At 42.9% G+C, this 72,089-nt stretch overlaps 1 protein-coding gene and 1 pseudogene across 1 annotated transcript; one reads left to right on the top strand and one right to left on the bottom strand.

Annotated features, from left to right (window-relative positions):
• Nucleotides 1–1,469: 1,469 nt before the first annotated feature.
• LOC100764938 lies at nt 1,470–4,722 on the bottom strand (annotated as a pseudogene).
• Nucleotides 4,723–29,851: 25,129 nt separating this feature from the next.
• Sgcg (sarcoglycan gamma) lies at nt 29,852–71,652 on the top strand. The gene is made up of 8 exons (XM_035452559.1): nt 29,852–30,908; nt 49,463–49,684; nt 53,246–53,347; nt 56,533–56,620; nt 58,143–58,262; nt 61,146–61,218; nt 67,564–67,687; nt 70,964–71,652. The coding sequence occupies exons 2-8, from the start codon at nt 49,490–49,492 to the stop codon at nt 71,135–71,137; spliced, it is 876 nt and encodes a 291-aa protein (XP_035308450.1). The 5' UTR covers nt 29,852–30,908; nt 49,463–49,489; the 3' UTR covers nt 71,138–71,652.
• Nucleotides 71,653–72,089: the final 437 nt, after the last annotated feature.

The following is a 72,089-nucleotide window of genomic DNA, read 5'->3' as shown; positions in this document are numbered from 1 at the left end:
CCCTGCTGCAGCCAGAGTGCCCTGTGGACAGATGGACTCTCAGTGTGGCTCCTCATTTGCCACCTCCTGGGTGCGCTGCTGTCAGCTCTGGAATCTCATGCTCAGTTCTGTGTCACAAATGGCCATTCAGACTCCACACTGTGCAGGACATGCCCTTTCCCTGTGAAGGGCATTGGATGGACCTTCAGAACCTGTAGCAGGAGCTTCGGCTCTCCTTGGATAATATGTGTCCATTTTGGAATTGTTTTCCTGTTGCTTTTGAATGGTTTCTGGAATTCTGCTCTCTGGAGTCAGTTCCCTCCTGTCACCTCTGGAGGATGGACTCAGGCTGTCACACCAGTGAACAGAGCTTTTTCCTACTGAACTATCTTGCTACCTGCAACTCCAATAATTTTAACATACACGAATTTAAAGCTGGAATAATATAGATGAATCCTATCTGGCACCTGGATTTAATTTTATTTGAAGGAGGGGAGATGAGACATGGGCAACTTGGGCTCATTTTTAATATTTCTAAGGTAATATTGGTCCTTTTATTGATAGCATTTATATTATATTAGGTATCATGAGTCATCTAGAGCTAAACTGAATTGTGTGAAAGGCTGTGTTTAGATTCTATGCAAATACATTATCGTTTGACACAAAAGACTTTACCATCAATGTTGAGGGGGGTCTGAATTCTACAAGGGTTTTCTTGCTGAGTTATTTCCTTTTGGGAGGGACTTAGGCAGGGTGAGCTGTGTGGGAATGCACACTTTACCCCAATGTCATGTCAATAATAATGAACTCTTTCCACAAAACATCATTCATCCACCATATGTTTTCATCACCTCTTGGTGCTTCTCAACACATAAACTTTGGGGACCATATATCTTACCTCCTTCTCATCTGTCACTGGGTTTCCTTCGGGCTGAGGTTATTTGTTTAGTTCAGGGTTGGTCTTCATCATCTCAACACATACTTTCCCAGGAGGTGACAGAAACTCATGGCTTTCAAAGGTGTGCTGCCGATGGGATATTAACTATTTCACACTGTATCTGGTCTGAACCAACCAGTTACTTCTACTTTCTCTACTCGTAAACTTACTGTCCTCACACAGCTTCCTGGCTGCTGACTTTGCACTGCTTCGTAGAATCCATTATTATTTCTTGTCTCTTTCTTGTGTGCTTAGAACATGCTGAAGTCAGCCCATTCAAATTCATCAATTTAGACCTCAAGGGCCTTTTTGTGAAAGCCCAAGGTTTATTGAAATGGTAGCATAAATAGTAACACTGCACATGGTTAGGAACTTTGCCTTAAAGAGAAACTGATTGAGAACCTGCCATGCGGGTACTTGAGGACTGCAGAGTTTCAAACTTTTACCACAAGCCCATGTGTTATTAGGACTGTTGGTTGCCTCCCTTCTTTGGAAGCTTGCATGGTGCCTTCTGGTACCATGAAAGCTAGTCGACAGGCAGGAGAAATTCAAGCTAATTCCAGCTCGGGGGTGGGGGTGGGGGGCTCTGGGCCGTGTTTCTGAAGCGCGTGTTGACCTCAGCAAATGGACTTACTATCCAGCTCTAAAAGGGCAACAGCAATAGACTGTATAATTTTAAGAAGCTCTTGGACAGCCTTAGCCAACAAAAGAGGGCGTCTCATGTCTGGTGCTGGGTTTTGTTCTGTGAGCTTTGGCTCTTGGAGGAAGAATCGCCAGGCCATATGAGAAAGGTTCACCAAAACTATGTATTCTATTATGCGCAGAATTATGTATATTATAAGGTTGTTTAGGTAAATAGTGAATTGCATGATTCCTTATGGCTTTTGAGACATTCTTAATATTCGTTTACCCCCTCTCTACTTCTTTTGTATTTGTCTCCCTCCCTAAAGAGCACTTCCTTCCCAATTCCCCATCAGAGCACTTGTATCTTGCCATTCCCCTTAACTCTCCTATCTTCTGCATTCCTCCCCCACCTCCTTCCTAAGGAGCCCCCTTTCCCATTTCCCTGATCAGGTCACTTGTATTCTGTTCTTCCTCTCTCTATTGCTCTCCAAACCCTCCTTTCCTGGCAATGGTCCACTTTACTTTCCTGGTTTCTGTGGTTACTACAGGTTATGTTATCTGAAGATTTGGAGTGAGGAGTCCTCAATGAGAGAGGACATGCAATGTTTGTCTTTCTGGGCCTGGATTACCTCACTCAATATTATCTTCTCATTTTTCTTTACGGCTGAATAGTATTTCATAGTGTAGATGTACCACAGTTTCATTACACATTCACTTGTTGAAGGACATTTAGGTTGTATCCATGTCCTAGCTATTGTGAAAAGAGCAGCAATGAACATGACTGAGCGATGTTTAGTCCTTCGCACACATACCAAGGAGTGGTATAGCTGGGTCATATGGTAGATTTATTTTTAGCTTTTATAGAATTCTCCACACTGATTTCCACACTGGCTGCACCAGTTTACAATCCCATCAACAGCGAGTGAAGGTTGCAATCCCATTCTCTCTAGCTTTTGTTATCGTTCTTCTTCTTGTTTTTTTTTTGGTATTCTGGCTGGGTAAGATGAAATCTCAAAGTTGTTCTGATTTGCATTTCTCTAATTGTCATGGATGTTGAACATTTTTTTTGAGGTATTTCTTAGCCTTTCCCCCCCCCCTTCTTTTGAGAACTCTCTATTTAGGTCCCATACTCATTTTTTGAATGGGTGTTTTTTTTGAGTTATTTAAGTATTCTAGATATTAATCTTCTGTCAGATGTATGTCAGACCAAGATTCTTTCCCATTCTGTGACCATGATGTATACTCTTTTTGATGTATATACATATGTATTCTTTTTTAATGTATTTTAAGTATATGTTCATTAGGGATGTTGGCCTCTAGCTTTCTTTCTTTCTTTCTTTCTTTCTTTCTTTCTTTCTTTCTTTCTTTCTTTCTTGTTGTTGTTGTGTCTTTACTTGGTTTGGGTACTGGAGTGATACTGGCTTCATAGAAGGAGTTTGGGAGTGTTTCTTCTGTTTCTGTTTTTTTTTTTTTTTTGAATACTTTAAGAGGACTGTCTGTAGGTCTTTGAATGCTTTGTAGAATCCTGCTGTGGATCCATCTGGATCCAGACTCCTGTTTTAGTTGACAGGCTTTCTATTACTATTTTAGTCTCTCATTTGTGATGGGTCTGTTCAGGCTGTTGACGTCTTGGTTTAATTTTGGTGGTTTGGCTGAATCTAGAAATTCATCCACTTCTTTTAGGCTTTCCAGCTTAATGGAGTTCAGGTTTTAAAATATTCCCTCGAATATTCTGAATTTCTTTGGTGTCCGTTATATTTCCCTGTTCGTTTCTGATTCTGTTAATTTGGGTCCTCTCTGTCTTTCTTTAGGTTAGTTAGTGAAAAGGTCTCTGTTACCACCACAGCCAGCAGAGTAATGGTCCAAGGGAGATAAAAAGGAAGTTTGGTTCGACACACTCAGTAGGTGGTGTTGGTTCAAACCTCAAGAGTCTGGTACCAGGCAGTTTATTTTAGGCACATTTGGAAAAAAGTTTCTTATTGTAACACAATCCTGTGTGCACAACAAATCTTAAGACATGACTACATCAAAACTCTTATAAAGCACAAGCAATGTCATCCATAAGATGGCTTCTATAGATTAACTGAGGAAGCAAGCTCAAGGTGAAAAGCATGGGCAGTAACTTTTACTAGTCAATAAAAAGTAATCTCACCAACGCACAGGAGATCCAGAGAAAACAGACATTCAGGCAAAATCATAAAAGGCCTGCAGTAAGAAGTACATTTTGGGGCCAGAGAGATGGCTCAGTGGTTAAGACCACTGACTGTTCTTCCAGAGGTCCTGAGTTCAATTCCCGTCTATCACATGGTGGCTCACAACCACCTTGAATGAGATCTGGTGCCCTCTGCTGGCATGCAGGCAGAAGACTGTATACATAATCAATAAATAAAATCTTAAAAAAAAAGAAGTGCATTTCAAGGAAAACACACTCTTTTTAATTTATAGAACTAGTTAAAGCCTTAAAAATTTAAGGGGAAATTGAAATGTGCAGGCATGTATAAACATTCTGCAAAAGACTGCCATCTTTTCCTTGAGTGTACTAAAGTTACAGACGTGAGGTGACAAGCAGGCAGAGTGGGAACACTAAAGAGCATTTTCCCCCTTTCTACACACTGTTTCGCTCCATCTCCATGTTCCTGTCTGGAAATCCACCTCTGTGGAAAGGTGCTCAAAGATGCCATGAACTGAATCCCCCCTGCACCCCCCCACCTGTTGTTTGTAATCGGTTCCGACCACATGCTTGGGAAGCTTTCTGAGAGGGCTCTCTATTTAACCTGTCGGTGAAACTGTATTAGCATGCTTTCTCCTGCTACAATCACACTGCCCTGGAGACCTGGCCTGGTGTCAATGCCACACATTCCCACACTTGTAGTGAAGACATGACTGACTCCTAGCATTGTGTTCCCAGCTCCTTTACATTGGAACAGTCAAATAATCCTTCAGGAACTTTTAGCTGAAACCACTACTGTGACCACAGGGGAATTTGTAGTGAACAGTTGGCATCTGTGCGACCGTTTGTTCATTATTGATTGAGTCTGGCATCTGGGAAACCGAAGCTTGGAAGACTTGGATGACGCAATTGCACGTGTAATTGTGCTAAGACCTTGTAACCCGGGGCAGTTTCTCTTTTCTTGCCCAGTTTGCTGGAGAGCCTTCCTGAACACCTCTTTTGATGCAATCATAACATGGAGAAAGGGTTCTATATTCATTTCCTGAAGAGTTCTCTGTACTACTTGGTAATGAAGACAGTAGCACTTCCAGAGAGATGTGGTCCCCTGCAGGTCTGGCCACCTCCTGCTGCAAGGCATCGGTGACCACTCACTCTGTTGCACAGCCTCTCCTGCTTTCTTTCTGATTTTTTCTTTTTTAATGTAGGCACTTAGAACCCTAAATTTCCCTGGAAGGATTGCTTTCAACGTCTTGGCACAATTACACGTGCAATTGCGTCATCCAAGTCTTCCAAGCTTCAGTTTCCCAGATGCCAGAGGTTTCAATATGTCATTTTTTTACATTTCCATTTAGTTCCAGGATTTTTATTTCTTTCTTAATTTCTTCTTTGATCCATCCATTATTCAGTAATGAGTTGTTTAATCTCTGTGGATTTGTCTTATCTAACAGACATTTTTTTTTTGTGGTTAATTTTAAATTTTATTGCATCATGATCAGAGAAGCTACAGGGACTGATCTCCATTTGTTTGAATTTGTAAAGATTTGTTTATGTTCCAGGATTTGGTATATTTTAGAAAAGCTTTCATGTGCTGTTGAGTAGAATGTGGATTCTTTGATATTTGGGTGGAATACTGTGTAGATATCTGTTAAGTCCATGTGATGGATAATGTCAATTAATTCTGATGTTTCTCAGTTTATTTTTTGTTCAGATAACTTGCCTATTAGAAAAAGTGGGGTATTGGAATCACCTGCTATTTATAATTTGATGTTAATCAATGTCCTTAAATCCAGTGGTGGATTTTTGAGAAATTGGGCACCCCAGAGTTTGGTGCATTTATGTGTAGGGAAGTTAATTTATGTTTAGGGTAGCTAATTGTCCTCTTGATTAGAATGAAATGTCCCTCTTTATTTCTTCTGAAATGTGTTGGTCACTGTGTTGTTGATTTTGGGGCATACTGTTTCTGTTCTCGATGGCATTTTGTGTTTTAGTAATCATGGATTTGTACTTCTTTCTACAGTCTCTCTCGGCTATATTCTTCCTTTTCATCAGCCCCAAACATTTGTTTTTTAATAATTTATTGATTTGTATTTCATGTACAATGGTGTTTTGCTCACATGTATGTCTTTTGAGGATGTGGATTTCCCTGGAACTAGAGTTACAGATAGCTGTGAGCTGCCATGTGGGTGCTGGGAATTGAACCCTGGTCATCTAGAAGAACAACCAATGCTCTTAACCCCTGAGCCATCTCTCCTAGGTTGATTGTTGAATATAAATACTTTTTGGCTCTGTATGTCAAGGAAGGTTTTTCTTTTTCCTTCAATCATGCTAGATATGTTTTGCTGCATATATTAGTCTAGTCTGACTGTCATAGTCATTAGGAATTGTAACACATTGCTCTAGTCTCTTCTAGCTTTCAAAGTTTCCATGCAGAAACCAGTTGTTATTCTCATGGGACTTCCTTTATATGTGACTTGTGTTTTGTTTTTCACTTGCGGCTTTCATAATACTTTCTTTGTCCTGCATACTTAGTGTTTTAACTATGATATACCATCTGGATTTTTTTTTTTTTGCTCTTGTACTTTTGGCATTTTCTGTGCTTCTAGCTCTATGGGTGTGTCTTTCTTTAGTTTGGGGAAATTTTATTCTGTGAGCTTGTTGAATGGTCTATGCCATTGACTTGGGATTCTTCTCCCTTGTCTATGCCTATGAACACAAGGTATGTTTTTTTTTCATGTTGTCTCACATTTCCTGTGTATTCCTTTCTTGTGTTTTTTGAGTTTTTTCATATTCCCTGATTATTTGGTCTAGATCCTTTACTTGTTCTTCCAGTCATGACAGTCTATCTTCTGCTTGATTCATTCTATTTGAAAAACTTTCCCTTGAGTTTTCTAGTTGGACTATTGGGTTTTTCAATTACATCTTCATTTCAGCTTGAGTCCTCTTCAATGTTTACACCTCCTGATTGAATTCCATTCTCACATCTGGGATTGTCTTCATCATTTCTGTTTGTTGTTTCTTTGGGCATCATTCAGGTGTTTATTCTCTTTAAGCTCTTCTCATTAATTTCATTGAGCTGTTTCTTTGTGTTTTCTTTAAACTCCTTGAATTCTTTGATAAACTTTCTGCTTGTTCTTTTAACTTCTGTGTCCTGTGCCATCTAGGTAATTCTCATTGCAACCATTACACAGGACTGTAGGTTTTGGAGAGGAGATTCTGGCTTGCTCTGTCATATTGTTGGTGTATTTATGATGACATCTAGGTAGGTAGACTTATCTTGTTCTGAGTCCATTGTAGAAAGATCAGGTTGGGGAAGAAGAGAGATGTGTGGGAGGACTGTTTCTAGATGTTGGAACCTTCCTGGGTGGAATAAAGTCAGGTAGACAGAGGGGACTGGGTTGGTATACAGGGTATGTTTTTGTTCCAGGCCTGGAGTGTGGGATAGACACAGTTTGGTGGAAAGACTGGATGTGACATGGAGAGCCCTGTGGTCTGTGGGGTAGGCAGTGGTCAGACTAGTTGGTGTATTGCTTGTAGGACCCAGGTAAGATCTGAGGAGTTGAGAAAAAAAAAAAAAAGCATTGATGGGGAGGTCAGGGGAACTCACCCCGAAGGAAGACATGGGAAGTCTGGGTAGCAAGTGCAGGGGTTGGAAGCTGCACAGAAGAGAACTTTGAGTGGTTGCAGGTGGGGCAGGTCCTGGTGTAAGGATAAAGGTTTTCTGTAGAACATGCAAAGGTAGTCAGACTAGGCTTGAGCATGGGATGTGGGACCCTGGCTACACCCTGGAAGAGGACATGGGGAGTCTGGGTACTGAGTGGGGTGATGGCAACAGAACAGAAGGGACCCACGTATGATTTCAGGTAGTGTGGGACCTGGCAGAATACTAGAACTTGACTGTGGCCCAGGTGGGGGAGGCCAGACTGCTGGGAAACTAGTTGTAGGACCCAGGCTAGATCTGGCAGGTTAAGAAAAATGTGTGTTTGGGAAGGTCAAGGATACTCACCAGGCTAGAGCTGGGGGAGGAATTGGCAAGTTTGAGCAGTTAGTGGGTTGGTATAGGTGGCACGAAAAGCTAGAACTTAATTTTCATTTGAAGAACATTCATCTTAATTTTGTTTTGTTATTCAAAACTTATTCTCTAATGAGCCTGTGTCAAGTTTTATTGACCCTAGCAGTGTACAGTGTATAATACCCTCTCCATAGCTAGAATAACAGCAGGTTTTTTTTTTTTTTGAGTAGCATTCTTTTTTTTTTATTAGTTCAAATTAGGAACAAGCTTGTTTCACATGTCAATCCCTTCTCCCTCTCCCTCCCCTCATCCCTATCCCTCCTCCCCCACCCCAACTACCCTCCACCCCATCCACCCTCCCCAGGCAGGGTAGGGCCCTCAACCAGGGCTCCGAAAATCCACCAAATCATCCTGGGCTGGGCCTGGGCCCTTCCCCATGTGTCCAGGACAAGAGTGTATCCCTTCACGTGGGATGGGCTCTCAAAGTCCCTTCTTACACCAGGGAAAAATACTAATCCACTACCAGAGGCTCCCTGGAGTTCAGAGGCCTCCTCATTGACATCCATATTCAGGGGTCTGGATCAGTCCTGTGCTGGCCTCCCAGACAGCATCTGGGGTCTATGTGTTCCCCCTTGTTCAGGCCAGCTGTTCCTGTGGGTTTCTCCAACCTGGTACAGACCCCTTCGATCTTCATTCCTCCCTCTCTTCAACTAAGTTCCAGAGTTCAGTTCAGAGTATATCTGTGGATGTCTGTCTCTGCTTCTGTCAGCCACTGGATGAGGGCTCTAGGATGGCATAAAAATTAGCCATCAATCTCATTTTAGGGGAGAGGTGTTTAGATTATCCTCTCCACCATCAGCAGGTTTTATTTATGGCTATGTCTGAGGCAGGTGACTGGGCCTCACTGGGTGTTTTATTTTCACTTCCTTGATTATTGTTTAGATTGAGCACCTTTCTACCTTATGGTCCTGCCAGATTTCTTTATCTGTCAATTGCTTTCTCATCAGCATTTCTGTTGTGTCTTATTAGTGAAAACATTTCCTAAAACAAGCCAGGGTTTAAGGAGAGGGAAAACATACTTCAGTCTGAGATGGGTAGAGCAGCACACAGACTCAGAGGACAGGCAGGCACTGGGGGCAGCCTTCACTGACCATCCAGTCCACAGGCCAATTTTTTATAACTGTTTCTCTTGTTATTACGTCAAATTGTACCACAGTATCTTCCAAATGATAATCCTTTGTAATTTATGCAATATAAGCATTATTTCCTAGCATGAAGCCTCACACATTTTATTCCCAATTACGGCTATTGCTCTTATAAACTAACTCTGTGTTTCGGTGAAGGATATCTTTGCTAATTTAAAGTCACGAAACTTGTCCTTTTGTAAATGCTTTACATTTTGTGTGCATATTTGGATCATGAACCATTTGGTGTTTATTTTAGTACATAATTAAAAACTATTTCAGCTTGTTTTTAAAACAGCGAGCTGGTTGTCCCAACACAATCTGGTGGTGATTCCAAAGTCTATCATTGATTTGTAATGTCCTTTTGTAGAAGTTTCCAAGTATTTATGGATTCTTACTGTCTCTCTAGCTATAAATAGTGTTTTAATAACTGTGGACTTGAAATAATTTGTAAATGTGTTGAGAGAAGCATATGCTTCTATGTGAGCATCTGTGGGGGGTGCAAACGTCAGTTTGTGAGCATGTGGAGGCCAGAAGTCCCTGTTGCATACTTCCTTGATCACGGTCTGCCTTGCTTTTTGAGACAGGGTCTCCTATGAGCTGGAGATCATGGATTGGCTAAGTCCCCAGTATCTTCCCATCTCCACCTCCCAGCACTGGGATTACAAAGCATGCACTGAGACACGGGACTCTCACGGGTCCTGGGGATCTGAACTCAGGTGCTCATGCTTGCTCAGCAAGCACTTTACCTACTGAACCACCACACGATCCCTAAATAAGCCTGAATATTTTGTTGGGGAGCCCCCCTTTTCTTGATTTTTCCATGGTTATTTACCATTCTAAGTAGAATCTGTCAAATTCCAATTATTGATACTTTTGTTGCTACTGTATAAAAGTTAAAAATCTAATTGTATTGTGTGTAGTGCCAGTAAAAATCCTACCAAGTACCTCCCTCCCTCTCTCCCCCAGTTAAAATCCTACCAAGCATCTCCCTCCCTCCCTCCCTCCCTCCCTCCCTCCCTCCCTCCCTCCTTATCCTTCTTGATGAAATTGATGAATAGATTCTAAACTACATGAAACTGAGGTAGAAGGGACAGACATGGGAAATGGGAGGAGGAAGGTTCCTCACCCCAGAGGCTGCTTTAAGTTTCTCACCAGATGAGAGTCAAGACTTTCATCACAGTTAACAATGTTCCCTGTGAAAATTACAGCATAGAGACAATACTCCTTTCATTTAGAAATATTTCAAACAGTAATGTTAAATAACAAGGAGCCACCCTTGAGACCTGAGCATTTTTGGCTTTTCTTACTCTTTTCCTAGATGAGAACCTGTGAGGTCCTGGGAAACTCAAAGTGACAACACAATTTCACTTAGAGTAAACAAGTCTCAAATCCCTGTGCACTCTGATGCCCCTAACTTATGATGGGCTGTCTTGCTCTCTGCCCTCTTCCTCATTCCCTCTCCTTCCATGGTTCAGATGCCCACCACCAGACTGTATGTGACAGTTTTCTCTTTCTCTAATACTCTGAATTCCTTCTATATACCTTTTATAAAGCCTATTCATGGTTTCCACAACTCTGTCTTAGGATTTCTATTGCTGTGAAGAGACACCATGACCATAGCAACTTTTATAAAGGAAAGCACTTAATGGGGATTACTTACAGTTTTAGAGTTTCAGCCCATCATCATCATGGCAGGGAACATAGCAGTTTGCAGGCAGTGGTCTGGTGAGAGGCTGAGAGTTCAACATCCAGATCTGCAGGCAGCAGGTAGAGAGTGCTGCTGGGCTTCCTTGGGTTTTGAAACCCCAGAGCCCACACCAGTGACACACTTCCTCCATCAAGGCCACACCTACTTCAACAAGGCCACACCTCCTAATACCTCTCAAGTAGCACGACTCCCTAAAGACCAAGCTTTCAAATATATGAGCCTATAGAAGCCATCCCTATCCAAACCACCACATACCCTATGGTTTCTTTTCTTAAGTAGATCCTTGTTCTAAAATTATTAGACACCATTAGATATAAAATCTCATGAATCAAGTTTAAATGGGTCTGTACAGTTCAGCTATGCCCATGAATTTCATTATGTTCAGCGAAGCAAATAAAATCTGTTGTTACGAAAAACACTTTTTGTCAGCTCATAATTATATAAAAATAAATACATCTGCAGCCAAGGGGGACAAAATTAAGATGTCAGCATTGTCAGATCTCATAACTAAATCATAAGAAGCACTTGAAAACTCAGCAAGTGTCAGCAAAATAGCTCAACAAACAAAGGGACCTGCCACCAAGCCTGCTCATTCTCAGTCTCCAGGCCCCATGCCATTGAAGAAGTGAACTGACCCTGGCAAGTCATTCTGCCTTCACATACCCATCATGATACATGTGACACAGCACTCCAGGCACACTAAGTAAATAAATATGGAAGACTTAGAAACTGCAGTAACCTTTGCTGTTTTGTGTAGGCATACTAAAACAGCAACGATCGATTCTGCAGTGACTTGGGAGTAATTGGTTTAATTCTTAACACATCATGAAAGGATAGATTAACATGTGCTATAAAATCTGCTTGATTAAGACATGACAGACTAAAATGTCAATTTTAATGGAAGATAAATTTGACTTGAAACTTAGACTAAATTCCCAGGTTATCAGTAAATAACTAGTTCCATCCTCACTCACAACAAGGGATTACAACATCAGAACAAAAGTGCTACTCTGTAAGTTAATAGTTTATCACAAAGGTGGAAATGAGACCATCCAGCTAGCTTTTTGACTGAAACAAACAAGTTTGAACATATATATATATATATATATATATATATATATTATATATATAGTGTGTGTGTGTGTGTGTGTGTGTGTGGTGTGTGTATAGATTTAGAGTTTTAATGCAGCCATTTAAATCCTCAGCTAAAGAATAAGAGAACAGAAGCAGCTCTCCAACCTGTGTCAAATGCTCTAATCTCAGACTCCTGTTTGCTCACACTGAGCTCTGACAATGAAATAAAAGCCCATCAGCTTTGAGCCTAAAGTTCACACCTTGATGTGACAATCCCTGGCACATTTCCTTGGCCGCTCAGCATAGGCCTCCTCTTCTTTCCTAGGCCTGTCCCACTCCTCACAGTGTCACTCCTCCTAAGGAATGGAAATTTCTAGGACAGCCTATAAAAAAGGAAATATATGTGAGGCAAGGGATGTGGCTCAGTGTGTGGAGTGGTTGCTTCACAAGTCTAAGGCCCAGAGTCTGGATCCACAGGGCCCACATAAAAGCTGTAGCATGTGTCCACAGCCCCAGCTTTGCAGGAGAGATGGGTGGATTCTTAGAGCTCACTGGCCAGTTAGCCAGCCTAGCCAACTGGTAAGCTCTAGTTCACTGAGAGACCCTGACTCAAAAGGCACAGGACAATAGAGCAAACACCCGATATTGACCTCTGGCCTCAGACATGCACACACACTCTCATACATACATTCACAGACATAAGAACATGTCTGCACAAAGCTACACACAAAAGAAAAAGAAGTCTCTGTTGAGTTTTCACATTTTGGAAAGCGAAGCCCACCTTCTATAAGATGATTCCAAACAGTAGACCTTTTTATAATTATATGTTTTTCCAACAAATCCATAAACGTGGTCAGGACTAGAGTAGATTGTCTGTGCATACAATTTCAAGAGCATATTTGCTCCCTAAGCTTTCAATGGCAATATCAGTGGTACTTCCCACAGAAATCAGGAAAGAAGGTGTGTTTTTGCTACAAGTCTCCATCCAGGCTATGTTTATTGAGATTTTTAAAACTAAGTGGGGTTTTCCCAGTTCAAGAAGGCAACCAAGGACTATACAGGCATGGGGGGGGGCATTGCAAGTCTTCCTGCTAACACTGGGAGTTGGGGCAGGTGAGTCAGTGGGCTTCACCTCAAAGCCAGTCTCAGCTCAGAAGCTGCCACACAGGCTACCACCCGATGGACACAAGCCAGGCCTATTGCCACACGGGGCCAAGGTACTCTGCTATTTTATAAACTATAGATAAAACCTGATTAAAGACTTTAATTGCAGTTTTCCCTCAGTAGAGTCAGATTCTATATTCTTGGATTTAACCCATGGCAGGTTAAAAAAAATAGCCAAAATATCACACCTGCTCTAATCAGTGCTAACATTTTCCTATGCTCCTTAGACAACAATGTAACTATTTACACACCATTTGCACTGTGTTGGGATTTAAACAACCTGAGTGTGAATCAAAGTGGGATGCTGTGCATAGATTACATGCGTACCACACCCTTTTATTTGAGAGACTGGCACATACTTGGGTGTTGGTACCCTGTGGTCTTGGAAGCACACTAACATCTTATATTCAATGTGATGCTTGCTCTAAGTTCATTGAATACAGGGGTTCTGGGTAAAGATGCAGATGTAATCCCAGGTGACTGAAGAGAAGAGAGACCATGAGAGAAGCACTACTGTTCCTCCCAGGAGCATCCATTGAAAACTAGAATGGCATTGACATAGCTAGATTGATTTACATATTGAAAATGGTCAAGGTTGGACCTAAATTTTACTTTGAAAACTAAACAAAGCAAACGGCTCTTCAGATGAAAACATCTTCAGAAGTAGTTTACAATTTAAACACAGACTAGACTGTGTGCTGTTTTTGTTTTTCCAACTAGACACAAGCTAGAATTATCTAGAAAGAGGGAACCTCAACAGAGAAAATGCCTCCATCAGATTGGCAAGTCTGTGGTGGCATTTTCTTGATTAGCGACTGATGTGCAAAAGTCCAGTCCACTGTAGATGGTGACTTCCAGGACACAGCTTTAGCTGCATACAACAGGGTGTTTGTTTGTTTGTTTTGAGACAGGGTTTCTCTGTGTAGCCATGGCTCTCTTGGAAGTCATTCTGTAGACCATGCTGGCCTCAAACTCAGAGATCCACCTGTCTTTGCCTCCTGGGTGCAGGAATTAAAGGTGTGTGCCACCACCACCCAGCAAGAGGGTCTTCTCTAGTCTCTTTCCATCTGTCTCTGGGTAGTCACCTCTTCATGCTGATATCAAACACATTACACTTTTTTTTTATCATCAACCAATAGCACAATTACAGGTTCACTGTTTTATGCAATTGAATTGTAAGTCATGTATGGGAGGAGTGAACAGATATGGGATTCCACTGCCTTTATAGTCGCCATTTAATTAATCTTGGCTTGTGTTGTGTGTGGGTGTGTATGCTCATTTCATCTTTAAATCAGAGAACTACCTTAAGTGGAGAATTGTAGGTCTGCTAGTTCTTGTTCACTGTGGAAATCACTGACTTCTCAGAATAAAAGAGTCTGGGTTAGCAGAGCTTTGTTCCTCCTTCTGTGCTGTCACCAGGTCACCGCACTGTCATCTGGCTACAGGATGTCAATCTTACTGGAGTGCCTTGTAGCTCTTGTTGTTTCTGAGACTTATCTTTCTTCAGTATTTTAATTATGCGGTGTCCTGTGTGGATCTGTGCCTCTCCTGTGCTTTTTGTATAGGTAGATAAATGCTTCTTTAAAGAACAAAAACAAGCATCGGGGAGTTTTAACCATTTTTTGATGTCCCACCACCTGCTTTCTGTGTCTACACTGTTGCTAAGTGTGTGCTTGTGTGGCTAATGGTGCCCTGCACATCTCTGAGATTTCATTCATCCTTTCCACCAACCCTCCCTCCATCCCTCTCTTCCTCTCTGTTTCAGTGCTTGAGATTAAAGCAGAACCTCTCAGGGTAGCACTCTGCACTGAGCTACACCCTCACTCATGTGTGTGTCCCTCTTAAATTTATCTTCTCATTCATTTGTTCTTTTTTCTTCTGTTTTTTCTAAATATATTTATTTTTGCAATGTACTTGCTATTAGTAAATTCTGTTCTTCCATATTTTTATACATGTACACTATATTTTCTGGCCCCTCTCTCCCCTACCTCTGCCCATTTTCCTCTCACCCCTACTAGCCCCCCATCTCTGTTCCCTACTAACTAATTCTAGTTTTGTTTAGTGTCCCTCTAGTTTAACTAGGGCCATCAGTGTGATCCTGAGTTTAGAGCTAACAATCAGATCAGGGGAGGACCCTGTGAGTCCTTCCCTCTCCATACTGACTGTTAGGAAAGCCTGACTTTCGTGACCCCCAGGCCAGTCTGCACAGCTGCTGTGAGTTTGTGCTTCCTAAATGCATATGGTGCTTAAAAGATGGTATTTCTTAGCCTCACTCCCCACCCTGACCCTCCTACATTCTTCCTGCCTCTTCTTTCACAACAATCCTGAAGCTTAAGGGGTAATATAAATGTCTAGTCTAGGGCCGAGCCCTCAACCATTTTTTATTCTCAGCATCTTGTACAGCCAGGGGTATTTGCCTTATACCTGTTCATTGTAAGGAGAAGCTTCTCTGTTTAAAGCTGAAATTAGCCTTTGTTTGTGGATATAAGCATAGATATTTGGTTTGATGGTATAGCAGTTCCAGCTAAGAAGCTGCTTTAGGTTCCTGTGCCCCCAACCCTGGAGACTAATACTTCCTCAGTAATGGCTTTGGGTCAGATTTACAATATTAGGCACAGAAACCCTCTTGTAGAGCCAGCCCCAAACCTAACTATAAAGTGTTTGGTTGCCCCTATGACAGCTGTGTCTCACTTGCACTAACGAGCACATCTTGCCTGGCAGGTTGATGTTATGGTTCTTAACTAACTTTAACCATCAATGCCTTTATCCCACAGAAGCTTGCATATCATCTGGCTCGCAGGGAGGAAGCTTCCAGCCTAGTTCCAGCTTGATTTATCTACATCTTGCATGCAAAGCGTGTGGTGACAGCAGCAGTAGGGTCTTACCAACTAGTTCTGGTGCAACCAGGAGGAATGGCAAGACCCTGTATCATCTGGGGGCTCCGTGGTCTCCCTGACCAGTGACTCCCTGAGTTGGCACTGTGGCTTTCATTTAGTAACCCATTGCTTCTAAGATTGCCATTGTCTAATAATGCAAGGGTGACTGACTTCAAACTTTCTTTAATGTTTAATTGGTGACCTACCAAACAGTAGGTTACTGAGTGGTTTTCTTACACTGCCTTCATTTTGTTTAACGCCAGCCCCGTTCCTTCATCTCTCTATCATTTCAGTTTTATTATATGTTCTGTTCAAGGAATACCCAAATATAGAATTGAGCATCTCTGGTCAGTTTTCCATTTTGGTTACTTACATATCAGTAGCAGAACTTCCACTTGACTGTGTTTATATTTCCTACTGCTTTTCTGTTTGCTGTGACAGGGCTGCCAAACCTTCCCAGGTGGCTTCCTTTGTTAATTCTTTAAACATGTTTGCAGTGGCAACTTTGGTGACCTCAGATACTCAGCCCACACCCTAATGGGGTTGCTCTTGCATGCTTGTTCCTCCTGACCCATAGATAGGAGAGAGAGAGAGAGTCCATCCTGTTGGTTTGGTTTTTGTTACCATAGTTTATAATTTTTGTTGCAAACTAGACGTTTTAAAATAATTACAGAAATTATTAATTTATTATCCTCTGAATTATCGTCCTCCAATCAGTTTCAAAACTGTAGTCTGTTCCTTTGTTTGTGTGTGTACAGGTGTGTTTCTGTGTATGTATGTGGCATATGTGCATAGTGTTTACACATGTGTGTTTCTTTGGGTATGGCTCTCATGTATTCCAGGCTGGCCTCACACATGCTGTGTAGCTGAAGGTGGCCTTAAACTTCTGCTCCCACTTCCACCACCCATCACTGGGTACAGGTATGCACCAGCATGTCTGGTTTTATGTGGATCTGGGGATGGAATTCTGGGCCTCAGACATACAAGGCAAGCACAATACTGACTGAGCTACATCCCTAGACTGTATGTTTGCTTTGTGACATATTTGTTTGGTGGTTCGCTGGTCACAGTGCGGGCAGTCTATTTCCTCCTCCGTGTAGTCTCTGGTGTGCATACCCCTTACGTTGCAGCCTGGGCATCTAATGCCTGTTCCTCAGATAACTGTGCTTTGCCAGGGTCTTTTTGGCTCTTAATCTCATGATTACACCATGTGCCTGGGTCTACCATTTTTTATGGTCACAGCAAGTTCTGGATTGGGAAGGGATGGAGAGATAGGCATAGTCTTGGCCACACCCGCTTGGCACAGCCTCTATCACACTGAATTAGGAGTTGGAGGAATCAGTGGGTCTTGGTTCAAATATTGCAGACTCACCAAGACTTAGAATATTTTCATGAATAAATATTTTCCCATTTGCTGTGCCCCAGACACTCTAAATGCATTTTCCTTAGCTTTTACCAGGTGCAGCTGTTTACTGTATAGAGGCTGTGCAGGGCCTTCTACGGCCATTCCAGTCTGTCCTCTGGTCACATGTACTTCAATTTTTCCTTTTGAAACTCCACTGTTTTACAATGCAAACAATGTCTTCATAATATAGACACACTATGCTCATGGATTCATATCACTTAGTGTACAGGGACTGGGTTGTTCTGAATCCCTTTTACTGGTGAAATATTCTACCCAAGCAGTTGGGTGAACTCAAATTTTGCACAGCCACCTGCTTTTCCGGCTCCTTAGAGTGATGGATCTCAGGGCTTTCACCATCAGTGGAACAAAGCTGTAACCAGTTATTTCTTTCTGAGCCAACACAAGAATAACTTTGTCTCTGAGACCATGTTCATTCTGATATACATGAATAATTTAGTAAATTAGTTAACAGGATCATATGATCTACAACCTTCACAGGTGTGCAGTTTAGTTTGCATCAAATTGATACAAGTTAAGAGTCCCCGGGAAGAGAAAATCTCAATAGAGAGAATTCCTCCAAGAGATTGGCCTGTGGGCAAATCTGTGGGGCATTTTTCTTGATTAATGACTAAGGTGGTAGGGCCCAGCCCACTGTGGGCAGTGTCGTCCTGGGGCAGGCAGTCCTGGGATATATGAGAAAAGCTGAGCTAGACATGGACAACTGTAGGGAGCCGGTTCCTGCATTATCCATTACAATAATGGTGCCTGAAGACACCAAGATGTAAATTACTTCAACAGGCGCTGGGTAATCTCCATTCCTTTGATCTCTGCCTATCCCGTGGCTCATTTAGCCTGAGGAGCTGAAGCCATTCATAGGGTAACACGTCCCAGGCGGCTGGCCAGCCTTTATAAGGGATGGTTTTCTTGGTTCAGTGTCTCCGCTCTGGTCTCCGCTCTGGTAAGCTTATGCATTAAAGCTTGTCTGCAGAAGGATCCGAGTGTCCTGCGTGTATTTCTTGCCGGCCGAGAAAATACAGAGCGCGCGGGACAGACAACAAGCTAGGAAGCCATGCTTCTCCATGACCTCTGCCTCAGTTCCTGCCTCCAGTTTCTTGCCTTGAGTTCCTGCCCTGACATGATGGACTGTAAGCTGTAAGATGACATAGACTCCTTCCTCCCCAAGCTTCTTGTCACAGTGCTTATCACGGCAGTAGAAAGCAAACCGGTACAACAGATTAGTGTGGGCATCTTCAGAGTGTTAATTCACACTTATTGTCTTCATGTTGCCTGTGAATTATGTAGAAAATCATCACTATGTCCTCTATAATACATCCATCTCCCACCCTTTGTTAGAGCAATATTTTATATATTTTAAGGTTTTATTTATTTTGAGGTGCTTTTCTTACTTGTACATCTGTGTGTCACTAATGTGCCTGGTACCCTGGAGGTCAGAACAGTGCATCAGGTTCCCAGGAAGTGGAAGGAGACAGTTGTGGGTGTTGGGACTCAAACTGAGTCCTCTGGAAGAGCAGTCAGTGCTCTAAGGCAGTGAACCATTGCTCCAGCCCCAAAAGTAATTATTTAAAAGAACAGTTATGGAGACCATGTGTTTGGTGCAGTTGTAATAGTGAAGAAAAGTCCACTGGTCTTTTCCAACAAACTAACTGGATTTCTTAAACTGTGATCTAAAACTTGGAAGCATTTGGGCTGCAAACTGTAGATGTTTCCATTTTATTACAAGAGAAACATTTCAAATGCCTCCAGCAGCTTTGTTACCCGGTTACTCTAGACAGCATTTTTTCTTGTTTGAAATCATAAAGCTCACCGGTGTTCCCCTTTCAGGAACTGTGTGAAGATCTGCGGCACATTCACGGAAACATCTTTCCATACTCCGGCTAGCCACAGGAAACTGCTAACAGCAAGAGGCTTTCCCGCGGGGGCCCCCGAATGTGTGTATCGTGAATAAATAAACAACACACTCAGGCACCAATCGCAGCTCACAGCATCTCTTCCCGCTGTGAGAAAATTACAAAAAAGCAGCTTCTTGCAGTTACCGGATGAGCAACCAAGCCTTTCCCACTGTCGCCTCTCACGCCCAAGGGCGTCTCCTGGTGGCCAGTCATCCGACCTCACTGAAGGAACATAAACTGTGCTATATTGATGACCGCTGTGGAGTTCTGGAGAGGCCCGATTGGGGAAAGACTGCAAATCAAGACGCTCCAGCATCTGGGCCCCTTAAGATCCAGATAACCCGAGGGAGGGTTCGTGCAGCTGATGATTGCACCGGACCGAAATGGGACCACCTCTGACTCTGCGTCCTCGCTGCAAGTCCTCAAGTTGGGCCGCCACTGGGACCTAAGTCAAATATTGGAATGCCTGATGTTCCCACACCAGGAGCCTAAGAGCCAGGCAGCGCGACTCAGGGAGCAGAGTCAGTGCACAGCCTGGGAACCCACGAGGGGTGTGGCGGGAATGTGGCTGCTGTAGGGGCCCAAGGGTGTGGGAGTCCCTGGCCAGTGTGGAAGGAGGGCAGAGTTGATGGAGAGAGGCAAGGACTCTTGGAGTAGGGGGAGCCCTGGGAACATCTGCAAGTGCCACAAGCAGTATTGGTGCCTAGGAATCGCGAAGTAGAGCAGCTGTCTCAGGCCGGACACCGGCGCGAGGGTGGGGGTGTGGGGGCGGGGGCGGCGGAGGGTCTTGTGCGGTGCAGGGACTTAGAGGATCCTGGAGGTTAGGGAAGGAAAGATGGGACATGCCACCAACTCGTGACGCAGTCTGGGTTCCCAGGCTGTGAAATGACCCCCATCCCCACCCCTCTCTGGGGCAGCTGCTCCTAGAATCCACGGGGATGTGCGCGCCTACGTCGGGAACCGCCCCGCCTGGAGCAAGGAGGAGCCAGCCAACATCCAGGTTGTTATGGAGCAAGAAAAGAGTCTGCATCTGGAGTGCAGGGGAATCCAGGGCTGTTTGCACCCCAGACCCCAAAGCATAACGGCATAAAAAAGGACCGCCACCATCCACCGCTCAGCCCAAACAGCCCTCTTCTTCAGCCTCCTCACCGAGGGCGAAAGGTAAGGGTCCCAGTCTGGCTTTAGCCTTCCCCAAGACCTCCCACCACTTCCGGCCCGCCCCCATCTCTGTGCTTCACAGCCGGCTCCTCTGCTGAAACCTGGGAGGGCTGGGGACAGTCCTGCCATGAAGTTTAGGTTGGGCTTGTTTTGCCTAAAGACTGCTGTCTGAAATGCACTCTGAGACAAGACTTAACTCCTTGTGAATGCTGCGTCTCGTGAGAGAATGAGGGTGAATCTGTCCTCTGTGAATGGTAACGAAAATAATTTTATGGCTGGGGTCACCAGAACTTGAGGCACTGTATTAAAGGTGTGACTGGCTGAGAGACATGTGTAAGAACAAGTGTTACTTGTTACTCCACAAGTGTAAGAACACTGGTTAACTTTGAAAATCACACAGTTCACAGAAGGTATTTTGAATTCCTTGAACCCTGCATTTACACAGGAACCAACAGGTAACTGTGGGAATTCAGAGTCTGCACTAGGGGCAAAGGTCCAGGAGGTTTGCTTTGGGGTCTTGAAAGAAACTGGAGTCCCCAGAGTGCTGGTGGCTACTGTCATCTCAGGCTCAATATCCTCTCTCAGACATGCTCAGCTAACTCCAAAGTTTGCTGTTTATGTAATTGCATGCTCCAATAAGAAGATGCTGCTTTTAAAATCCTATTGGATAAACATCCCTATGGTTACAAACATTAGTGTGCTCTCATTTTATCAGAAAAGAAACCACTCCTCAAGTGATATTGCAAGGTAGATTCCATAGTTAGGACTGTGCAAGCAGGCTCAGTGTCCTCAAGTGATATTGCAAGGTAGATTCCATAGTTAGGACTGTGCAAGCAGGCTCAGTGTCTTGTCTTTATGTTCCTAAAGGAGATAAACCAGTGTGTTTCTGGCAGACCGTGTGGATGATTCTTCCTGAGCATGTTGTAATGAAACTGTCAACAATACTGCACACTGTTACCCCAAAGAAAGATACTCATGCTGAAACCATGAGATGGGAGAGTTTACCAAAATGCTAGGCCAGGCGTGGGAACTTCCTTTTTTTTTTTTTTTTTTTTTTTTTTTTTTTTTACAACAGTGCACCTTTGAATCTGTGCTTCTCAACCTATGGGTTGAGATTCCTTCGGGAGATGAATGACCCTTTACAGGGATCACCTAAGACCATCAGAAAGCACATATTTACATTATGATTCATAACAGTAACAAAACTACAGTTATGAAGTAGTAACGAAAATAATTTTATGGCTGGGGTCACCAGAACATGAGGCACTGTATTAACGGTGTGACTGGCTGAGAGACATGTGTAAGAACAAGTGTTACTTGTTACTCCACAAGTGTAAGAACACTGGTTAACTTTGAAAATCACACAGTTCACAGAAGGTATTTTGAATTCCTTGAACCCTGCATTCCTTTTACTTTTTAAAAAATTATTTTAATTTCATTTTGCATTCCAATCACAGTTGTCCCTCCCACCCCCTCCTGTCCCTCGCTGCCCCCCCCCAGCTTACCTACCCTGCCTTCTATCTACTCCTCCCAAAGGGTAAAGGCTCCCATGGGAAGTCAACAAAGCCTGGCTCATTAAGTTGAGGCAAGACCAAGCCCCTCCCCCTGCATTAAAGCTGAGCACTGCATCCCACCATGTGGAATGGGCTCCCACTAGCTGGCTCATGCACCAGAAATAGATCCTGGTCGTACTGTCAGGGGCCCCTCAAACAGATCAATCTACCCAACTGTCTCCCACCTGCAGAGGGCCTAGCTTGGTCCCATGGAGTCTCCATAGTGGTTGGTCTAGTGTTCATGAGTTCCCACGAGCTTGGTTCAGTTGTCTCTGTAAGTTCCCCCTTCATGATCTTGACCTCCCTTGCTCATATATTTCCTCCTCCCTCTGTTTGACTGGATTTCCAGAGCTCGGCCTGGTCCTTGGTTGTGGATCTCTGCATCTGGTTCCATCAATTAGTGCATGAAGGCTGTATGATGACAGTTGGGGTATTCATCGATCTGATTACAAGGGAAGGCTAGTTCAGCACCCTCTCCCACTATTGCTAGGAGTCTTAGCTGGGCTCATCCTTGTGGATTACAAACATCACTCTTTACAATAGCTACAAATATAAAATATCTTGGGGTACTCTAACCAAACAAGTGAAAGACCTGTATGACAAAAACTAAGTCTCTAAAGAAAGAAATCGAAGATAACAGAAAGTGGAAAGATCTTCCATGCTCTTGGATAAGTAGGATCAACATAATAAACATGGCAAACTTACCAAAAGCAATCTACAGATTCAATGCAATCCCTATCAAAATCCTAACACAATTCTTCACAGACCTTGAAAGAACTCAACTTCATATGGAAAAAATGAAAAACCCAGGATAGCCAAAACAATCCTGTACAATAAAGGATCATCTGGGGGTATCACCATCCCTGACTTCAAACTCCTTTTTCTTTTAATGATTGTGTTGCAGAATTAGACACCAGACTCCATGGGTAGCAGATGCTATGCACAAATTCTAACTAACCCATGTGGCACTTACGTACACATGCAAAGAGGGTTCCAACTCACCATTGTCATCTCTGAGATTAACTCTAACCTCAGCAAAAAGACAATCACAGTGATCCACTGAGCAAAACTCCACAGGCGGCCCTAGGAGAAATAAGCAAACTCTCATGTTTGCTTCCATAAAACCATCAAAATACCACTCAGAGAACAAAGTGATAGTAGTATATTCATTCTTTTTTAAAGAAACATCTAGATAATTGTGATTAGAAGCATATTTAAAACTACCCATTTCACACAATCATGCAGACTATACGTAGAAACACATTTGAATTAGCAGTGTTTTGTTATCTTGGGAATTTCTCTAATTTACCAGAGCATCTTTTAGGTATCAACCATGTCAGGCTGTCCCACTGGGGTTGCTGGCCTGTACTGTAGGTAAGAGAAATGGATATTGTTTCAATGAAATGAAAGGGCTAAACATAATTCTGTTCTTTTTCTGGAATTATATTAGTAGAAAGTGACCTGTGTAGACCTGGTAATGTTGTCATAGAGATCTTGACAGTCTTTGATCTGAAGATGGGGGCAAAAGCTGTATCTTAAGATGCCCATTTCCCTGTGGCTGAATTGATGGGATGTATAAAGCATGTTTTCTCTTCCAGTAGCCCCAGTTTGATGTATTTCCAAATGCCACTTTCCTGGAGCTGACACCTAAATTAAGAAATGAAATTATTGCATTCCAACTTGTGTTTGATCATGTCTTTTTGTTGTATGCCAAGGAAATATCCCACTGAAGTAGGAGACAGGAAGAAAACTGGAATATAAATCCAACGCTTCTTAACTGCTAAGGCCACAGGCCCCTTGGCACTCATAGACCTGCTGTCTGCCCCCACTTAAAATAAAAAGCCCGGACCTAACACTTCATTTGGAAGCCACCATACCTGGCTGACTGTTTTTTCTAAGATTAATAATTCATTCACAATAATAATAATCAGTGGCCTGAGGAAAGAGAAGACAGGAAATATGAAAAGTGTACAGAAGCCATGCCTGTCCTCATGCTGGGGTTTAAACTGGGGGTCTCCATCCTGAACCACCCCTCTGGGGACTGAAACCAAATTAAACATTAATGTTACTGAAACCAGCTGAAAGCCCTGCAGAGCACTCCCATCCTCCTGCTGGGCCAGGCTCTCCTGACCAGTCAAGTTACACTTCAGTTCCTGTGAGACTCCTGACTCAGTTTCTCTTAAAATATTTACTATTATTCGTATGTGACATGCATGTAGAGAAGGGGAGTGCGTGTGCCCTGCGGCATGTGTGGTGGTTAGAGGACAACTTTCACAGGTCAGTTCTCTAGTTCACCTTTGTCAGTAGCCAGGCTTATACAGCAAGCACTTTACCTACAGATGATCTCACTGGCCCCTTGACCCTTTCTTTATAAACCTCCCTGAGTCCAAATGATCCAGTGTAAGTGCCCAATCAATTAATTCCCAGACAACTTCTTATCTGTGTGTGTGTGTGTGTGTGTGTGTGTGTGTGTGAGTGTGTGTGTGTGTGAGTGTGTGTGTGTGTGTGTGTAATGGTGTGTGTGTGTGTGTGTGTGTGTGTGTGTGTGTGTGTGTGTGTGAGTGTGTGTGTGTGAAGCTTCATGCCTTTCCCTCCCTGTGCCCCCACTCCCAGAAAGGAAAGATGCTGTGAGGATCACATTGCTCCAGCTTCTCTGTGAAGCCAGGTACTGTGGCTATATCATTTCATCCACCTGCATCTGCACCCTTAGCTATGGACCCCAGCATCATACACAGGTGGTGGTGCCAGAGCCTGTTGTAAGTTTCAGAGCTGGTACCACACCATCCATCCTGTTAGGTACAGCATCCTAGACAACTGTCACTCTTCCTTTGAGAGCAGACTGTCTCAAATGAGTGCTACTAACCCATCTGAATCAAGAGAAAGGAAGGCCTCACTTTCAAGTGGAAGGGGTGGTCCCCTCAGTGGACAAAGTGCTTGCAGCCAATCTGCTGGCTAGTGTTTGATCCTGAGGATACACATAGAAGGAAAGAACTTAATCCTGCAAGTTGTCCTCTGACCTCCACACACCTGCCATGACAGGAGTGCACTCGTAAACACACACATGCACACTCACTAAATAAAAAATAAATAAGATGTCAAGAAATGTTAGCAGGTCAAGCATAATGAAAGGAAATCAGTAATCTAAGATCCTTGTAAGCAAAGCTGGCACAAGTCTGTAACCCTAGCCCTGGGGAGTGGAGAAAGGATGATTCATAGCTCACCGACCAGCTAGTCCTTCCAAATCAATGAGCTAGCGAGAGACCCTGCCTCAAAAATCAGGTTGAGAGTGATTGAGAAAAACATCTGAGCTTGACTCTGGTTTCCATACACACATGGACCCATGTGCACACACACTCATACACAGGTGCACAGACATGTCACATACAAATGCATATTACATACACACACCCCAAATTTTAATACACCATATGTAATCTATAAAAATTAAAATTAACACAAAGAAGTAGATGCTATTCTTTTTTGGAAAAATAATATTTTCATGGAATCATCTGTGTGAATGTCTTATGCACTGTGCTACATTACATCATTCTTTAATTTTATCATCAAAAATTGCATAATAACTCAAAAAGTAGGAAGTTACAAGTATGCACAATCTGTATTTCAAATGTGTCAATTGTATTGTTCTAATAGTAAATATAGTAGTTTGTGTAGATGTTATTTTATAATTTTATTACCTCTTCACTAGTTAAGCGAAGTGGGCGAAGAGGTTCTTTAGGAAGAATAAACAGAATTTATGTACATGAGCTAGAAGTAAGATGGAAACGTGAGAACAGTTTGCAAATGGTGCTTCTCGTGATTGGTGAGAGATTTTGCAATTTCACTAAATAGTCTTAGTCTCATACTAAGATGGGCTGCACACTTTCCCCTGATGCCTAAATGTAAAATTCTTAACTGATTATTTGGAGAGTAATGTTATAATTTTTTTACCCATCAAACAGCCTATATTTTTCAAACTCTGGATTCTGGTTATTTGTAGTTGTTTTTCCTCTTTAAGTAGAATAAGCAGCCCAAACTAAGGAGAACCTTCTGCATGTATACTTGTTAAGACTGTTTCCATGGAGAAACATGCATTACAGTAGTTAATTACTTTTTCAGGTTTTTGTTTGTTTGGTTGTTTGGTTTTGGTATCTCTGTGTAGCTTTGGATCCTGTCCCGAAACTCGCTTTGTAAACCAGGCTGGCCTCAAACTCACAGAGATCCATCTACCTCTGCCTCCCAAGTGCTAGGATTAAAGGCATACACTATCACTGCCCAGCTACTTTTTCATTTTTTTTTTCTTTCTCGTTTTGAGACAGGGTCTCATCGTGAAGTCCAGGTTGGTTCTCAAACTCACAGCAGTTTTCCTGCCTCTGCCTCCCAAGTGCTGGGATTACAGTCATGTACTATCTAAATACTTTTTTTTAGATGTAGAAAGTGAATCCGAGGTGCAGGGGCAGGCCTGTTGCTCCCTGGATAGAGGTAGGAAGAAAAGAAGTGTTCACCGTTTGCATCATGAAGAGGTATATTCAGTGTCTGGTCAGAATCTGAGTTTGATAGACGAGGGGTTTCACCGACCTTGAGTTAAGGAAGTAACATTAAACCCTAAATGCTGAGCACAGTAAAAATTTTCCTTACAGGGCTGGGGAGATGGTTCAGTGGTTAAGAGCACTGGCTGTTCTTCCAGAGGTCCTGAGTTCAATCTCCCGAAACCACATGGTGGCTCACAACCATCTATAAGGAGGTCTGGTGTCCTCTTCTGGCCTGCAGGCAGAACACTATATATATAATAAATAAATCTTAAAATTTTTTCCTTGCTATAACAATTTGACACAATCTCTGCCCTGTTTCCAAGATACAGCTCACATTTGTTAGTCCCAGCCTCTATTAAACAAACAGGAAACTCCAAAAAAGGGAGGTTAGACTTTTCACTATCATTATATGTACTGTATAGTCATGTTCTTAAGACTTCTGGCCTTAACATCAAGTTGCCTGCTCCCATCTCCACCCAATAATTCAGCCCAATCTATACCCTGTCTATCCACAATGGAGTGTGCCAGCACTTATTCGAAATCATCCCTACTCTGGGTGGTTAATGCTGCTGTTCTTTCCATTGTGATTCACTTGGACCCAGTGGTTAGGGTCCCAATATTCTGTCAAAGGTATGTGTTAAATGACCTAACTTTCCCCATACAGGATCTGTCACCAAAAATTCTGCCATCTCCCCACAGCATCAAGATAAGGACCAAGCTTGTAACTCGTGGGTCCCAGGGGACACTCAAGATGCGAACTATACATGCATGAGGTCCAGGAAGCAAAAGACTTGTGGCATTATATTGAGACTAAAAAATTTTGGATTTTGATGCATTACAGATTTCAGATGGTTGGATTATGGATTCTCAACCTTCATCAACCCAACGATGGAAAGCTTAAGTCAGTCTGTTTGGGACCCTTTTGATGAATATTTGTTTTAAAATAATAATGAACATATTTTAGTATAATATTGAAACATTTCAGCAACAACACTTTAAGCCAAGTTTTGAAAAGTGAAAGGGCATGAAGAAAGGAATATGGAGCCATTGTCCACAAACTAGTTATTGAGCATGTAGCAAGTGCCTAAATCTTCTGGGAAGAAGTGTAGGGGAAACTGTAGCCACGCCTACTTAGGGTGACATAGAGTGACTGCATTTTCTCTTTCGGTTTCACTTTGGTACTTGCTGGACAGACTGCTGCCACGCCGGCTGGCTAGGTCGCTCTGTAAGTAAGGCTTTTCCCTATTAAATGCCCTTATATTTCTACCTGACTCTGTATTGGTAATTTCTCACTATAAAGAAGATCAAGATGGAGAACAGAACCAGATTAATATTGTTGACATATGTTGAATTCTTAAAGCAAAAAAAAACTTTTCTTGTCAATAGCATATGCTTCAATAATGGTAGGTTTTTACTTTTAATTAAAACATAACCAGAAAAATTATATTCCTCCTGGTGTATAGTTTGGATCTCAATAGCTGACTGTGTTCTGGAAGTTTGTTGGAGAGTCTGAAAATATCTCCTCAGAAACCATCCACAGTCTCTTATGTTCTAAGAGACTCTTATGTTTGAAACAGTTTGACCCTAACTTAGCTGAGTAACCACACTATGCTCTGGTTTTCCACAGAATTCAGATATCGTCCACAGTACCTAACATCTCTGTCCTTAGTGCCAAGAATAAGTCACAGCATGTCATGCTCATATTTGGCCCAGAGACTAAGGACTCTTTCCTAAGAAACACAACTAAGATGAGACCAATAAAAGCAAGATTGGATAGTCTTGGGAAGAGGAGACAGCCACCCAGGTCTAGGGCATGGCCACCTAGAATTTGCCCCCACCAAAAAGAGAAATATTACCTGTATTATTTGAAACCACCAGTTGCAATGTGCTTGTACAGCGCATCTTGGATGTGCTGTTTTAAAAAAAATAATAATTTCTTTAAAATATGCCACAAAGGTGTCACCTTGGGAACTTAGAAAAAAAGACTACATTCTACTGGTTGAAATCAAAGTCAAAATTGACAAAGCCTTCAGTCACACTCCTGGGCATAAAGAGGTATTGAAGATAATGGTATTGTCCCCAAGAGAGCAGTCTGTTGTCTGTCACTGAAGCCAGAGGAATTGGTGTCCTAAAGATCCATGTACTGGATGAATGGTCATCTTCATTTTCACTCTGAATTCCAAGCTGTGCTTGAACTTTTCCCGAGGAAGTCATTGTTTCTGTACATTGAAGCCAAAGCCTGTGTTCCCCAAATGCATGTGTTGAAACCTTACTCTGTTCATCCTGTGGTAGAGTTGGGATGTTGGACCTTTAGTTGGTGCTTAGATCATGAGGACAGACCCTTCTTGAGCAAGAGTACCCTGATTAAAGTGACCAGATGAAGTCACTTTGACCTTTTGCTCTGTTTCAAGAAGCAATGAGACCCAACCTTTCTACCCAGAATCTGTCCATGTTGACATCTTGTTTTAGTTACCAGGATCATGAGAAAGAAACTTTGGTTGCACGCCTGCAAGGGGCTGGCTACAGGTGTGCCTGACCACACCTGCGAGGGCGTGGTCAGGGTTTAAGAGTGAGGGGCGATCATGTGGGCTTTCCTTCTTCCATTTCATCTTCAGCTTGCTGTACTTACTGCTGATCTGCCGGATGGCTAAGTCTTTCTGTAAGTAAGGATTTTCCCTAATAAATCCCCTTGTACTTAAAAGAAAGAAAGAAAGAAAGAAAGAAAGAAAGAAAGAAGAAAGAAAGAAAGAAAGAAAGAAACTTTGGTTGTGGATAGAACACCCAGCCTCAGGCATATGAGTATATGAAAAAACAAAACAAAAAACAATCCCTCCAGGAAGAAGGATCCAGAAAAGAGCAGGCAGAATGGCTGTAAATAGCTTATGCAAATACTCAGTGGCCATATAGGTATCCCTGTGATGTAACATGGGATGGCAGACTTCCAGCAAGGACCGGTAATGTGAAATTATTTACACACTGACTTCCAGAAACCATTCAAATGCTGTAGGAAAACAAATTTAAAATGGACACATACTGTCCAAGGACACAGTATATATCCAAGGAGAGCTGAAGCTCCTGCTACAGGTTCTGAAGGCTGCATCCGATGCCCTTCACAGGGAAAGGGCACGTCCTGCACAGTGTGGAGTCTGAATGGCCATTTGTGACATAGAACTGAGCATGAAATTCAAGAGCTGACAGCAGCATGCCCAGGAGGCGGCAAATGAGGAGCCACACTGAGAGCCCATCTGTCCACAGGGCACTCTGGCTGCAGCAGGGAAACACCTGAGCAGTGAAAGTTGGCAAGTGCAAAAAGGCAGGTCATGGAGAAAATCCCAGTCAGACCATAACATATTCTTCCCTGGCATAAAACTAAAAATAGATGATGGCAGGGAGCCACTCTCCAGGTAAGGGAGTCCTAGGAGAGATAGACAATTTTCCCTGACAGAGGTAGTCCCTTTGCTTTGTCACCTCAGGTGGTCTCTGGGATAAAGTCTGCTCTGTCCTCTGGACAGCAATGTTTCACAGAGGTGCCTGATGACCCTGGCTGACCCTAAGAACAATTAGAAGACGTTAAAGAACAAGGATTGATTAATGAGAAACAACAGACTGTCTGGTGGAGTTGCAGGCAGCGGTTGTGACGCATCTCTGAGGGTGATCCCAGCATCCCTCATGACTCAGCTTGCAGCTCCTCTGCTCCTCTCCAACTGCTCCCCCTCTCTCTGTGCTACAATCTGCTTGTGGGTGAGCGTTCTTGTCTCTGCACTGTCACCTCCCGCCCGAATCACTCCTTGTTTGTCCAATTCTTTTCTCAACACTATATTTTAGAGCAGTTTGGGGTTCACAGCAAAACTGACCAGGAGACACAGAAACATCCTATCACCCCTTCTTTAGACTGCAGAGCCTTCCCCATTGCCCACATTGTCACTAAAGCACCACAGGCATCTCAGTCCATGAACCTGGGTTGGCACATCACCCGCAGCCCACAGTGCACACTGGAGTTCCTCCCTTCAGCTGTGCAGGCTGTGGGTTTTGAAAAACTCAAAGTAACGTATATAATATATATCACAATTTTTACAGCCCTAGCAGACTTCTGGGCTCCCTGTGCCCTCCTCTCTGCCCCCCACCATGAAGTTTTGCTTGATCAGAATGCTAGACCGGAATTCACACCGCAAGCCTCTTCAGATCGGCCCTTTTCATTTAGCAATTTGCACTGAAGTCCTCCATTTCTGCCTCTCCTCTGATGGATAATCTTCAGTGTCAACCTGACAGGATCTAAAATGTACTAAGTTCTTAGTGAGTCTCCTTGTTGGGTGTGACTGAAAGGATGTTTCCAGACAGTGTTAACTGAGGGAAGAAGACCTGCCCTGAAGATGAGAGCTGGCATCCCGTGGACTGGGGCCAGATGGGATAAATAAGGAAATTGAGAAATCCAGCTGAGCGCTGGAATCCCCATTTTCTCCATTTCCTGATCTGTCCAGAAGTGAGCAAGCTCCTGCTGCCTCAAGCTCTTCCCGTCCGCCAGCATGCCTTCCTGGATAGAACAGACTGTATACCCTCAAACTGAGCTACAAGAAATTTTACTCCTTTGGGTGCTTTCTCTCAGATTTTTTGTCAGCCATAAGAAAGTAAGTCCTATAGTTTCATAACTCCTGCCTTTTCAGTGCTGAGTCATATCCCATTGTCTGTATATACCACAGTGTGAATGAATACTTGCCCATAGAAGGAATAGCGATTGCTTCCAAGTTTTGTTGGTTATGAATAAAACTACCTTGAATAAATATTCATGTGCAAGTTTTGATGTAGATGAAGTTTTCAGCTCTTCAAGGTACATGCTAAGGAGCACAGTGGCTGGATTGTATTGTGGAAGACAATGTTTAATCTTATGGGAATCTGGTCAACCGTCCTCCAAGGTGGCTGTGCTATTAGCCCTTTCCACTTCATGAATGAATGCTCTTCCGCTGTACATCCTGGCTGGTGTTTGGTGCTGTCCATGTTCCGACTCTGTTCTTCCTAATGTCTTGCTGACATTGTTGCTTCCTAACATTGCTTCTCTGATTTGCATTAAGATGTGATGCAGTGTATCCTTCCATGTGCTCATTCATTTTCTGTATATCTTATGTATAGATGTCTTTTACAATCTGTCCCAATTTCCACTGTGTCTGTTTTTTATTGTTGAGTATTTAGAGTTGCATGTGGCTTTGTGCACATTCCTATAAAAATATGCAGATATTTTTTGCAAATGCCTCACTATTTTTCATCCTTTCAGCCACTTTTGTGGAGACAAAAATGTAAATTTTAATGATGTCCTGCTTATGTGCCTTTGATGTTATGTCTAAAAATTCACCATCAAACCCAAGGTTGTCTAGATTTTCTCCTATGTTATCTCCTATGAATTTTATAGCTTTGCACCATACAACTATGTTTATCATCTATTTTGAGTTAACTTTGTGAAGAATATAAAGTCTGTGACCAAATTCTTTTTTTCCCCATGCAGATGTTCAGTTGTCCCAGTGCCATTTGCTGACAATCAGACTTAGTTACATTGTGTTGCCTTTGCTCCTGTGTAAAAGTTCTGCATACTGGGTTTATGAGAGTCTATTTCTGGTCTTACTAGTCCCCTCTCTCTCTCAGTCGATTTGGAGATTTCTATGGAGATGTACTCAAGGTCAAAGGTCCTTCCTTTAGTCGTGCTCTGTCTATAGATAAGTGTATCACATCATTCTTCATGCCTGTTACAGCTCTTTTGCCCCCAGTATTAGTTTTGTTATTGTTATTTGAGTTCTCATCTCTGCTCACATTGCCTGTCTGTCTTGCATGCTGCCTTTCTTTTGTTTCTCATATCCCATAGCATGCCATATTAGTCAGGGTTCTCCAGACAGAGCTCTCCTCTCTCTCTCTCTCTCTCTCTCTCTCTCTCTCTCTCTCTCTCTCTCTCTCTCTCTCTCACACACACACACACACACACACACACACACACACACACACACCCTTTGCCTCTGCGTGCTGTGATCAACTCTTGAGTTTGGATTCAACTCTTACCAGGTACCTCAGTGTCTCCAGCAGACCTGGAGAGCTACTTACCTGAGTTCAGAGTCTTCTTACTCACCTCTATTGGCTCCCAGTTCTGCCTCCCAGTCCTCTTAGAAGATCCTTGAAGTCTGCAGTGGCCTTTTTAACACTGTAGCCATTCTGTAGTGTGTGTGTGTGTGTGTGTGTGTGTGTGTGTGTGTGTGTGTGTGTGTGTGTAGGCGGTGTTTTTACTGTGTGGCAATAAGATGTGGTTCAAGAATTAACATGAGGAGCCAGGTGGTGGTGGCTCACACCTTTAGTCCCAGCACTCAGGTGGGGAGGGGCAGAGGCAGGTGGATCTCTGTGAGTTAGAGACCAGCCTGGTCTACAAGAGCTAGTTCCAGAACAGCCTCCAAAGCCACAGAGAAACCCTGTCTCAAAAAAAAAAACCCAAAAAATTAATAGGTAAGACATGAAAAAAGAAACTGTCTCAGATAGCTCTCAAAGAAGTGGAGATTATTCAGCAAATTGAAGACAATGACACTGCCTTATCTAATTTTTTATTAGTTGATAAATTCTGATATAGTGGAAGGACACAGACATGTTTGCATATTTCTGATGTAGCATACTCTTGACATAGGTCCATTTTCATTGATTAATTTGTGCCTTGATTTCTTTTAGGATGTGGTGAGTGTTTGAACCTAAGTCCTCCCTGTGACATCACTACCAAAACTTCTGATTTCACTAGGGTTATCCAGCCTGAGGAACCTTGAAAGAGAGGGACCAGGACAGGGGCTATAGGCCTCTAGGCACTGCATCGTAGTGTAAGATTGGGGAAAATGAGATAACACCAGGCTAGACCACGAACTATAATGGCCATGCATGGAAGACATGTATGTACTGAATAGGTATGGAAGCCCAGAAGGCTTTCTAGTCCTTTCTACTCATGTCTCGTTAGCCATGGAACCTTGAACACATTACTTGGCTTTAGAATAGAGTTACTTTAAGGTCTCCTCTCTTTTTAAAATGCTATAATTCCATAGAAAACATATCTTATGTGAGTTTCAGACTTAAGCTAGACCTACGTTAGAAATACAAAAATCTTGTTACAATAATTTCAATTAACCTATAAAATCAGACATATCTTTGAGTCATTCTCACCTGGAATATGGATGTAGACATTGATAACATGAAATTGCATAAGTGTGAGTGGAAAACATACATAATGCTTAACTGACATAAAAAAAAAACCCATCCCCAATGACAAGTGCATCGTTACAAATCCCATTGACCTATTGATGAAAAGGGCAGTGTTAAAATCTTCCAGTGTGTCACCTTTCAATCAGAAGACACAGTTAGGACTTTCAAACTTGTATTTTTCCATCAGTGTATGCCTGGAAGGTGAAGGTGGCACCCTTGGCACACAGGTGAAGTTTTTTTTTTTTTTTATTAAGAATTGATTGCTCTGCTCTGGTTTGCAGTTTGAATTGTGTGCTGAGGATCCTTGAAGGAGTTGTGAGTGCCCTGTAAATATAAGATTAGTTGAAACTGCCCTGGTTTAATTTAAGGCCTGCAGCTGTTCCTGTAGAGAAGCATCAAGTTTCAAACAGTTACAAAGACACGGTGTAAATAAACAGAAAGGGGAGCGGCTCCCAAGGAGAAAGTAAAAGTGAACCATGTGCATCCTTGTGGCACTGTCCCTTCTATGCAAGGTTTGCGGCTAAGACATGCATGTCAAAGTATGTAATTTAGTCTGTTTTAGTTTATGCTGCCAGGCAGCATACAAATAGCTCAAAATAAAAGATTAAGATTATTCAAAAGCTTGATATGTTTATGCCAGATAAAAACAGGCACCCACAGCTAAGCACTGAACCTTACTCCTAGAATCCAGTTGTGGAGAGGGAGGAAGGATGAGCAAAGGAGCCAAGACGGTGCTGCAGAAACCCACAGAAACAGTTGACCTGACCTACTAAGAGCATGGAGACCCTTGTCATAAAGCTGGGGAAACAACATCGGACCGCACCAAGCCCTCTGAATGTGGGTGCCAGCTAGGAGGCCAAGACAATCTATGGGACCTCTAACAGTGGAGCCAGTCTTTAACCCTAGAGCACAAATGGACTTTGGGAGCCCATTCCCTATGGAGGGATACTATTGCAGCCCAGATACAGCAAGGAGGGCCTGGGCCCTCCCCCAAATGATATGGACTTTGAAGGTCCCCTGTGGAGGGCCTCACTATCCCTGGGGAGGAGTTGGGGGATGGGTTGGTGGGGGGGTGGGGAACAGGGAAGGATGGAAGGGCGAGGGAATGGGAGGATAGATATGTAAATATGAGTAGTAACTAAAGAATAAAAAAGATAAATTAAATAATTAAATAATCAAATTACTTATAAATAAAGATAATTTAGCATCAGATGGTTACATTCACATAATTTGTTAAATGGATATATTATCTTCCTTGAAAAGAGCTATCATCACTTTAATAAGTAGTTTATTTACCTTCGGTTTCTTATGGTAACCACGATGTAAATTTCTTCTCAAATAATAAAGTTTTTCACTTACAATGGGACTTAAGGAAAGTGTTTTTCAAACACAGACTGTTATTGGATAGTTTCCCGTCTCTGGGTAAGAAAAGGGAAGCCATAAGTCAGGGAAGTCCATGTTCTGAGCACTGCTAGCTACTCCGAAGCCACTGAGGTGAGGGTTGACTTGGAGCCCACCAAAGAAGCCCATATACTCTTTCTCCTTCAAGACAAAGATTCTTTTCAGAAAGTGGGGCAGAGTTGACATGTCAGGGTGCTCGCTTTGCAGGAATGTTTGCGATTATGTGTGGCTCTGGCTTGAGTTTGGCACACCCGCGGGTGTGCACTGGAATTGCTTCCCAGTTTTAAGAGAGTCTGAGCCATTGAAGTCACTGGATAAAATTAGATTCGCCTGTTGCTACAGGAGGGGCAGAAATCTGAGCCAAGGGAGCCCTTTCTCAAGGCAGAGCCAGAAGTCGGTGTCCACCTCACACTACACAAATGGGAGTTTAAATCTTTCCACTCCCGCAGAGCTCGGTCCCTCATCAGGAATCAGTTCATCGGTGTGGTTTCTGAGTCGCTAAGGTAAGCAATCAGTGTCCACTTGGATTTTATAAGTCAAATAGGGATTTTTCTCCTCCAGTGGTATAATGGTTAATAATCCAAAATAATGCTGAATAAATTCTCTCAATTATATTTTAATTATTAACAAAATCCAGTCCCCCACCCCATTTCACCTGTGTTAGTTGTCCCAGCAACTTCTGAGCTATGCATTTAGCATGGCTGTGTTGCTGACATTTGCACACTTGTCATGACAGTGTGACTGGATCATGGAATGTTGACTCTGACAGTTAAACAGAGACGGTGTACCCTTTAAAGTCATCTTCAGCTCTCCCCAGGCCTTTTTGGTAGACTGAGTCTGATGCTTCAGACTTTCTGGGTGGTTTTCTCAGAGACACTAATAGGCACGAATGGGAACGAAGGTCAAGGTGCTTTATAAATTAAGAATGAAAAACATAAGAGCAAACTGTCGAGCCAGCTCTGGAACTGCTCTTGGACTGTTTCCCTCACAAGGTTTGGAAAAAAGAAAGTGAGATGCACAGACAAAAGCCACTCTGTGGGGTAACTGTCAAGAGGAACTGTGATTTATGACTGCTCAAATTAGGGTGGTTTCTTTGTGTTACTAAGTTACTATGTGGCGATTGGAAAATATGAGTTACTTTTAAAGGAATGAAGAACAACCAGGGAAAGAACAAACTGGCCTGGCTGAAAGATTACCCCCAGGATGGGGTGAGTCTGGGTTCATAGGAACTACAGAAACCTGGCCTATTTGCTTTTTGCCTCTTTTCTTGGAATAGCTAGATACAAGGAAATTCACTTTGGGAGTTTCAAAAGTAGTGGTTCAAGAGGAGTTAATTTTGTGAGTTGTAGAATGGTTTGAGATTTTCTTTCAAATCCAGAGACAGTAGTGTCTTAGATTGACTAGGTCTGTGATTCTGAAGACCACCAAGTCCAAGTTTCCAAGTGGCCTTCACAAATATGGCAGTTAAATACTGAAAATAACCCCTTCCACTTTGTCCTATAAAAATACACTTCCTGGGGCCTGAGGTAAAGTTCTGTGTTACAGTACTTACCTGGCATGTGTAAAATCCTATGTTCACAAGTAGGTAAATGATGATAGAAGATAGACAGACTGATAGATAGATAGATAGATAGATAGATAGACAGATAGATAGATGATAGAAGATAAATAGATAGATGATAGAAGATAGATAGACATACTGACAGGTAGACAGGGGGAGGCCTTAAATGCAATATGAAAACTAACACTGATTGTAAACTATAGCAGTGCCAGCTCCATTCTGTGCTGTGTTCTATCTACCTGTTCTGCTTCAGCCCCTGCCTTCGCTCTGGCCAACCATGACCCCTTTCTGCTTGCCAGCCATACCTAACCTCACTGTGGCTTCCTAGAGAAAAAGGACAGAGCCCTGAGGCTGTCTGTCATTTCTCCATTCCTTCAGGCCATGTCTTCTTTCCACCTCCCCTCTTCTCCCAATCAGTATCTGTGTAGCTCTACCCTTGCCAGGCCCCATGACAAAGCTCTATAATTCAACTCTTGGTTTTGGGTTCAACTCTTACCACTTGCCTCAGTGTCTCCAGCAGACCTCCAGGAGAGCTAGTCACCTGACCACCGTGGAGCTTCTTCCCCACCTCATGAGCTCCCAGCTCCGCCTTCCAGTCCTCTTGGAAGATCTTGACTCTGCAGTGACCTTTTTAACACTTTGTAGTCATTCTGCATTCTGTACTTTCTCTCTCTCTCTCTCTCTCTCTCTCTCTCTCTCTCTCTCTCTGTGTGTGTGTGTGTGTGTGTCTGTGTGTGTCTGTGTGTGTGTGTGTGTGTTTACTGTGTGAGGCATAAGGTGTGGTCTGAGAATTATCATAAGTAATTAATAAGTAATTAAGACTGGAAAAAAGATGCTGTGTTTGCCTCAGCTGACTGTCAAGGAAATTGAGATTATTGGACAAAGTGAAGCCAATGAAACTATCCTACCTTCAGCTCTATGACCTTCTTACGACAACTGTAAAACCTGTCCCACACTCTGTTTGTTCCCCTACAGACAGACAGCTTTTAATTTTGTCATGCAGATAATTTTCTGGGGAAGACTGTACAGAAGTATATTTTTATTTTGTAAGGAGTAAGTAAAGTCCTGAGTGAATATGTGTTGTCTGATAAGGCACAGCCATGTCAAGGACCCTAATGGCTTAGACCCATAGGAAATGGCAAGGCCTTCCCAGGGCGAGGCTCAGAGGAATGGCAAAGCCTTGCCACAGTGGTCTCTGTGTGGGTGTTGATACTGTGTGGAAAAAAAATGTCCACCATAACTTTCTCTGCCTGCCACTGACTGTTCCTACTGAGGGACTGTTTTCTGCTGTGTATGACTGCTCCTATTTATCTGTGTGTCATGACCCTGCCTCACTGTCCAGCTGTATGCAATAACCCTGCCCCCGTCCAATGGTATGTCACAAACACAAACAGCTTCGGGGATGCTGTGGCTTCTCCATCAGAGAGACCACATCACACAATGTCAGCTTTTCCATGTCCATATGTCTTTCCTTTCTTCATTCCCTCATTGCCCTGAGTCAGGGTTCTGGGACCCAAGCTATGCAAGGACAAGGCAGTAATTTGTGGCTTCATAAAGCATTCTAGACTTCTCTTAATCTCCCTCAAAACATCTAGGTCAGCCAGACTTTAGTGTGACTGGTGAACATGCAGCATAGATGAAAAAAGGGGGAAAAAACCTTAAAAAACACTGTATTATGTATTTGGAGGAATTGGCATTGAAAATCATTTTTATGTAACCACTATTCAAAATATTTTGGTATGAATGTAATGTAGAAAGCATAGTAATAAGTAAAATCTCTTATTTAATCATTTTAATAAATTGGCATTGGAAAGACTTGATTAACACATTGTAAAATAGTTACAGGGTAAGGTGTACTTTTTCAATATGTTTACACATGAAATCAGGAAAATTAGTATATCTATTGTGATAAATATACATTGCTTCTTTGTGGTTATAACATTCCAGATGCTAGCTTCTGATTATTTTGAAACATGTGATGCATATTTAAAACTAAAGGTAATAATTTGGTCATTGCTCTGATAAAATATTAGACCAAAGGCAACTCAGGAAAGAAAGGAAGGAAATAAGGAAGGGAAGAAGGAAAGAAGGGTTTATTTCATCTCACAGTTTGAAGCAGTGTAGTTCATCATTGTGGAGAAGGCATGACAGCAGTAAGAGACAACTGGCCAACCATCGTACTTGCAGTCAGGAATTAGGGAAGGTGAGGGATGAATGTTGGTGCTGAGTTGGTCCTTCCTCCTCTATTCAGTTCAAGATACAAGTTCATGGGATGCTACCACCTACATTCAGAGTGGATGTTCTCTTAGCTAAACTTCGCTAGAAATACCCTCACCGATAGGTGTATCTACTAGGTGATTCTAAATCCAGTCAGGTTGACAATGAAGATTATCTTTAAACTTACTGTGAGATAGATCATAAGGTGTTTCTCCTAACTAATACCCAGCACCTGTGGGTCAAACCTCTCCATCCCTCCCTATCTCAACTTTCGAAGCCTCTGGAAACCAACATTCCACTTTCAATTTCTACGAAAAACCTTTTCTTGTCTTTTCTTTCTTTCATTCTTTCTTTCTTTTTTGGCTGGTGAAAGGGTCTTACTATATAGCTCTGGCTGTTTTGAAACTAATTATGTAGACTCAGGCTGGCCTCAAACTTACAGAGATCTGCTTGCCTCTGTCTCTTGAGTGCTGGGATTGTAGCCTCCACCACCACGCCCAGCTCTTTATATGCTACACAAGTGGTGCTTGGCTTCCCATGCCTGGCTTATCTCACTTAACACTGCCATGTCCAATACCATCTGTGTTGTCACAAGCAACAGGATTTTGTCATTTTTGTGGCTAAAGAAAAATCCATCATATTTACACACACTGTATTTTCTCTGTCCACTCATCAGAAGCTGCATACCTTCTGGTGATTCTGTACTTAGGTTGTTGTGACTAAAACCCAATAGACATAGGATGCTGGAGTCACCTCAGCACACAGATCCTGATTTCCATGGATAAGAAACCTGTAGTGGGATTGCAGGGTCTCATGGATGTTCCCATTTTAGCTTTCTGAGGAAACCTCATACTTTTAACTGTAATGTGTTCTAATTTACATTCCACCAATACTATAAAACACGCTCCAGTTTCTCCAACTTTTGCCATCCTTCATCATTTTATGATAGCTATTCTAATAGATATGATGCTACCATTATAGGTTTGTATAGTGATTGTAGCTTTTTTTTTTTTGTCAACTTGTCAAAAAAGAGTCACCTGAGAAGACTCCTTAACTGAGGAATTGCCTCTATTGGATTAGCCTGTGGGCATGCCTGAGGGACATTTTCTTTATTGATGGTTTGTGTGGGAGGGCCCAGCTTACTGTGGGTAGTGCCAGCTCTAGGAAGGCAATCCTGCATGATATAAGAAAGCAGGCTAAATGAGCCATGAGAAGCAAGTCAGTAATCAACTTTTCTCTGTGGCCTCAGATTGAGTTCCTGCCTCCAGGCTGCTGCTTGAGTTCCTGCTGCTGATGGAGTGTGATTAGGTGGTCCATCAGTTTCTCTTTGAGCATGTGCATCAATTTTGTAGTATTTGAGACATCGTGGCTTGCTTGGAAATCATGCCTTCCCAGTTAAAGTCTCTATTTATTGACTGACAGTATACCTTAATTGATCACCCTTTGATTACCCTGATATTGGAAACAGGCTCATACAGCTGATAGTAGGACCACAACCACAAGGAACTGAAGACTTTCCTAGTGAAGACAAGAGAACAGTAGGTGCCCAGGTATCATATACAGAAGTAGACATTCACACAAAATAGTAGGCACTGACTATATTATGATGCAGAAGGAAACACTGGGAATCCCCTGAAATATGTTAAAAGAAAACAGTAGGTGCTTACTATAATATCACACAGAAGAAAAGCATAGGCATCTACCTTGAGTTCACAGAAAGGTATGAATGTGTTGCACCTTTCAACCACCACACTAGACTGCTGTTTTCAAATATATTTTGTATAATACTAACCCGAGAAATAGTAGATATCCACAAAAACACAAAGAAAACAGAAGGTACCCATTGTCACAGGATACAGGTAAATTAGGCACCCTCTACAATGACTCAGAGAAAACACCAAAACAGTAGGCATTCACTGTCCCATGACAGAAGGATGCACTCAGTAGTAGGTGCCCACTATTGCCCGATGCAGAAGTGCTGTGTCTAAGCCCTCAGCAGTTGCCCATAGCATTTTGTTACCACCTGCTGTGGACAGTTACAACTTTCCTGTCCCCGTGTGATGCATGTGCAGTAATTCAGGGGCTGATGTTTCCTATTATAAGAATGGAAGCCAAGTTGGTACCAAGTAACACCTGGTTGTGTTTAGGGTTAAGGAGGCTGAGTAACAGGGTTTTCATTATGGCCCTTTAACATATGCACTCTGAGGTGACTTAAGTGCTGTTCTTATTTGGTGGCTGTGCTTAATGGAAATGTGTGTCCTTTCACCAGTCCAGCCTCTTAACATATGCACTCCGAGGTGACTTAAGTGCTGTTCTTATTTGGTGGCTGTGCTTAATGGAAATGTGTGTCCTTTCACCAGTCCAGCCTCTTGTTGCTGATGATTCCCTGAGCCAAGCACTGTGTGCTTACACAGTGAAAGCTCTTGGTTTCTGAGTGTACCGAGTGAAAACCAGGACAAAGCACTGAGAGAATTTGAATTGCTTACTTTTGGAAACATAACACTGTGTTTTGAAATTAAGCTGTAGCTGAAGTTAGACCACAGCATTATAAGTTAATAATGTTAGGTCAGTCAGCTGGGCCTTTGGCTTGTCCCTTCTGGTTCTTCTACAGTGACTTCTGTTTGGGTTTGTCAGGGTGTGAGTGCTGTGTTCTTGTGATTTGGTATACTTATCAAGGGCCTTTTCTTTTTTAAACTGCCATTTTAAAAGTCAATCCCACTATCAAAAAAAATCAAGAACAGTTTTATGGTCTTTTAATGTGGATGTATTTGTAAGCATGCATAGCTGGTGCACTGTGTTCCCCGTATGCGTATATAACAGGATTATGTTTTATTTTGAAAATAGGACTGCTTGGATGGAGTCCAGAATTGTGATCCAACAGCTTCTCTGTATTTAGGTGTACCATGTAAGGTGACATAGGCAAAAATGAAGCACAACTATCCCTGAAACTATTTGGTCGTTGAACTGTGGTCATGAATTTGGGACAATGATGAAAACAGATTCATGTCATTCATTTTACTATGAGAAGGACTACACATACATAGATGCACATGCATACTTATAGCTCAGTCATTTCAATCCATGAAGAGAGGATGGCAGCTTCCCCAAAGCATGAGTCAAACTTGTGGTACATGTTCACACTTCAGTCCCGTGTGGATGGAGCAATAGGGGTCAGGGAGAAGTGATGTTTTTAGACAAGCTCACAGACTAAATTCAAACTCAGCATCCTCCTGCTACAGCTATCAGGCCATGCTTCTCTGGGATTTTCTAACTTCTACCTTCCAATATACAAATTTTATTTTCAGCTTGTCCTGGTTTGCTCTCTGTGGTGGTCTGAATGAGAATGGCCCCACAGGCTCATTTAATTGAATGCTTGGTCAACAGTTGGTGAACTGTTTAGGAAGGATTAGGAGATGTGGCCTCGTTGGAGGAGGTGTGTCACTGGGGAAGGGCTTTGAGGTTTCAAAAGCCCATGCCCGGCCCCCCTGTCTGTCTGCCCATCTCTCAAGATGTAAGCTCTCAGTTCCTGCCAAAGTGCCATGGCGGCATGCCTACTGCCATACTCCAGCATAATGGACTCTAATCTCTGGAACTGTAAACCCCAAATAAACTCTTTCTTCTATAAGTTGCCTCAAACATGGTTGCATAGAAGAGTAATAAGACATTTTTTATTGTTGTGATACAACACAAAAAGTGTTCATTTGGCTTAGAGGTCCTAATCACAGTCCATCAGTCAGGACAGGAACTCAAGGCAGGAACATAGAGACAAGAACTGAAGCAAAAGCCATGGAGGAGTGCTGCTTACTGGCTCCCTCCCAGGCTCAGGTTCAGCTTATTTCTGACCTAGGTGGCCCACTCACAGTGGGCCCTATCAATCATTGGCCAAGAAAATGCCCCCCCCCACTGATTTGCCTATCTAATGAGTCAATATCTCAGTTAAGAGTACTTCTTCCCAGATGACCCTAGTTTATGTCAAGTTGTTTAAAACAAAACACAAAACCTTACCAGTGCATAGCTATGTATAACTTGTCAGATATGTGGAACTCACCCTTTTGAGTTCTCAGACAGAATCAAATTTGTAAGTTTTCAAGACTCTGACTAGATTTATTTTTAACACCCCTACCCTTATGAAACCTTGGTGTTTTGTTTGTTTGCTGTTTTTGTTTGATTGAAAGTCTGTCCCTGTAGCTTAGGCTGACCTTGAACTCAAGTCCCTGATGTCTGAGGTTCTGGGTAACAGGATTGTAAGCGTATACCCCCACACCTGGCTCCCTTTCAAAGCTACATGCTATGAACTCCTTTTGAGCATGACTCATGTATTAGTCAACTTCGTGTGCGTGACTCCTGGAAGTGTCTTGTTTGGAGCAGATATGTAAGTAAGGGCTGCTTGGAGTACAGAATGTCATTGATCATCCATTACTTAGTAAGACAGAACAGACAATTCATTCAATCATTTGCCACATAACAACAATCAAAGGTGGGACTGGAGTGATAGCCCAGTAGTTAAGAGCGTTTGTTGCTCTTCAAGAGAATCTGGGTTCAATTTGCAGCCCCCACACGGTGGCTCACAAGCGTCTGTAACTCCAGGTCTAGAGGATCCTACACCCTCCTCTGGCCTCCATGGGGACTGAGTTCACATGACGCACAGACATGCATGCAGGCAAGACACTCATACACGCAAAATAAAATAAATAATTTCTTTAAAAAAGAACCAAAGAATGAGTAAGATAGAATAATCACCTGTAAGATGTTTTGCTTAAATAACAAAAGGGAGCTGTGTATTAAAAAACATAGTACATCTGATGTTTTCGTAGAAACTCTAGTGATTTATATCTAATGAGTGTTCTGTAAATATACTGGTATTTACATTTGAGTGATGCATTTAATGTCAATAATAATTAGGCATAATATCAATATACTTTGAAGGATGATTAACAGGGAATACAATATTTAATGATAACATCAATTATTTAAAGCTAGTTTATGAAATTAAAACTTGTTCAGTATACACATATTAAAATGCAGCATTATTTCTATGTCATTGAATGTAAGTACGAAGTACCAGACTATTCACTCTCTCTCTTGCTGTTGTACAAGGTTATAAATAGTCACAGAGTGCTCTGTGTTTTCAGATCAGTACAATCTCTTGCCAACATGAACTCCACCTTGCACGACCTCAAAGTACTGGGGACTGCCGTTCTGCTCAGTGCTCATTAGAATAAATATCTGATATTAGAGGAACTTCTGGGGTCCTTTACCACAGGTATTTTGATAGGGGAAGTCCTTCTGTGTATGTGTTTGTCTTATTGGTTGATAAATAAAGCACTGTTGGCCAATAGGAAAGCAAGTTAGGCAAGACTAGGGGAGAAGGAGGATTCTGGGAAATATAGAAAAGAGAGAGTCACCGTGTGATCTCAGGAAGAGAGGACGCATGCCACTGGCATCCTCTATAGGAAAAGTCTTTATAAAATATATAGATTAATGGTTATGGTTGCTACTTAAGACAGAGCTAGCAAATAAGAAATCTTAGTCATTGGTCAGCAGCATTGTAACTAATATAAGATTCTGTGTGTTATTTGGGTGTCCTACCGTAGCGGCAGAACTCAGGTGGCTGGCGGAAAGAGTTATCGTTACAGTATTTGGTGTCAGTACAAACAACAAAATCAGCTCTTCAGGAAGACTTTATATTATATACTACCTGCTCATCAATTCATGCTTCTCTGGAGGAAGACCTTTTTAATCCAGTGCAGCTTACGTCAGCAGGCAACAATTTAGGCCAAAAAAAAAAAAAAAAAAAAAAGTTAAAGAAGCGATCACCAAACATGAGAATGAGGCACAGTGGATCATGGCTGTAATCCCAGCACTCGGGAGGCAGAAGCCAAAGGCTTGCCATGAATTTGAGGTCAACCCAGGCCAGAATGAGTTCGAGGCCAGCCTGGGCAACAGAGTGAGATCTTTTTTTTTTTTTTTTTTTAAGTAAATAAGTTAAGGCTGCACAGATTTAACAGCAGAATGCTGAACAGCAAATGGGAATGGGAATGGTTCAGCTCAAAAGAGGGAGAACAGGAAGTGTCCCCAAGCTCCTGGCAGTGACGTGCAGCACATGAGTTGGACTCAGGAAGTGGGCCTAGCCCCTCCCGCCTGTGAGAGATGCAGTTGCAAAGGCGAGGGTGAGCATAAGGCACGGAAGGGTCCTCTTTCAGGGAGAAGTGCCAGGAGAACAGTGAACTAGGGAGACTCCTCAGGACCCAGCTCATCACCTATACATGTACAAATGAGAAAATTCAGGCCTCTAACATTTTATTGCTCTGATTCAGTTTAAATTCAAATAAAATGCTCTGGGTGTTTGTGCATGTAATGTCTTCATCTTATTCAGCAACTATTTACTGAGTTCATATAATACAGCAGATGCTATTTAGGTGTTGGGGCACAACAGAATGACCAAACAGTTGGGGACCCTACCTTCCTGGGGATTATATGTGGTGACTGAAACAAATACAGAAAAATATCCAGATAAAATGCACACTAACGCCTGTAGAGTTAAGTGATGTGGAACAAACTTAACCCAGAAGGAGCTTAGCATTATCTCAGCGGTGTGACTGAGCAGGGACTGCAGGGAAACTTCTGCACAGAGGACAGAAGCTACCGAGGCAGGAGCCACACTTGGGGTACATATTCATGCCTAAAACCGGTGGGCTGGAACAATAGGGGTCAGGGAGAAGTGACAGAGGTTGAAAGCAGGAGGAACCCTGTCAGTGGCAGTGAAGACATGGCTGTGAACTCCCAGACAGAGAACTATAAGAGGTAGCATAGAGATGGAAAGTGACCATGCTGTAAAAGGCCATCTTGGGGCTGTGGCAATAGCTCAACAGGTAAAGCACTTGTCACACAAGCATGATGACTGGAGTTCACACCCTCATGGTCACAAATGCCAGGTGGACTAAAATCCCAGACTGTAAGAGGCAGAGATAGGGTATCCTGGAACAAACTATAGTGGCTACCCAAATCAACAAGTTCTAAGATCAGCAAGAGACCTGTCTAAATATGTAAGAGAAAGAACAACTGAAGGAGACACCAGAGGTCAACCTACACACACACACACATATACACACACACAGAGGCACACACACACACACACACACACACACACACACAGAGGCACACACATATCTACATGGGAACACACACATAAACATATACACACAGGTACATACATGGGACACATATGTCTACATGGGAACACACACAAACATATACACACAGGCACACACATATGTCTATGTGGGAACATATACACATAATATATATATATATATATATATATATATATATATATATATATATGCAGGAACACACACACAAAGGAACACACACACAAGAATACACATGGGAACATACCTAGCACACACAACCACACATGAGAACACATATACCCATTTGGAAACACAGATGCATACAAGCATGTTTCACAGGCACACATATGCGAAAACAAGCATAAAGACAGTCTCCAGCCTGAATATTGGAGACTAATCATGTGAGGCTTGGGAGTGGAGGCTGAAAACAGTCAGGTGGCCACTAAAATAATCCCAGCAGCAGTGGTCAGACATTGATTGAAAAGAGTCCTGCCGAGGCTTATTGATGGATTAGATGTGAAGAAAGAAGAGAATGAAGGTAGACTTGACTCCAGGATGTTTGGTGTGAGCCACCTGAAGAATGAAGCTGCCACTAGAGGGATGAGAGAATATGTTGCTGAAAGGAGTTTTGTAAAGTCTGAGATGCCCTGTGGATATTGGAATCCTGGGTTCAAAGTAAATCAGGCTAGGAATGAATGTGTGTGTGTGCACGTGTGTGCATGTGTGCATGTGTGCATGCGTGTGTGTGTGTGTGTGTGTGTGTGTGCGCGCGCGCGCGCGCGCGCGCGCGCCGCGTGGGGCAGGGGGGGGGGAGGGTGTCAGAGGACAACTTTCAGGAGTTGGTTTTTGCTTTCCACCCTTTGGATCCCAGAAATCCAGCCCTGGCCATCAGGCTTGATGACAGGTACCCTTACCGACTGAACAGGGTCCCAACATTTACTTTCTAAAGCATTCTAATGACACTGTAACGTAGAAACATACTAATTTTATCACAGTCTGCAGGAGATTCTGGGTGAACTCACTTATCACCATTTCGTCAGACGATGCCACGAAGATTCAAATCCCTTCTTAGTGGGCTCAGCAGTTCATAAAGTGGAGAACACCTTGTTCCTGTCATACCTCACAAGTGACTACATCATCCTGTCATGCCTCAGTGGTTATTTGTCATTTATTTAATGTGTATATTTAGTGTGGGCCAGAGTTTATGTATGTGTACTATGTGTGTGCATCAGATCCTCTGGAACTGGAGTTACAGGCAATGGTGAGCCATACAACAATGTGGGTTTGGGGATCAAACCAGGTCCTCAGCAAGTGCTCTCAATTGCTGGGTCCCTCTCAGTTTTATATCGTGAACTTTGTATCATTTTAGAGCAGAGACATTAATGACTTCCAAAGATGTCTATATCCAACACTTCAAACCTAGGCATGTCCCAGCCTTTCATGGAAAGAGGAATTTGGCCTATGTGATAGTGCTGGCTCATGAGGTGGGAAAATGATCCTGAGTTCTCTGGGGAGTCCAAAGCCAACATGAGATGGGATGTAGGGGTTGGGCAGGGATGACCAAGTCAGAGAAGATGTGCAGATGGAAACAGCCTGGAGGCCAGAGCTTGGGGCAGATTCTCAGCTAGATCCTTCAGAAGAATGTAGCCTGGCCACACTGAGTTTTTGACCCGCAGATGCATTTTCTGATTGCAAGAAACAGCATGTACATAAGCCAGTCAGCTTGGGATAATTTGTGACATCACCAACGGGAAGTGTTATGTAGAGGAACATAAAGAAATGTGAACACAAGTTCGTATACTCTTGCTGATTTTATTGTTCTTTAACAATACTATAAAACAGTATGCTTACCTGCCTTCGATGCAGACCCTCAGGACACCCTTCCCACAGAATCGCACAAGCTCAGTGACAGAAACCCTCCCAGGGTTATCCAACCCAGTGGCCAGGATAGCTATGGATAAGGCCATCACAAAGGCTTAGCTTACTTACAATATTGTGGGATTTTTAAAATTCTTTTTTATAATTCGATTGTGTGGCAAAATGTTGGGTATTCCCTGGGTCTAGACAAAGAGAAATAATAGACGGAGTGAAAGGATTGAGCACTGCATTGGCTTCTCTCAGGAAAGGATTGCAGTGGATGGAGGGAGGAGATGAAGTCAAATAAGCATATAGGGACCAGCTTGCACCCAGCCTCTCGGGTGAAGGATGCTGGCGTGTGTGGCGGGGAGCCATCATAAGTTTGTAAACACCGTGACAAGAACTTCCTTACATTTTACACATTGGCTAGTGGGTAGGGAAAGGTGCCTGGAGTAGAAGAAAACAAAGTCAGATTCTGCCTTTGTGTGGGTGGGACAGTCTGTGGTGGCTTCCATTGCTGGCTGCCACATCGGGCATGTGCAGATGGCGGCAGAAGGCAGAACTAGTAAGAACAGCTGGACAGGGGCCAAAGGGAAGAGAGCAAACCCAGATGATGTCAGTTGGAGCAAGGGAATGAATGGCAGAGGCCTTTCTGATATAAAGAAGACTGAAAAAGAACTGAGGGAATAGCACCTGGTGAAGCTGCCAGCCCTTGGTGCTCCACAGCTCGCAGGGTCAGTCCTGAGGACTTGGGAATTCTTTGTGATAGAAACACACTTTTGCCTTGTCACAACACTGGAGAAATGTCCAGCATTAAATGGGAAATAGACAAAGAACTATCTGGACAATGGTTCATTTTTGGTATGGCTGCCTCCAAATCACCCCTAAAAATGAACATACACCTTATTCGTGAGGTGTCTGACAGGAGACCCTCTCAAGTGGTATGTAGGCATATGTGCCGTTTCTAGTCAATCTTCAGCATTCATGACTTTCACTGATGGAGAGGAACATTTTCCTTTATACTTGGTGTAAAAGTAAAAGATTTATTTTTAATTGGAACTTGTTTGTTGACAAAAACAGTAATTGTAAACATTTACTTTCACACATATTATAATCTACCTTAAAGTAAGTCAGTTCTTGACAAAGATGTGTTGCAAAATCCTTCATAATTCTGGATAATTTAGCTGAAGGAAGACTTAAATTTAACTACTCAGAGTCAAACTGAGTAATTATATTAAAATATGGATACCAGCTTGATCTTTCTTCCTATTTGATAACTTGACTTAAAGATGACTGCTTCAATGTCAAGTTCAGCTCTGCAGAGTTTTGAAAGCCACAGGTGTGGAGGCGCGCACATGTGCACATGCAAAATTGATTAAAATCGGAAAATATGGCCACTGGATTTTAAGTGGATTGGTCACATCCAAACTATCTAAAAAGACAAGTTAAAAATCTTCTTGTGGTTGAGACAGTATAACATGTTTCAAAGTAATAGTACCTCTCTCTCTCTCTCTCTCTCTCTCTCTCTCTCTCTCTCTCTCTCTCTGTCTCTCTCTCATATTTGTTGTTCCTTTGAGACAGGGCTTGAGCTCACTATGTAACCAAGAACTCCTTTGAACTCCCGCCCCCCCCCCAACCCCGGAGCTCTGGGATTGTAGGTGTGCACCCGATACCCAGATTCTGGTCTCTTAAAAATTATTACTTCTAGAAATTTAGGTCTGGGGTAAATTTGTTTTCTAGACTCATAATAAATCAGTACTGACAACTAAGTTTTCTCTCCCCCCTCCTCCCTTCTCTCCAGTCTCTGCCTCCTTTACTCCCCTAGAAGATGGTACGAGAACAGTACACCACAGTCACAGAGGGCACCCACATAGAGAGGCCCGAGAACCAGCACGTCTACAAGATCGGGATTTATGGCTGGAGGAAGCGCTGCCTCTACCTCTTTGTTCTTCTCTTGCTTATCATCCTTGTTGTGAATCTTGCTCTCACAATCTGGATTCTGAAAGTGATGTGGTTTTCTCCAGTGAGTATTGCCTTTTCCCGAACATGCTCCAAATGTGCTGGATTATTGTCTTAATGGTTTGTGGATAGAAGTTCCCTGTCTTTGTCGGGATTTTCTGTAGCTAAATGGCATTGTGCTCTGACTCACTGTAAACTACGATGTGTTGATTGATTGGGTGAGGGGTTCTTATTGCACTGTATTTTTCGTTAATCATTATCTCTATAGGGTAGGGAAAGTCTAATCTTTGTGACTGGTTGAGTCAGCATATCTTAATGATCATTTGTAGAATGTAGTCTATAGAACTATATAAATCACAGATTTTCCTAATGCCATCGTCCTATATGTTTAGCATTTGCACGTCTGCTGTTATTAAGTTTATATTTCTATAAAATACCTTTTGGCTAGTTGTGTTTATTGTCACTTAGTGTTGTCATAGGTGATATTACCCTTTCTTTCTAAGAGGCCGAGACCCCCAGGTGGATTCATTCTTACAAGGATTTGAAGTTAATTCCCTTTACTGTGCAGCAGTGGGATCTGCTACCCAGGACTGTGCAATGAAGAGCCTATCACTGGGCAGCAGTGCACAGTGTTTTTAGCGGCCTCTGGGGCATTTCCTTAGATGAGTGTTTATCATTAAGTAGCTGGTGATTCTTCACTGGGAGCTGGGGAGTGGAAATAGATAACATCTTGGCAATTTTTATTTTGATCTGAGATGTCATCATTTGGAGAGAATTAAAAACTCAGAAAAGAATGCAGCTACACAGCTGATCTTTGGCTTTTGGCGAATGCATGGTGATCCTGGGAGAGCATCCAGATACAACATTTGAGCCAGGCATGGTGGTGCACATGCTTAATCCAGAACTCAGTGGGTAGAGGCAGGAGGCTCTGGAGCTCCAAGTGATCCTCGAGTGTATAGTGAGTTCAGGGATACCACAGACTGCATGAGACACTATCTCAGAGAGCCAAAAATGTCTGTGTGTTTGGCATGGAAGACAGCTCAGTGAAGAGCACTTACCAGCATGCATGGAACTTGAAGTGAATGTCCACCACCTCAATCCTGCCAATCACCACTGTTTTTTTTTTTTCCCTAAAATCCCACTCACAACTCTCAAAATCTCCTTTAAGTTGAAATCTACCTCAGTGTTACAACATCACCAATTGGTCTAGAGCAGGATCCTGTCCCACCCCTGAATAACTCAGATCCTATGCACCAACATGAATGGCATTGTAAGTTCCCGGATGGCCATGGTTTTAATGCTGTTATTTGCTGAGTCAAAGCAGCTGAAATTGTAAGCAAGCTCCATATCATTTCCTTGGAAACTTTGCTTATCTTTCTGAGCTTGAGACTCAGAATGAGCAAAACCACTCCCCATCAGAACCCTACGGATATATTCTTCACCCTAGATATTTCAACCGGGACCCAATCTTTTCAGTGAACATGCTGGTGGGGAACTGAGCACAGATGGACCTCATCTTGTGATGGAGCCCAGTAGTACAGTGCCTGAATTATGTTCTCCACGACTGTCAGCAGTAGGGGCAGTCGGCTTCTTCCATTTCTCCAACATGTGCCAAGCCAGAACCTCTTCTGTGTTGATATTGAAGCCCATCAGAGGGCTCTCTAGGACCCTTCACAATAGACTTGTGTCCCTTCAGACATATGATAACATGTTCTAGAATGTGATAGTCAACAGGAGATGCAGTGAAAATCAAAACTCTTTCTAAAAAAAAAAAACAAAAAAGAGTTGCACAACTCAGTGTGGAATGAAGTGTGCATCTCAATGCCCTTTGCCTCTGTCTTAGTTACTTTTCTATTGCTGTGATAAAACACTGCAACCAAGGTAATGTATAGCTGAAAGCCCAGAGACTCAATGGCAAACACAAGACAATTCACTTCCTGTCTTGTGTTTGCCATTGAGTCTCTGGGCTTTCAGTTTCTTGCCCTGGCTACCATGCCTGCCTGCTGCCATGCTTCCCCACCATGATGGTAAGAGTCTTCTCCACCTGTAATGTAAGCCTAAATAAATTCTTCCTTCTATACATTACCTTGGTTGCAGTGTTTTATCACTAGCAGTAACATCCTCCCTCCTAAACCTCCCCATACAGTGCCACCTACTGGGGACCAAGCATCAACTTCTTGAGCTTGTTGGGGTGTCTCATTCAAACCACAACAACTTTTTTCTTCACTAGTGTACTTGATAGAACAAATGATTCTGAGGTCCCTCCTGGTATAAAGTTGATGTTGCTATGCCCAATGAACTTTGCTCGTGGATTTTAAATGTTAGCCTCTTATTTTTGTGGACCCAGATTCTCAATCACATAAAACATTTGTTGCTCTATTATTGTACGGACATAGCACTGAATCCTAACTTTATGATTATTTGCACTTTTTTTTTTATAAAATCAATTAGAAGATTATCATAATAGCCACTAAATACCTTTATATTGTTAAAAATCTTTCCTTTTAAATGCCTTTATTTCCTTCTCAATAACCTACTTGACAGAATTGTAAGATGTCCCCATGATGTCCACCCACTGGGTTACAGCCCCTGTAACCCTGCCTTTGAGTGTGGGTGGGCCAATGGTTTGCTTCATCCAATAGGAGATGGTGAAAGTGATGGGGCAGCCTTCCTTCTGTTACCTTATAATTATACCAGGGAGGAGTCAGCAGGTGTAAGTAAGGCTTCAAATCAGTTGATTCTGAATTCATGGAAAGGACTATTCTTGGTGGGTTGGCCCTTGTTGTAAGGACTTAGATCCCTGCTATAGGGATTCTTGTAAGACAGCAGTTCTCAACCTGTGAGTCATGACCCCTTTGGTGGGTCAAGCTACCCTTTTATGGGGTTGAATATCAGATATCCTGAATATCTAATATTTACATTATGGTTCACAACAGACACGAAATTATAGTTATGAAGTAACAATGAAATAACTTTATGGTTAGGGTCACCACAACTGTATTAAAGGGTATGTATTAAAGGAACTGTATTAAAGGGTGGCAGCTTTGGAAAGGTTGAGAACCACTGTGGTAAGGTGTTCCCCAACTGACCTTGTGTTGCTGTGCTTAGAAGGTTCCTGGAGCAACTTAGTATCTCCCTCTGTGTTGTCTTACACTCAGTAGGCAAGTGGACTTGCTATTAAGCCTGACAAGCTGTGTTGGATTCCTGGGACCCACAAGGCCAAGGGAAAGAACCAATTCCTGAAAGTTGTCCTCTGACACAGACTACGGCACATATGTGCCCACATGTAATCCATCCACACATACATACATATCTTTAAAAATAAAAGAAAAGCACTAATAATAAGGTTTATTTTCTTTTATATGGGCATGGGATCTTAGATGTTTATTATAAAATGATTTGTTAAATCTTACATGAATCTCCCAAATAGACCCTTGTATTTGCAAAAGATTTTTAAAAATGAATATTGAATACAGACAACTAAAGTTTCAAGTAGACATTTAGGAGAAATACAGAAAAATAAATGGAATATATGGAGATGTGGAGATGTGTGTGTAATTTTAGTTAGCCCAAAAGAAGGGAAAAATAAAGCAATGGAAAGCTCATATCTCTTTTTCTTTAACAGATAGGAATGGGTCACTTGCATGTTACACAAGATGGACTTCGCCTGGAAGGGGAATCAGAGTTTTTATTTCCACTATATGTCAAAGAAATACGCTCCAGAGTGGTAAGAAGACTGTGTCTCACGTGATTTGTAAAAAATAATTAATGGTTAAGCACAGCAATTCATGGTATGTCCAATCTAACACATTCATGGTATGTCCAATCTAACTGTGTGCTACTGGACAACCTTACTTTACAGAATATATGCTATAAGGATTTTACTCTTAAACATTTCAGCTCTGAGTTTAGTAGCCTCAGCAATTTATTCCATAGGGGAAAAACATAATTGAGAATGAAAAATCTTTACCCAGAACAATTGACTATCCCTGCATTGATATTGTGGGATATTTGTTTAACTAGGTAACGTTGTGTTACATTTGTTTGTGTTGCAGAATAATTATTTAACTATGTAAAGATGTGTTGCTCTTTCATCCTGCCCGCCTAAGGCACCTGACTGGTCTAATAAGAAGCTGTATGGCCAATAGCTAGGCAGCAGAGAGATAGGTGAGGCTTGTGGGCAGATAGAATAAATAGGAGGAGGAATGTAGGCTGAGAGAGACAGAAGAGAAAAGGGAGAAAGCGAGGGAGATATAGTGGGAAATTACGAATACGGAGCCAAGTGGAAATATAAGGGTATTTAATAGGGAAAAGTCTTACTTACAGAGCGACCTAGCCAGCTGGCGTGGCAGCGGTCTGTACACAAGCCCAAAAGTGAAACCGAAAGAGAGACCGAAATCCCATGCAAATCTCGCTCTACGTCACCCTGACCACGCCCTTGCAAGCGTGGTCAGGCACACCTATAGCCAGCCCCTAAGTAGGCGTGGCTACAGCTTCCCATACAGGGAGATACCTGGGCCAACCAGCCAGGCAGCTACCAGCCATTTAGACAGAGTAGGACATACAGAAGGAAAGAAAGGTAAAAAGCCGTGAGGCAAAATGTAGATGAAGAGAAACAGGTAAAAATAAGTTATAAAAGCTGGCCAGAAATGAACCTTGCACATTGGTGCAAGCAGCTTTAAATAGACTTGAAAAGACAAAAGAAATTCCTGTCACAGAGACTTTCTGCGTTACTTGCACTGCTTAGAGGCTTGTGAGCCTGAGATTTGCCATAAGCCGATCCAAATCAGGCCCTTCGAAATAATCGTGAACTTGAAAAGCAAATCAAGATTTGCCTTGCCTCCCTGGAACTTAAGAAAGGGATCACAGGGACTGAAGTAAAGATATCCCAAAAGAAGCAACAGGCCTTTCACCAGGGTCTCCTTCCAGCAACAGAGTGACAGCATGAGAGCCACAGTCAGACATGACACAAAGGGAGGTCCTAGAGAGGACCCAGCATAGGGGAAGTCTTATCCAGGGTTGTGTTGTATTATTTCTAGGAATCTTGCTGGCAGGAGGGGCATTCAGATGACCTGTAATTCAGGCGGATTCATGCATGAGTCAGATGTAACATTTTTTCTGGCAGTACATTTACATTAACCCTAGTAGCATTTAGACGTGTTACACACACTGCAGTATGAAGACAAGGAAAATTAGCACGTGTTTTTGTTAGAAAGAAAGTCTGGTGTGAATAAATTAACATATGAAATCTTATTCTTCCCCATTTCCCAATTTAGGGAGTAACAGACAGCAGGGCCTGATGACTAAAGTCAGGTAAATAGATCATAGCCAATGCGACCTTCTAGAATTAACAACTTTTAGTTCCATTTTGTCAGGCTGTCATTTCCAGAATGCTTTAAAAAGAACAGGTTGTACAAGTAGAAAGAAAGTCAGACGACCAACCATATATTAGAGGCTCACAATGTGACATCAATGTCAATCAGGGCATAAAACTACAGAAACCATGAACAGAACAGAGCTGTGCAGCAGTTTGTAACAAATGTGACTTCCCAAGGGTAGCATATGCAGAACAAATCTCCCCTCAGACACCCGCCTGCAGACAATGTTAGTTATGTTTTTTCTAGGGGGCAGTTTTCTATAAAATCCCAGCGAGTGGGCTGCCTCATCAGTCTGAGGAGTTTGCCATTCAGCAGTAACCTGCAGTGCTGAGCTGAAGGAATGTCTTCCTCATGAATGCAATTCAGCATGTGACTTGCCTCTGACTCTAGCTATGTAGTGCCCTCAAAAGCTGTGGGGCTGGGAGTGAGTCAAATGTCTACATCACAAGCATGAGGACCTGAGTTTGCACAGTCATGGTGTCCCACTCTCAAGCTCATACTCAGGAACACCAAGAAATACATGTTGCATACTTTTCAAAATTCTCATTCACTACTATGTGTGCGTGTGTGCGCCGGCTTGAGTGGCGGGTGCGAGCATTTGTGCAGAGGACAACTTTCAAAAGTTGATTCTCTCCTTCCGTGATGGGGTCCAGGGATTGAAGTCAAGTCATCAGGCTTGTGTGACACGCTTTTATCTACTGAGGCATCTCACCTCCCCAAAACTTACATATTTATGAGTACCCTGGGATGTTCCAATACACACACACACACACACACACACACACACACACACACACACACACACTGGGTGATGTTTAAAAGAGATCAGACATGTTTCCTCTAAAGTTTAGCATGTCTTTATTGTTGAAACACTAAAAGTGATGTCTTCCAGTCTTTGAAATGTGTAGTGCCTCACTGTTAACTATGGTCCCTGATGCTCCACAGCTCCTGACGCCTTCTTGTTCTTGTTAAACTGTAACTCATACCCACTAAAGAACCTCCTCCACCCTCCCACCCCACCACCAGCCTCCTCCACCCTCCCCACCTTCTAAGTGACCAGCTTCTTCAGACCACACAGCTGAGGAGTCCTGTAGGACTTGTCTTTTTCTATGTTAGACTTTTTATTTTTATAGTGAGAAGCCGTTGCATTTTGAAAATAAGCAGTGTGGTATTTCTTGTAAAATATTAAACCATTCTCCAATTTATCCCCTACAAATGCCTTAAACATAAATAACAATGACAACCAAAACTGTGGATGTCTTGACAAGGATAAAACACTAATTAGAACCTATTTTCCTTGAGAACTAATTACCATGTTAGGAACAGTATTTTCGAACATCATAAAATGAAAGGATTATTATAATCTGTTCTTAGAAGTCAATGCATTTATACCCTGAAAATAATTTAATTCTGGTTATTTAAAAAATTTTCTGCTGTAAGTGTAGAGGATCCAAGGATCTGACATAGAAATTATAAATATAAATTATATATAAACATAAAGATATATTTTGCTAATTTTGAAAATCCTTCCCAGGACTCATCTCTGCTTCTGCAGTCAACTCAGAATGTGACAGTCAATGCTCGCAACTCAGAAGGGGAGGTCACAGGCAGGTTGAAAGTAGGTGAGTACAACACCCTCACTTGTTTCAAGTCTGTGGAGGGTGCCGAACAGATGGAAGCTTTCATCTAAAGAACTGCAAGTTTATTTCTAAGTAATAAAACATGAGTTTTCTAACCTTCATGCTGTGTATAGAAAGAGGCAGCGGGGCAGTGTGAAGGTGTGTGTGTGTGTGTGTGTGTGTGTGTGTGTGTGTGTGTGTGGAGGGGGGTAGTGTTAAACCTGGAAATAGCGAGGAGAAAGACCAAATCCACATTATCTAATTAAAACAAGCTTTATTAAGTACTGGCCAGGTTGATGGACACTGGCCAGGTCCATACCCAGGGTTCCCAGAGAATGGCATGGAATTAGGTTAGTCAGGTGCTCATAAAGGCAAACCCCACAAGATTATGTACTCCTCACCTTCATCCAGTAGGGGGCAAGCATAATCCTGATGTACTTCCTGTCTACATAGCTCCTGCTATGTGTGATCAAGCACATCCTGTGCTGTTGGCCAACCAACCTTGATTACAGAAGTGAAAACACATGTTACCTTACATGAACAACAGCTGCCGGCATTCCAGGAAGTTATCTGTTCTTGGGCAAGTGGGGCTTACAGGTTAGAGGCATTCTTGTTTTATAGATCTCTTAAGCACAGTAATTTAAACTTCAAATACAATTTTAGCCCTCACATTCCCCACTTGAGTTGTATCCTGAATCAAATCCTTGACTCTGTGGTGGGTACCTATACATATTGAGATCTAGTAACCATCAGTTTAATAGCATCCAAATGGAAATGTATGCATCTAGTTTAGGCATTAATGATGCAAGAGCCAAGACTAATTAGCAGAAACCACAGGGCCAAAGGTGATGATCTGTGGTGGTTGAGGGCGAGAATGGGAACTAGCCATTTTTCATCTTGGGTTTTTTTCTGCAAGTTTTTGTTTTGCTGTTTTTTGTTTGATTGCTTTTTGAGTATAACCTGGTTATCTCTAATGATTCCTAAGTGATTTGCATGGAAACAACAATTTTCTCTTAAAGTCACATAATACCTCCTTGTTCTACATGGAACAGGTCGAGTATCATATGTAGAACTAATTCAGCTAATTAATCTACCTGTTGATGTATCTGGGTCTATTTGATTTTAACAGGCACCTTTCCTGGTATGCCAATAGGTACTATGGGTAGCCATTTTGTCACCTATGATAAGGAATTTCCTTTTGACACAGGGTTGCCTGAGATCATCAGAAAACACAGATATTTACATTATGATTCATAACAGTAGCAAAATTACAGTTATGATGCTAGGCATTCCAGGGTCACTGGCATCTCTTGTGTATATTAGTTCCTAACTATATCTGTCACCAAAACCAATAACACAAGTTTCTGCATTGTTATTGTGGTAGGGATGGGGAGGGGCATGCTGTGGGACACACTTGGAAGCCGGCCGCATTCTGTGGTTTGGTAGTGACACAGCAGTTGTGAAAACAGAACCCATGCTGCTTCCAGCAAGCACTTCTAATACCCTGTGCTGATTGGCCCTTCAGGTCCCCAAATGGTAGAAGTCCAGAGTCAGCACTTTCAGATCCGTTCTGAAGACGGCAAGCCACTGTTCACCACCGACGAGCAGGGTGTCACGGTCAGCACGGGCAGACTGCGAGTAACGGGTAGGTGGTGACTACTGGCTGCAGCTGCGTTCACAGCTCTGCTCTGCACTCTGTAAGGAAAAGCATCTGGCTGTAAATGCTTCTTCCTGGCATTTCCTTTGACATTCAGTTTGTACCTGACAGATGATGCCTACCTCATAGAGCTTTTTTCCACTTTCTTCTTTATCTCTTTTCTAGTCGCTGTAGCCAACAGCTTACACCTCTCTCTGTACAGTTCACATATCTGTTTTATCCCCACAATGCCAGATACTTGAATACCCCAATGTGCCCACAAAACAGTCTTTCCCTGGTTGATTCTAAAGTGGAATCAAGCTCTCACTGGGTTCACCGTCCGTATAAAAAAATTCTATGGGAAACATTTCAGAACCTGTTGTAAACGTGTTTGCTATGCTTCTGGAAGACTAGAGGCACAAGCAGACAGGTGTGTTTAAGACCCTAGAAGAATTTTTTCTGCACTAATCAGAAGATCAACAGTAGCATCATTCTCTCTTGCAGTGTTCCTAGGAAGGAGACTCAATCCCTGATTGCGATGTATACATCATTCCCAAGCACTCCCTAAAGTGATGACCTGATGTTGCAGACTATGCCAAGGAAGCACCAGCTTCCTTTCCTTATAAAAGATACTAGGTTTGCAAAAGATGAGGAATTGAAGCCGGTGGGAGGAGCAAGGCAGGTGCCTATAGTCTAAACACTCAGGAGAGAGGCAGAAGATCATGAATTTGAGACTTGGGCTACACGATGAGGGTTGTACACACACACACACACACACACACACACACACACACACACACACACATTGCTTAGTAAGTATGAGAGCAAGTAGCTAAGTATCTGACATAGAAACCAATGGCCCAAAATACATATGGTTTAACTTGTCTGCCTTGTAATGAGGGAGACACAACACATATTTAGTAGGAACCAACTGGAATTTTTTCTTTTTTTGGTTTTTCGAGACAGGGTTTCTCTGTGTAGCATTGGAGCCTATCCTGGCACTCGCTCTGGAGACCAGGCTGGCCTCAAACTCACAGAGATCTTCCTGCCTCTGCCTCCCGAGTGCTGGGATTAAAGGTGTGTGCCACCAATGCCCGGCTCCAACTGGAATTTTTATTGTATTCATTTTCTGGACTAGCATTATGTCATCCCATCCTTATGGCTGCACAGCTACAGTGGCCAATACTACACCTCTTAGTCTTGAATACAATTGAACTGCTTCACTCTACAGTGGGCTGTGCTGCTGAGATGGCATGGTTGGTAGGTAGATGTTATCTTCCACTTGGGATATTTTTAGTGTATGGCATGGTTATTGGAGCATAGCACCATTATGAGTTGAAGACAACCTGTATGGAAACATTGGATTTCTTGGCCTTGATGCTATTTCTATACTAGCTACATGCAAATTGTCGGTAGGTGTGTCTCTTGATGTGTAGGAGAGTGTTGGTACCACTAATCTACTCTTGCTGATGGATCAAGACTAATATACACAAAGTCGGCATAGCTCTTGGGAAAGTATCATTGTACTATTGTGCTGCAGGCTGTAGAGAAAAGAGTATAAAAAGACACTTGTATTTCATCAAACCCAAGTCCCTCTGTGATGGACCTGGAACTTTAAGCTAAAATAAACCCTTTCCTCCCATGTTGATTTTAGTCATGGTGTTTATCAAAGCAATAGAAAACAAACTAGGTAACAGAAATTGGTACCAAGGTGCCCTAGGCAGGGGTATGCCCTAGGCATGGGGTGTGCCTAGATTGAGGATGGGGCCTGGTTATAGGTGAGGTCCAGGCAGGGTGTTTCCTAAACCTGGGAGGGACCCAGTCAGGGGTCTAGTCATGGGTGGGACCCAGGCAGGAGTTAAGCTTTGGTCTGGCAGAACCTAGGCCAGGCAAATCTTATTTATTTGAATAAATAAACCTGGATAAATGAGAGTGGGTGTGACTAGATGAAGCGCTGCTGCTAAAATCTGTGCATGTGCCCATAAAACTCAAGGTAAGAAATACTTTCACTATTACCTGAACCACGGATGTGTGTCGCCCTGCAGAACCTCTGTGTCATAGTCTGTTCTCATGTGCTCCGTGCCGTCTGCCCTGCTGCTTTGCCTGGTCCTTACCTGCAAATGTTGAACGTCACAAATGACTGTTTATCGAAAGATTTGCACTAACCACCATGTGCCATAGTCTTCCCTGCTGCCTTAAGGTTGATAAGTAGCTGTGCTTTAACCACAGCCTGGCTTTCCGGCCCACATGGCTCGTTACTTAGGTAATGAAGGCCCATAGCATGCAGACTTAAAATGCAAAACACTGTTCTCAAATGATAATTAAACATAGGATATGACAAACAGTATGTCACCTGCTCCTTGTATCTTTGCACCCTACACACAGGCTTGCCTGTGATCAAGTTCTCTGATAAATGGACTGAGGGGGATATACTAGTTCTGGAAGCACAAGGGGGCTATTTCAGATGTTTAGAATTTTAAAACTGGTCCTTAGAAACAAATAACATAAGACACAACTGTTCTACACACACACACACACACACACACACACACACACACACACACACACACACACACACACCAACTTAGTATTACTGAAAAATACTTGGTAGATACAATGTCGACATGAGTTGTTTATTTTTTCACTCTAATGACTAGTATCTGTAGCTTGAAGGTGATCATCTGTCTAATAACGGGGTTCACGAGCTTGTGTTTTGATTGCAGCCCATCACATGAGGTAGTGTTGAACTTTCTACTCCCAATGGTTAAGCCAATCCTCAAAAACTCTGGATTCTGGGATTAGGGATGCTCAGCCTCTTGGCTGGACTGGCTTTTGATTTGGCTGACTCCACTTCTTGTATTTTGTTCTGATACGTCTCTGGGCTTTGTTTAGGGCCGGAAGGAGCTATTTTTGAACACTCAGTGGAGACACCCCTTGTCAGAGCTGACCCATTTGAAGACCTTAGGTAAGGAGTTTGCTTCCAATATAATCAAACTTTCTTATAACAAACAATGAGGTGTGCCTCACACAATGAGGCAGATGCTCACAGTGTCCCCAGATCAGTTCTGCCTTAGTCCCCTTTACTATCAGGGCTTTCAGCATGTAACTAACTGGTTATTACTTATTAGAACCCAAAACAAATCCAAAACCCTGTTGGGTCTAAACTTTGTTATGGTTCCATGGCTCTTCCTCTCTTGTCCCCACTGCCTCTGTTCAGGCTCCATGGGACTGTGGGAGTCTGCTGATCCCACTTCTGTCAGAGAGACATTGCTCAGTGGACACTGTTTGAAATGCTCTGTTGCTCCCACATCAGCCGTGGGGGGATAGGTGGTGCTCAGGGCCCTACATGGGTAGGGCTGTGCCTGGCACTCCTCTCCCTCACATGTCTCTCAGACTTAGCCTCTACTACCCCTTCCTACCCCAGGCTTTTGACAAACTCTTCCCTCTAAGGGGGTCCCTTTTGTTATGGCATCCATCCCAACCCCACCTGAAAAGAAGCCAAAGCCTCGTGGAAGAGAACAGTGCCCCACATAGACTTTGAAATAAGCATTCTTGAAAGTGCCAATTTACTCAAATTACAGGTGCCCTCCTGTGTGTGTGTGTGTGTGTGTGTGTGTGTGTGTTTGTGTGTATGTGTGTGCATGTACTTTGGTATCTATGATAAAAATTTACATTATTCATAAACAAACCTCTTAACCATTTTTAGTGTGCAGTTCAGTGGCATTGAGGACATCCCAAGTGTTTTTGAACCATTGTCACAGTCCATCTCTTTTTGAACTGAAATTCCACCCCCCTTAAGTAGTTCTGTTTCCCTTCACACTTGTCTCCCTCCCTCCTGAAATTGTTAGTTCCATTCTGTTTTTGTATCACATACAGTGACTGCGCATGGTATTACATGTGGCTTTTTTATCTTTCTTTTCCTCTCCATTACCCTCCCTTGTTCTCCCTATCCTCTCCCAGCATCCTTCTTCTATTGTCATGTGACATGAGAGAAAGCACGATCACTGTGATCACGATCACAAAGCATCTGGCTTTTTTCACTTAACATGATCTGCAGTCCTATCTATTTTTCCTACCAATGCCATAACTGCATTCTTTACAATGAATAAAGATCCATTGTGTATATGTATAACAATATAATAATAGCAATAAACATGGATGTTGAAATGTCCCTGCAGTGTGCTGGCAGGGTCCTTTGGGGACATACTGAGGTGCAGCAGAGCTGGGTCATGTGGTTGCTCTACTTTCAGGAACTTCCATGTTAACTTCCGGTGACTGGACAACTTTACATTCCCATCAGCACTGTAGGAGTGTTCCTCTTTCTCTAGATCTTTGCCATCACTTTCTCCCTTCTCCCCACAAGGTCTGACCATTTATTTGCTGCTTTATAGTCTTTAATATGACTTTCATTTTTGACTTGATTTAGAAATAGAAGCTCTCAGTCACAACAGTCCAGGTCTCTTGGTAATCTGTTCCTGGGGTATTTCTCTAGCTTCCTTCATTTTCTTGGTCAAAAGGCTAGCGTATTCTGTAGTCCCCTCTTCATTTTTCTTACTGTATTGTTTCTTCAGAGCAAAGCATGGGCATCTGTGCTGCAGGGCATGTGGAGTGGCAAGACACTGAGTCTCAGGTGCCTGGGTCCTGAACTTCCTACCTCTTTATTTAAAGACTTTCACACACATGTTGGCAGACATCACCACCCTAAGAGAGACTGAAGAGTTTTCATATTCTGCTGTCTCTTTTGGGCCCCAACTACTGGTGGCTGGGAAAGAGATATTCAGTTTTATCTTGACACAGTGGCCCACCTAGGCAAAGGGGACTTTGTTTTCTTTGGTCACTGTTCTGGCTGGGATCATATATAGCCATGATGCTGTTTTACCTTGCGTTTCTCATTGGGTGCTGCCCTAATTTTTTCTCTTGTCTTTGTGATAGACTACCCTGACACAATACTCAGGGAAGAAAAGGGTTACATCAGCTCATGGGAAGTCGGGGCCAGCCATGCCTGAAGCGGCTGGTCTGATTTCTCAGCCCACAATTAGAAAGTGGATAGGGATGGGTGCCTGTGCTCAGCTCACTTGATCCATTTTGTTCAGCCTAGGACTGGCCCCAGGAAATGAGGCCACACTCAGTGAGCAGGTGTCCCCACCTCTGCTAACCTAATATAGATAGCCCCACGAGCAGCTCACAAACCAACGGTAACTCCAGCTCCAGGGGATCCAATCCCCTCCTCTAGCCTACTGAGGAAACCACACACATGGCAAACACAGACAAACAGATGGACATGCAACCCCCACCACCGCACACACAAAATCTCTCTCTCTCTCTCTCTCTCTCTCTCTCTCTCTCTCTCTCTCTCTCTCTCTGGATAAGTACTGGATAAGAAAAATAAGTGCATGGGCTGGAGAGGGGGCTCATCTTCCAAAGGACCTGGGTTCCATTTCCAGCACTCACATGGCAGCTCACAACAGTCTGTAATCCTCGTTCTAGGGGGTCTGATGCCCTCTTCTAGCCTCCAAGGCCACTTATGTGTGCTCACAATCATGAACGCGATCGCGCACGCACGCGCGCACGCACGCACACACACACACACACACACACACACACACACACACACACAATTTACAATAAAAAACAGTGTCTTTAAAGATATTCATTCTGGAACATTTTGATTTTCTATAAAAAAACCTACTTTTCTTTCTTTCAGAATCCTTTAAAGACTTTTTTATTCATCTCACTGATCTGTGTGGTGTGGGGGTGGGTGTGTTTTAACCTATCTGGGGATATTGCTGACTGACCGGGACCACCAAGTTGTTCTTGGGTGACAGGACCCAAAGGGGGCTGGCCAGGGATGAGAAAATAAAGAATATAGAAAAGTTGGGACCAGGAAATGCTGCATATGCTGATGGTTTATGCCAAGCAAGTTAATAGAATTGCAGCATCTTATATACAGTTTGCAGGTGGGTGTGGGGCAGGGAGGGAGGTCAGAGATAGCAGAAAGCTGTCACACATGGGATGAAGTCAGCAGCAAGCTAATGAAGCAAGGTTGCACAAGGGGAAAACATATCTTAAGTATGTCACAGATTGAGCACACAGTAGCCTGGAATTGATAACTCTGGTCTCTCCAGGGAGAAAGGCCAAGGTCCCAGGACCAGAAACCTTAACTCCTTAGAGGCCCTGGCAGCAAGTCCACCCCTTGGCAAGGACACAGACCTAGGTTCCTTGTCTTTCCTGGCGGGGGCGGGGTGGGGGGGAGAGGGGAGGGAGCTCTGAGAACATCTGGTCTCTCCCTTGATCTCAGCGGGAGATCTTTTTCAATCTGAGGGGTTCCCACTGCTTTTATGATTCTGGAATGTCAGAACCCTTAGCTCTCAGTGTGTCTTCCTTGTTGTCTAGAGGTGTGCAGTCCTTTGCTTCTGCTCTTTGAACTCCTTGGGAGATGGGGGAATGAGGTTTGGTGCCTTAGTGACCATGGCTGGGAAAAGCCTTCCGTATTTTCATGGATTTGCAGCTGGAGTTCCACATACCCTTTAGGGACTTACAGCCACAATCCTCGGTGACCTCACCAATAGGAGTCAGAGGTATTTCATTTGAAAGTTGTGGCGGGTGTCTCAATATGCCGTCTGGCCTCTGCATCAGAATTTTAATTCTTGCAAAACCCACTGCTAAATTTTACCAAATGTGTAGCTCAATAAGCTCTTAAATCACTACCTCATGATTTTGAATATGTCATTCTTGCACTTGAAAGTCTGCAATGTCCTCTGCAGTTCTGTTTTATTTTATGTGTGGAAAGTATTAAATCCATAGACTTCACTAGAATGCCAAAGACTCCATGCCTCCCTGGCACCCATTCCAGAGCCTTCCCCAGAGCGCCGCCCCCGCCCCCCAGCGTTTTAGTGGTTTGGATCATGCTTTATCTGCACTTAGTAACTGATCTTAGGAAACAGACCCATCTACACTTCTTCACCAAGACTGTCAAAGCCACACAGGATTTGCCTGAAATGCAGCAACTATGGGAGTTGCTTCAGTGTTTTTCCTTCCAAGTGAGAAAAATACAGGTCACAGCAGAGCACCCATGACCCAGATACATGAACAAGCAGCCAGAGCAAGCAAGTGAAGATTCACCAGTGTCAAACAGTGTCAAACCTGATTAGACCAGCAAACCCCATATATGTCCTTTAGGGTATTCTTGCATTCAAAGCAAGATTTCAACATATTCAGTACTCAGATTTGACATGCTCCAGTGTATGAACAAAAGTGAAATTTTGTCTTCTGTTATACATAGTGATGGAGAGTACAGGGTGCTAAAAAGAGGGTAATGGGAGGTGAATATGATCAGAGTACATTATATGTGTGCAAAAGGTCATAACAAAACCTATTTCTTTGTACAAGTAATACATGCTAATTAAATGTAGGAATAAATAAAAACAAGACAGGAATTTCAATTAAACATGTATCCATCTGATTTAAAAGTCTCTCCAGGGCTGGGGGAAAGGTGCAAAGGTCAAGTGCACCTTGCTCAGCAGGCGTGAGGTCCTGGGTTTCACCCCCAGCACTGAAAAGCCTCCACTAAATTCATTCCTAGGGCCCTTCCAAAAGCATGCCACTCCTTCCTAATCCTCATGAGGCTGGTGCCATCCCACAGCAGGCACAGTTCCTGGACCACACAGCTTTTCCTGCCTGTTGTCCCTCTGACTGGTCCTATATTTACAGGTTTCTGTGAAATCAGGCTGTAGCTGTGTGGCTGGGCTGCTGACCAACAACTGCATTGTGCCCTCTGGTGGAATCCATCCTTTTCCAGACAGAGGCAAACAACAGATACTTTCTGGCACATATATTTATGGTTCTTAGGTTCAGTGCAATCCCAGGAGAGACTGATCCAAAGCCAGGTGGGGCCAACAAACACCCTGTCTCCTAACCTCATTATTTCAGCATTTTCAAAAGAAATCCTCCCAGCTGCCCTCAGATCAGGCTGAACTTAAAGAGACTTTTAGAGGGGAAGCTGGAAGATAGCTGTCGGTAGAGTACTTGCCAGGCAGGCACGATAACTTGAGTTCCGTCCATAAAACCACATAAAGGAATCAGGGACAGTGGTATGTGTGCCTGTAACCATGGTGTGAGGAAGTGGCAGGAACATCTGTAGCATGTTCCTGAAGCACGGTGGCCATCCAGCCTTCCCTAATCAGTGAGCTCCAGATCAATGAGAGACCACATCTCAGAAAAATTAAAAGTGGACTGTTGCTAAGGACCAATACCACAGGTTGTCTGCTGGTCTCCACCTACATGTATGTGCACACACATGCTCTCTACTGTGTGTTGAGAGTGTGAGATCATGAGAACATATGCATGCGTGATCATACACACATGTAGAAGACAATTTCAAAAGATTTTTTTAAGAAGTGAAAGCTAGGCCAAATTTTCTGATCTCATGGGAATGTGTAGCAAATATATTTGTCCTTAAACCTGTCTCTTTTGTTCCTTCCTTGTGAGTCTGGACAATAACTAAATAGTATTGTTGTTTAAGCTGTTCACCTATGGTATGGTCTTCTACACAAGGTAACAGCTGCTGCTGATTGTAGCTGTGGACAGAGGGCACTAATTTCATAGGCTGTCATTGGTAGGACACTTATTTCTCTGTTACTCACTGTGTAGGATAGTTGCTGTCAACTAGACACACACTGGAGTTACCTCGGAAGAGGGACCCTCAATTGAGGAACTGCCTTCATCAAATAAACCTGTGAACTTTTTGTGGGGTATTTCTTGATCGATGATTGATTCTGGAGGACCTGGCCCACCATGGGCATGCCATCCCTAGGCAGGCAGCCCATGTAAGAAAGCAGGTTGAGCAAACTATGGAAAGAGAGTCCGTGGACAGCATTTCTCTGGGAGTTCAAGCCTCGAGTTCCTGCCCTGGCTTCCCTCAGCGATGGACTGTAAGCTGCAAGCTGAAAAAAAAAGCCCTTTCTTCCCCTGGTTGCTTTTGGTCAGTGTTATATCACAGCAGTAGTGAGAAAACTACAACACTCATTTCTAGATGTATGAGATAGAGCAGGTCAACATCCAGAGTGACGTCAAAGTCTCTTGGAGTATCTACGTCCCTTGTTAGTGACACTTTCTATATTAGACCGCATGCTGAAGGATTGATATGGTAGTTTATTGTCCTCCTTCAGGCTGTTTGTCCTCCCTGGCTCAGAACTGCCCACCAGAGCCACCCTCCCAACTCAGGCTCTGAGCAGCTTGGGATTGAAGCGTCTTGGCTGTTGTCCCCAGCTCAACATTTATTTTTCTAACATTTATTTTTTTCTCATTTCAGGTTAGAATCCCCAACCCGGAGTCTAAGCATGGATGCCCCAAGGGGGGTTCACATTAAAGCTCACACTGGGAAAATGGAGGCCCTTTCTCAAATGGACGTCATCTTACAGAGTAGTGATGGAGTGGTGAGTTCAAGGACAGAGCTCTGACTCTCTGTGCTGATGAGGCACCCGAGTGCTGCATCCACCAGGGTGTCAGTATGCTAACCTTCTGCCGGCTAGTGATAAAACAGGATGACAGGCGTAGCACAGACAGTGTGGGGTAAGAACTGAGCACACGTGAGGATTGGAAAGGGTCACAGAAGGATTACATTCATTCCATAGTGGGCTCACTTTCTTACACTGTATTCTGCATCACCAAGTCACTTGGTATTTTCAGTTGTGAAAATGCACTGCAGACATGTGGGACATGCAGACATCGAATTTTGCATTTCCTAGTGACTCAGTGTTTCACAGCATGGGGTTATGTATCAACAACAACTGTCCCCTTTTGTTGCCCAGAGCACTCTGCCTGCTTGTACAGAATTGAGTGCAAAATAACATGAACAAGGAAAAACAAGTATTTTTCCAAAGGTCAAGTACAGTAAAGGCTGCTTTCTCAGACTCAAGTCCAGAATGACAGTAGAATAGACACACCCTACACCATGATTTGCAGAACTTTCTTTATTGAAAGAAGGCAAAAGCTCAGCTTCAGTCAGTGGGGAGATCAGGAATTCCAGGCTGCCTCTGGAGTCCACAGAAAGGTGACAGGTTGGGGTGGAAGCTGATTGTAACCATTGTAGAACATATTGCACAGATTGGAACCTTGATTCTCTGTTCATATAATGCATAGGCTCATGAAGTCTCTTGAAACAGCCCCACCATAATGTCCTTTCGTAGTGTAGGTATAGCTGTGTGCACTTACACTCCTGTTTCCCGTGTGTGTGTGTGTGTGTGTGTGTGTGTGTGTGTGTGTGTAGTGTTGTTCTACATCACTAGCACAGTGGGGTGCATAGTTACATGCTTCCTCCCAAGCTCTGCCCCAGGCTTGCACCAGGGATAGTTAGCAGAGACTATAAAGTAACAGTACAAGGAGTGTTGGGTACAGGAGAGTTGCAAGTCTGGAAGCCTGGGCCCCTGTGGGTCATCAGTCCTCTAATTCAGACAGGTATTTGAATTCTGTAAAGTTAGCTGGTCCTCTGTGCCTGTCTCCTTGTTACACAAATGGGGGAAATACTTGCTTAATCATGTCTTGTGGTCTCTAGGCACTAATGTAACATTTTGAAATGACCTTCATTTAACATGAATAGGAAAATGTAGTTAGGATGCATGGTGCTGTCCTAAAGAAGGTCATGAGAAGCCACTTAAAGTATGTGGACAGAAGCTAGTCAATGAGCACCCACAGGGAGGACATGAAAGTTATCCACAAACTGAAACTTAGGAGCTTGTGAGATCCAGAGCTGGCCAAGTTAGAGATGGAGTCAAGGATTTTGTAATCTTACTATGGAGACATGGCATCACCACACACTGCACAAAGCTTTAGTTACCATGGAAACACAGTATTACCACCCACTGCACAAAGCTTCAGTTACTATGAGACAGTATCACCACACACTGCACAAGGCTTCAGTTACTATGGAGACATGGTATCACACACTGCACAAGGCTTCAGTTACTATGGAGACAGTATCACCAGACACTGCACAAAGCTTATGTTTTTAAATGGTCATCTTTCCTTCTGTGAATAAGGCAGCATTTCTGCAGGTAACACACAGTAGGACCTATAATTCCAGCTGCCATTCCCCATGGACAGAGTGAGGATAGATGTTTGGACTCCAGCCTAACATGCTGACAGCAAAACAATATGGGCTGTCAGTGGAGGAAAAGAAATGGCTGGACAAATTAACCTACTAACCACAATACAGGACAGGGCAGAGAGGCCTAGGTAACAGCCTCCCAGGGGAGAAAAAGTACTCAAAGATTGCCTGGCATGGCATGGTGCCCACTGGACTGCCTCTGCTCTGTTGCTATGCAAGGCCACACAGTGCAAGCTGTCTGTCCTGCAGCTAGCAGTGCTCCAGCAGCTCATTAGAAGGGAATTCATGGGTGAGAGCTTTCGGAATTAAAGAGAGCTCTAAGCTGGTTGACAATGAAGACACTATGCCAACCTACAAAGCACTGTAACTTCCTTTTGACAAGGGAGTGTTGGGAGGAAGGGGCAAGCTGCCCCAGGACAGTTCTCATGTCCCTAGGAGAATGGTTCCCCTGCCTCATCAATGGCTCTTTGCTTATGCTATTTAACAAACCCAGTGGTTTCCATGGCGCTTGTACTAGCTTTAGTCTTCAGGCATACTGCATTCAGCATTTAGTAGAAGATGGAATGGTTTCAAATAATGTTAAGAGTTTAGGGAATGGTTGCCAGCTGGTAAGGTGAAAGAAATCAGTTGTCTCCTAGGAAAAAAATCACAGATAAAGTCAGGATAAAGTTGGACATCCACAGGCAAAAATAAGGATGAACCCATTTCTGTGAATTTCATGTTATCCCGATGGGAAGGAGATAATTTAGCATAACCTCAGTGTGATCACAAGTGTGAATTGGTATAGAAATTCTGTCGGTTTTGTTAAGTAACTTCAAAAACTTCAAAAGGCATTTTTTTTGGAGTGTGTAGTTGGTTCTTTTTACTCTTAGTTCTTTGGGGGCCCCCAACCAGCTCTCAAATAAAAACATGGAATCTTATTCTTACTTATGAATGACCTGGCCTTATCTTGGCTTGTTTCTAGCCAGCTTTTCTTAAATTATCCCATCTACCTTTTGCCTCTGGGCTTTTATCTTTATCTTATATACCTTTAGTTACTTCTTACTCTGTGGCTGGCTGTCTACCTGAGTGGCTGATCCCTAACGTCCTTCTCCTTCTCCTTTTCTTACAACTCGATCCTCTCTTCCCAGATTTCTCCTCCTATTTATTCTCTTTGCCTGTCAGCCCCACCTATCCTTTCTCCTGCCTAGCTATTGATCATTGAGCGCTTTATTAGACCAGTCATGTGTTTTAGGCAGGCAAAGTAACACAGCTTCACAGAGTTAAACAAATGCAACATAAAAGAATGCAACACATGATCTTTGTATCATTAAACAGATCTTCCACAGCATAAATGAATGTAATACATCTTAAACTATGTTCCACAACAGAATTGAAAAGCAATCTAGTTTACTGAACTAACTGTAAAACAATTGATCAGTTTTCCCAGCTGGGGAGTAAAAGAGAAAATAGGGCATCTTTGCACACTGGAGGAGCTGTCTGCCCAGTCTGCACAAAGAATGGAAGAGGCCATTTTGAGAGGACTCAAGTATAGGCAGGTACCCAGCTACAGAGCTGGGATTATCCCTTGGTACAGTTCATTCATATCCCACTTTCTCTCAAACAGCTGGTGCTTGATGCTGAAACTGTGGGTTTGCCCAAGTTGGAGCAGGGGACACCGGGTCCCTCTGGCAGCTCTGAGGGATTCTATGAGATTTGTGTGTGTCCCGATGGGAAGCTGTACCTGTCTGCGGCTGATGAGGCCACCACCTGCGAGGAACACAGTCACATCTGTCTCTGACCACTACCTCTTCTGCAGAACAGCTGTTATCTCGGTGAGCTGAGAGCTGTGGCCTCAGCCTTCATGTCCCCAGCATCTGGGTGGGAGCTGGAAGACTCACTGCTAAAGCACTTAGAAGATTGCATGGGGAATGTGTCCTTGGAACCGTTGGGCCTAAAGTGTCTGTTTTCAGCATGGCACAAAGAAATGTCAAGAACTTAGTCGCTGGATTTTCATCTTTCTGGCCACCTTCCACATCTCTCGTGTTGAACTGTTGTCTGGAAGTACTCAATAGCAGACATCTATCTCCTCACACACTGACTGGTGGATTCTAAAATGCACCAATTCTGCACAGCCCTTCCTTTACGTTAAGCCTCAAGTGCTCCCTTTAGCCAAGTGCAATGTGTCAGGTTTTACCAAGAGAGATCCAGGGCTTGAAGGGAGTTTGAAGTTGATAGATTGTTAATATGTAGTTAGGGGAAGAAATTACACAAAATTAGTCATGCTTTTTATATACATACCAATAAGCAATAAAAAATGACATTGGTTTTCAGACCAGAGTTTCAAAATGTGTTACTTTCCTTAATGCTCATAAAGTATTAATATTCTAAGGTATTAATTAATTAATTAATTAATTAATTTTCCTCAAATTATTGGTGACAAAGATTCAGGCCAGTCAGTCATAAGGCACAGGGTGCCAGGTAACTACTGAGATTAACTAAAAATTTGACCTTAAATTGGTATGGCCATTTTCACTTGGAGATCTCTGATGACTCTGATATACTCACTCCACCCAAAGCACCAACTATGATAGCTATGTGTATAGATGTATGACCTAATTGACACATTTAGCAGGTATCCAAGGGCTTTTGTCTCCCAGGACCATAGGGAGTGGAGAGCTTCTGCCTTCCAGGCCTTGTGCTGACTTCCACAAACAGTGTGTGTGTGTGTGGGGGGGGGTGGCTGGGTGCAG

Source organism: Cricetulus griseus (genome assembly GCF_003668045.3).
Source record: "Cricetulus griseus strain 17A/GY chromosome 1 unlocalized genomic scaffold, alternate assembly CriGri-PICRH-1.0 chr1_1, whole genome shotgun sequence".
Classification (NCBI taxonomy): domain Eukaryota; kingdom Metazoa; phylum Chordata; class Mammalia; order Rodentia; family Cricetidae; genus Cricetulus; species Cricetulus griseus.
The sequence above is the reverse complement of the archived record's forward strand: the minus strand, read 5'-3'. Positions and strand labels throughout refer to the sequence as shown.

Excerpts from the sequence above, each read along its gene's own strand:
- Sgcg (XM_035452559.1), top strand. The coding sequence starts at position 49,490 with ATGGTACGAGAACAGTACACCACAGTCACAGAGGGCACCCACATAGAG. Across the intron at positions 56,621-58,142 it reads CACAGGCAGGTTGAAAGTAG|GTCCCCAAATGGTAGAAGTC; the intron begins GTGAGTACAACA and ends TTGGCCCTTCAG. Across the intron at positions 67,688-70,963 it reads TACAGAGTAGTGATGGAGTG|CTGGTGCTTGATGCTGAAAC; the intron begins GTGAGTTCAAGG and ends TCTCTCAAACAG.